The following is a 65,109-nucleotide window of genomic DNA, read 5'->3' on the forward strand; positions in this document are numbered from 1 at the left end:
GCCGTGATCATTGTGGATATAAATATCAGCAAAAATGACAATCTGAAATATTGCTATATACTTGTCTAAATGCAATTGCCTTGTTTTAATCTGAATTTCTTAATATATACATCTATCTTGCTTATATGTTCCTAATTTTGGTTTTGGACAAAATTGCCAAACCCAAGAATATTTAAAGATTCTAAATAGCCAGTGTGAAAAAGAAGTAATTGGGATGAATGGAGACCAAAGCAGCTGTATTCCAAGTGGACATGCTAGTGGCTGAGAACAAAGCACTTATGTGAATGAAATACAAATAAATGAAATTGAAGGAGTGTGTCAGCTGGGGTGGGGTGGTGGTGGTGGTCTTATTGGTTTGGGGGGAAGGGTGTGAGTGTGCTTCTTTTTTGTTTAATTAGTTGGCTTTTGTGTTTTCTAGTATTTTATCTTTGCTGATGATTACTCTGGAGCTAAAGAACAGAGCAATTTACAATTGCTTACAAGAAAAATAAGAGCACATCTTGGACTTGTCAGAGTAAATATTACACTGCTCTAATTACTTCAAAGTCTTTGAACAACATACAGCATAAAATGTAGCATAATTTGAATTGATGGTGTTAATAGTCGTTCAGGATAATAAATTCTGAAAGTTTCAAGTAAGGTGACATTAACTATGGAAGCTCTTTCTTCAAAGAAGTTAAATGTTTAGATGCTGAATACTAGCCAAATAATGAATATCCTGCTGATTTTTTCCATTGTCTCTCAAGATGTTCTAAGACTTTTACAAGCTGGGTAAATTATGATGGTTCTAAAGACAAGCAAAAGAATAAATAAATAAACATTGAATCTAAAGCTCTGCCTAAATTCCATGCACATGTAGAAAATGTTCTGCTGATTTGGAGCCCAAGTATCTAATTTTAGAGAGCTAAGGCTGATGAATGGCTGCACCAAGAAAATTGTTTTATGACTCATAGCTTAGAAAAGGATTTTCATATGTTGCAGCCTCATCAGACAATGGTGATGCTTGCTGCTAATTTTCTGTGTGCATGCTGTTGCAGAATGTTTTGGATGCCTTAGCCTTTTTGCTGCTGTTTGCAGGTGTGCAGCCTGCCTTCCCTCAGCATCTTAGGAACATCTCACATTCTTGCCTTGGCAAAGCTGGTAATTGTACTGTGGTGGGTTCTCAAAAGAAGCAGCTGTGACAGGCAGGAGAAACACTCCAGCTTTGCCCCTCTTCCCCTTGTTTAGGGCTTTCAGGGACATTAGAGACCAAATAATACACTAACTGTGGTAGTCAGCAAGGATGCAGCACCAGCCCTGGCCAGAGTGTGCCAGTCAGAACATTGAGAACAAGACCCATCACAGAATCACAGGACTGTCTAGACTGGAAAAGACTTTCCTAGAATCAGTCAGGGTTGGAAGGGACCACAAGGATCATCTAGTTCCAACCCCCCTGCCATGGGCAGGGACACCTCACACTAGATCAGGCTGGCCAGAGCCTCATCCAGCCTGGCCTTAGACACCTCCAGGGATGGGGCCTCAACCACCTCCCTGGACAACCCATTCCAGGCTCTCACCACTCTCATGGTGAAGAACTTCTTCCTCACTTCCAGCCTGAATCTCCCCACTTCCAGCTTTATTCCATTCCCCCTAGTCCTTTAAAGATCAGTGAGCCCAATCATTAATCTGTCATTGATAAGTTCTTGACTAAACCAGTTGCTTGTTACCAGGGAGAAGAGACCAGCCCCCACTTGGCTTCAAACTCCTTTCAGGTAGTTGTTGGGATTGAGGTGGTCTCCCCTCAGCCTTCTTTTTTTCCGAACTAAACCACCCCATTTCTTTCAGCTGCTCCTCACAAGACCATTAACTCCACGATATGTCTGACTGACCTGATCTAACTGAACATCCACTGTTTAAAGTAAATAAAGTTGTTTTTTTTTCCTGATATCCAAACTAAACCTCCCTTGGTGCAACTTGAGGCCACATGCAACAAACCTATCAGGCATGCTTATTGGAAAGTGATACTTTCAAAACACATTCCACATGAACAATATATTAATTAGAACAGAATCAAAATCATATACATGATCATAGCCTCTTCATACTGCTGAGTCAGCTTCCTTGGATATCAGTGCAGCAGTTGGATTTGATGACCTCAGAGATCTCTTCTAACCTCAACAGTTCTATGACTCTGATTCTGTGAATCTATACCATGACACACCAGTAACAGCATCAAGCCTAGTCTCCTAGGAGATGCAGTCTTGTTTTCTCCAGCCTGTAAGCTGTTATGAGGTGAGGGTCGATTTGCAAAGCAAAAGGCAGGTCCCAGCCATGTGGCCAAAAAAACCCACATCAGGAATTAAAAAAAAAAAAAAAAAAAAAAAAAATCTACATTTTGCATATTGGATGCAAAACCACATTTGCCTTAAGGCAGGAACTGAATCTTTAGGGTAGCCTGGACATGTTTCATATTTGGTGTTTCCAAACTGTCTGATTTTAGACAGTTCTGTGATTGCACGTATTCAGTGAGGGGAGCTGTTGTTATTCTGATGCAACTCATTCACTGTAGAGCAAGCCTAGCTGCTTGTTTGCTATTCTTGATCTAGCCCTTGGGCACTTACGTACTTTTATAGACATTTTGTGAAGAAAATAAACCAATAGTTTCTGTAAAATGTGATCAGTAGTAAATATATCTTCACTGAGGGAAGTAGCACAGGAAATTCTGAGAGGGTGAATAATTTTCTGGTTTGTGTGAGAGGCAAATCAGAAGATCAGATTTTATTCAACAAATGAGTTACCTATTCATGGCCTAGAGCTTTGCAAGAAATCAATTTTAAAACAAGATTTTACAACATACTTAGAAGAACGAGGACAGAGAGGTGAAGCAAAGACACTCAATTCAGGACAGAAGAGGAAACAAATATCCAGGTGGTAGCTGGAATAACATAATCCCAGAATGACAGGGGTTGAAAGGGACTTCTGGAGATCATCTAGTCTAACCCCACTGCCAGAGTAGGTTCATCACAGGATAGCATCCAGGCAGGTTTTGAATGACTCCAGAGATAGAGACTCTACCACTTCTCTGGGCAGCTTGTTCCAGTGCTCTACCACCCTCAAAATAAAGTTTCTCTTCATGTTTAGATGGAACTTCCCATGTTCAAGTTTATGCCCTTTACATTTTGTTCTGTCTCTGGGCATCACTGAAAAAAGACTGGCCCCATCATCCTGACACCAGCCCCTTAAGTATTTAAAAGCATTGAGAAGATCCCTGCCTCACTCTTCTCCAGGCTAAAAAGCCCCAAGCCCCTCAGCCTTTCTTCATAAGACAGAGTCATAGAATCAAGAAGAAGGTTGGAAGAGTCATAGAATCAAGAAGAAGGTTGGAAGAGTCATAGAATCAAGAAGAAGGTTGGAAGAGTCATAGAATCAAGAAGAAGGTTGGAAGAGTCATAGAATCAAGAAGAAGGTTGGAAGAGTCATAGAATCAAGAAGAAGGTTGGAAGAGTCATAGAATCAAGAAGAAGGTTGGAAGAGTCATAGAATCAAGAAGGTTGGAAGAGTCATAGAATCAAGAAGGTTGGAAGAGTCATAGAATCAAGAAGGTTGGAAGAGTCATAGAATCAAGAAGGTTGGAAGAGTCATAGAATCAAGAAGGTTGGAAGAGTCATAGAATCAAGAAGGTTGGAAGAGTCATAGAATCAAGAAGGTTGGAAGAGTCATAGAATCAAGAAGGTTGGAAGAGTCATAGAATCAAGAGAAGGTTGGAAGAGTCATAGAATCAAGAAGGTTGGAAGAGTCATAGAATCAAGAAGGTTGGAAGAGTCATAGAATCAAGAAGGTTGGAAGAGTCATAGAATCAAGAAGGTTGGAAGAGTCATAGAATCAAGAAGGTTGGAAGAGTCATAGAATCAAGAAGGTTGGAAGAGTCATAGAATCAAGAAGGTTGGAAGAGTCATAGAATCAAGAAGGTTGGAAGAGTCATAGAATCAAGAAGGTTGGAAGAGTCATAGAATCAAGAAGGTTGGAAGAGTCATAGAATCAAGAAGGTTGGAAGAGTCATAGAATCAAGAAGGTTGGAAGAGTCATAGAATCAAGAAGGTTGGAAGAGTCATAGAATCAAGAAGGTTGGAAGAGTCATAGAATCAAGAAGGTTGGAAGAGTCATAGAATCAAGAAGGTTGGAAGAGTCATAGAATCAAGAAGGTTGGAAGAGTCATAGAATCAAGAAGGTTGGAAGAGTCATAGAATCAAGAAGGTTGGAAGAGTCATAGAATCAAGAAGGTTGGAAGAGTCATAGAATCAAGAAGGTTGGAAGAGTCATAGAATCAAGAAGGTTGGAAGAGTCATAGAATCAAGAAGGTTGGAAGAGTCATAGAATCAAGAAGGTTGGAAGAGTCATAGAATCAAGAAGGTTGGAAGAGTCATAGAATCAAGAAGGTTGGAAGAGTCATAGAATCAAGAAGGTTGGAAGAGTCATAGAATCAAGAAGGTTGGAAGAGTCATAGAATCAAGAAGGTTGGAAGAGTCATAGAATCAAGAAGGTTGGAAGAGTCATAGAATCAAGAAGGTTGGAAGAGTCATAGAATCAAGAAGGTTGGAAGAGTCATAGAATCAAGAAGGTTGGAAGAGTCATAGAATCAAGAAGGTTGGAAGAGACCTCAAGGATCATCGAGTCCAACCTTTCACCCTACACCTCATGACTATCTAAACCATGGCACCAAGTGCCACGTCCAATCCCCCCTTGAACACCTCCAGGGATGGTGACTCCACCACCTCCCTGGGCAGCCCATTCCAATGGCCAACCACTCTCTCTGTGAAGAACTTTCTCCTCACCTCCAGCCTAAACCTCCCCTGGCACAGCTTGAGACTGTGTCCTCTTGTTCTGGTGCTGGTTGCCTGGGAGAAGAGACCAAACCCCTCCTGGCTACAACCTCCCTTCAGGTAGTTGTAGACAGCAATGAGGTCTCCCCTGAGCCTTCTCTTCTCCAGGCTAAACAGTCCCAGCTCCCTCAGCCTCTCCTCATAGGGCTTGTGCTCAAGGCCTCTCACCAGCCTCGTTGCCCTTCTCTGGACATGCTCCAGCAATTCAACATCTTTCCTAAAGTGAGGGGCCCAGAACTGGACACAGTACTCAAGGTGTGGCCTAACCAGTGCTGTGTACAGGGGTACAATGACCTCCCTCCTCCCCTAATTACCTTCATAGCCCTTCGTTATAACCCCCCAAGCAGTTACCTGTCCTTGAAGGGGAGAGCCTAGAACTGTACACAGTACTCCAGAAGAGCTCCTACCAGAGCAGAGGGCTAGCATTATATCACTATTACAACACTCTCCTTATTGTGCTTTATTAATACCACTCTAAGTTTTAGGTATCATTAAAAAAAAAAACAAAAAAAACAAACCACAAGCCACATATATTGCAGAGACCTTAGAAAGCTGTTTAAAATACATTATTATATGCCTCATTTGTTTTGTTCTTTTGCTCATGGATATCAGAGTAACATCATGAATATTACGTGGTTAACAAGTATGAACACAGTTCAGTCTGTGATTGCTGTGAGGAATAAAGAATAGACCTCATTTTGCTGGAGGCAGGAACATAATTTGGGCAATAAATGCAGAGAAACACAGGCAGATTTTCATGTGTTCAGTGTACATAGGTGATGGCACAATGAAATTATATATCCCATATTTTCATCTTTCTTATCACAATTTCAGTAATGCTTTTCAAAATATTAAGCCCATTGCTGGTCCTAAATTTCCAGTGTACTGAAAATCTATTCCCTTTTCCAAAAAAAAAAAAAAATTATATATATATATAATCTGCAACTTTGCTAGTGAAGAAAGATTGCAGTCTGATTCCTACTGCTAGTTCAAACTGGGCTAACAGCTTCTAAAGTGTTTTCAGAGTCTTCAGGAAAGGAGGCATATTATTAATCATTATTTGTTTTATTAAATAAATTTCAGCCTTGTCTACTATGTTTTCGTGCTGACAGGCTACCTAACTAACAAATTCTCTTAAACAAAAATTTCTAGCTATTTAAGATGCACCAGAAATTAACTTCATCTGCAAACAGTGTCCACGAAAGGTGTCTCAGCTATTAACTTTTATGCTGTTTGTATTTTAACAGGGAGAAACCTTGGGTTGAAAAGATAAAGAAGATTCCATAAAATAACCACAAATCCAGCATTTGTTTCAGATAAAATATTAATATGACTCTAGCATTTGCATGCATTTTGAAGCTGCTTTTAAACTGGGGCTCCTTTGCTTGATCCCCTTCTGAGCCTGCTGCAAATGCTGTATAGCAATGCCCCTAGCAGACCATGTCCTTTGTTGATGTGGAACATAACTTGGTAGTCGGGTAATTCTTTGACTTGATGATCTTACAGATCTTCTCCAACCAAAAATATTCTATGATGCTATTAACCCCAACTGTTATTCTATCTCCCAGAACAGCCTTGTCCCATTTTCAGTGGCTCTTGATGTCTGGGGCTGCAGCTGCTTCCAGTGCCCCCTGCTTGCACTGCTCCTGCCTGGATTAGTGGGATGGTCCCTGGCCCCTTGCTGTTGCAGGGAGCCTCTGCTGCCCTCTGCAACTGACTTCAAGGTGCATTCAGCCCTGTTAATATTTGAGAGGCCCAAGATGATGTTTACCAACCTTTAGCATGGCCTTTTGCCAGGTGTCTGTCCGGCTTTTGTGTTTCTGTCAGGGCGGTTGTCATAGAATCATAGAATGGTTTGGGTTGGAAGAGACCTTAAAGGTCATAGAACTATAGAATCTTTTCAGTTGGAAAAGACCTTTCATATCATTGACTCCAATCATTATCTAACTCTACCAGGTCTGGTGCTAAACCATGGGTCTCAGCACGCCATCTCTGCCTCTTTGAAACACCTCCCAGGATGGGAATTCAACCACCTCCCTGGGGATTCTGTTCCAGTCTGAGAAGTGAACAGTGATTTTCTAATATCCCATCTAAATCTCCTGTGAAAAATGGATCAGGTTGTGCAAAACCCCATCCAGTCTTGCCTGGAACAGTTCCAGGGATGGAGCATACACTGTCTTTCTGTGCAAACTGTTCCACTGCCTCACCACCCTCGCAGTAAAGACTTTTTCCGAATATCTAATCTAAATCTACCCTCTTTCAGTTCATAACATTACACCTCATTCTGCCACTGGAAGTACTTTAAGTACTGGAAGGTTATAATTTTTCTCATTTATTTTAAGATTACATATAATTTGGGGATTATGCAGTGTGACTTTGACTGCAAGAAATCGAGGGCTGTATCTGCTGCAGGAAAGAATTTCTGTGGAGAGAAGGATATAGATTGTAGGAGTGCCTTAAATTTGTTCTTATTGTTGCCAAGATTTTTTTCACTGAAGGTGTATGTAACAGTTTGGGTTTATGTGTAACATTAAGAGACTTGACAGAAGAGTTTGCAATAATCCAAGAACAAGTGTAAAAGTACCACAAGAGAAAAACCACAAGAAGATCACTCTATATTATGCTTACTTGGATATTCTCATGGTACTGAGCTCAACTAAATAGGCAGGTCCCCTTAATTTTAAAAGTGTAATACATATGAGATAGAAGCTCAAAAATGGGTCCAAGAGAACTGCTTTACACAGTAACAGCCCAAAGGCAGTATTTTTGTCTCTTGGAAGAGAATAGCAGTGTGAGTGAGGACTTATTCTAGCTCCAGGAGAACTAACTTCATTTAATGAATTTATTTGAATAATATGTCACGGAGTTATAATGGAAAAATTCATTCAGAAACATTAAAAAATTAGGTCAGAGCTGACTATGAATAGCATCACTCTAAAACATAACAATTATTTAAATACTCTCTGCTAAAAGCTTATGTACCTGTAATTGCCACTTTGTCATATTTCTTATATTTTAATTTAAATGAAGATTCACATTTTAATTTATAGGATAGAATGATAAATCAGAATTATTAGAGATCTAGTCAGCAGTCTCTCTTAGTAATCAGTAACAGCTCAGCTAATTTACTGTCAGAGAATCATAGAATTATTAAGGTTGAAAAAGACCTGCAAGATCATTGAGCCCAACCATAGATCCAGCACCACTGTCCCCACTAAAACATCTCCTGAAGTGCCACATCTACATGTTTTATGAACACCTCCAGGGATGTTGACTCCACCACCATTTCCCTGTCCTGATACCTGACCACTCTTTCAGTGAAGACATTTTTCTTAATATCCAATCCAAACCTCCCTGGTGCAACTTGGAAAAATTTCCTCTTGTCTTCTCACTACCTGGGAGAAAAAAATTACATTCTACCCCCCCCCCCCCCCCCCCCCCCCAGCTCCAGCCCCCCCCCAGCTCCAGCCTCCTTTCAGGTACTTGTAGGGAGCAATAAGGTCTCCTGTCAGCCTCCTCTTCATGAGATCAACTCTACCTCCAAATCTCTGAAATTTTTGGGGTGGTCAACAGTGTACCACTTGGTATTCAGTGACCATCTGTGTCAGATCAAAATCCCCAATATAAGTTTTAACATGGCAGAGGTAAAAAAAAACCTAAGGATGCTGCTAGAGTTATTCTAACTGGAAAGTGACGTGAAGAAGCTGAGAGCTTTATCTTAAGATGGATGGCAAAGATGGAAAGATGAAAAATCCTGCAAGTTTGCTCACAGAATGGAAAACGATTAAAGAAAAAGAAGTTACGAAAGTTGATATTTTTGGTTTTTTTGTCAAAGCATTCAGTGTTCTTTAAATATTTTCTGGCTGACATCTTGGTTACTTGCCATCTTAATGAAAAAATGTCAGAAAGCCCCTGAAGCATTGTGGAATACACACACTTTGAACCATAGTTCTAAATTTCTCCGTTTTACACAAAGGATCATGGGATTTTGATGACCTAAAATGGTTCAGTACCTTTGATTTATATCTCACCTAGTGGGGCACCAACCTCAGCCCATGCTTGTTTGCCTTTAACGTTATTTGGCTATACAGAGAGCAGTTCTATCCAGTATTCTTCATGTTAGGACCTCAAAAAGAAAAGGAAACACAAAACTCTTATTTCAATCATGTCAGTGACTATTGAAAACATGAAACTGAATACTTGTGATGTATAGTCCTCAACCAAGCTGAACAACAGACAAATGCTGGGAAGAAATACCTGGGAAAATTGCAGTAAATTTTGAGCATTGGCTGAAGTCCCTCTTGACACCTTTGTGGGACTGATCCAATATTAACATTTCACATATTCTTCAAAAGATAATGTTCATCCTTTCCCTTGTGGCCAAATCTCATTCACCAACCAAAGAAGCAAAGTGATAATTAATTAAAATTAATATGGTAACTCCAAGACACCACGACTGGAAATAAAGGTTTAACACTCTATGGATTTATGACAAAAAGGCAGAGAAAGAACACGTAGGCCATAAGAAAGCAGGCACGTAAAACAACTACAAGCATGGGAAGAGCATGGTAATCCTTTCAAGGACTGCACAGGCAGTTTGACAAGATCACTCTGCAAAGACACCAATTATAGTTCTTACTCTGCATCATGTAATAGAAGTTCTAACATCACCCTGAGGAAATGGCCAGCACACACATCTTTGGCTTCTCGCTGGTCTTAGCAGGAGTTTAGCTCTGTGCTCTGGGCTTTTTTCCCTTGAGCTGTTTGCCTCCGAGTTAACCCTGGATTAACGAGGTCTGCTTGAAGGTTGACTATCTATGCTGTATGCAAAGACTTGACATTCACGTCTACATAGGTTCCCACATAGCACTTGGGCTGACAGGTATTCCCTAAGCTCATCACAACAAAAATCCATTTTCTGCCCCAAGCGACAGAGTATCTTTTGCCTTTTTGTGTTGTTTTTCCTGTGCAAATACAACTATGATCATGTATAAACAGGCACATGGTGATAAAACCCTAAAGCTTTCTGGGGGGTGGAATTTGTGCCCTTGCAGTGATGGGTATGTAATGCAGCTCCAGATGCCATCTGTAAACTAGCAAAACTGGTTTGCTATTTTGGGATTAGGCAGACATCCCCCAGCTTGGTAGTTGTGTATGCTTCCAGTGCCATGTAGCACACATGTAAAATAAAGGTAGCCTTCCAACCTTGGAAACGTGACCATCAGGTCATCTTGAATTTTAAATCTCAAAGGATGTGACCGACAGACTTTTGAAGAGAGGTACAGCAAGCTCAACTGCAACTTGCGAGCCAGAATGGGAAGAACAATAGTGAAAATGTTAATTCCTCATTAGCTTCCCCCCTGAAAAGTCCTACAGAAGAACTGAAAAACTGATGATAGTGGCTACTTCATCTGTGTCATTGTCAGTGCTCCTAACTTACTATAAATATACAAAGCTTTTCTTATGCAGGCTGGAATGCCAAAAGCAAATGCCATGAATACTTACAGAATTTATAACAGTCTTAATATTTTTCATTGAAACAACCTTACAGAAGGGGACATGTCAGAAAATGATATAATAGCTGCTAAACATTGTAAAAAAAACCCAAAAGACTCTCATTGTCCTTTAAGCACTTAAATTTGCTTTCACACATCTCAGTCATTAGTGCAATAAAACTGCCATTTGGCTTTAGTGCATTGTTAATTTGAAGCACTTCACTCTTTTGCTTCAGTCTGCTCTCTTTACCTTCCCCTGAATACAGCTCAATATTTGTCTAAGTTAAATATTTACAAGGACATGAATCAATCCACTGGAAAATAAAAAAACAGTATGTAAAAAAAATATATATATTTTTTAATACCTGAATAGCATAGACTCTAAGACTCCTGTAGCAAGTTTTTTTTTTTCAAAAAAGAGCATAATTTTTCTTACAGTTTTGATGAAATTGTCAGAAGTCATGGTTTTTTGTGATCTCAAACCTGTTGGTTTTCTCATCCCTGCAGGGTCCAAGAGACTTTACAGACTAAAGCACCTGCTGTGGTGAATTACTACTAATACCATTCTGCATTTTTAAGTACAAAATTTGTCCAGTGTGCTAATGACAGCAAAGTTGAAAGAAATATCATTTTCAGGATTTACTTTCCTTTGACATAGCATGTTAAAAGGTAAGAATTTTTTTCTGAAAGTTACAATGTCAGATAGTTACTGCCACGGTTATTCCTCCCAATCTGGACTGGTAGCTGCTGTTCCTGACCCCTGGTAATATGGTTAGCATAAGAAAATGTCATTTTATAAGGCAAACAGCCTTTCTGTGTGACAGAGCTGGTCATCTAATCAGTATCCTTTTCCCTCCTTATCTGCTGCTGCAGAAGCTACCATGCATAGCTGGAAGGAAAGTTACAAATGGAGGAGCTCAAACAACAAAGGGAACTTATGATAGCAAGAAACACACTCACAAAGAAGCAACACCAATCCTGCAGCCCTCCTGAGGCAGAGCCAGAATAAGAGCTAGGTACAAACACTTTGCTAGAAGAATCCCATCCTACAGCAGAGGCAATACTTGGGTCAGGCTACAGGGAACCATCACTGGAAAGGATAGAACTCACTAAAGCAAAAGCCAAGGAGAGATACTGGAATAGAAACCATCCTCCTACCTGAGAGACAGTGTTTTATATGCGTCTTCCTCCTTTGCAGAAGGCTTCTTGTGAGCACATTCAAGTCCTGATTTTGCCTACTGGGCAAAAAGGCAAAAAAACCTTCTAACCATCTCTGCTTCCCACCCAGGGCAGCTGCCTTAAATCCAACAAGCAGCAGGTGCTGTCAGAGAGACTGACTGCCCAAACCAGCCCCACTTTACTGCCCCTTAAAAGGCTTCAGGTGTAAGCAATGAATTGCAATCCCCACAGCTTTTGCTGTTTTGGCTTAGGCTAGTACTACTCAGCCCAAAGTGAAAACATCATGGGGTGATGCAGCAACAGTGGGGAGGATCTTCACTGGCCAGAAAAAATTCCGTTTTGCTCCAGCTTGTTTTTTGGCAGAGATGTTTACCTGCTTTCATATAGTTCATACACTTTTGTGCCAAGCCAGTACTGTGGTTCTTCATTGTGGTCAGGCCTGGGGCACAGCAGTGGTGCTTCCACACTCTCCCACACAGATTAATCAAGGGGAAAAGTCTATTTCCTAAGTGTGCTTCCTCTGCAGCCCATAGAGGTGACTTTCTGGCGCCTTTCTTTGCCCTGGAGAGACCTCACCAGGAGTACTGTGTTCAGGTCTGGAGTCCTCAATACAGGAAGGACATGGACCTGGTGGAGTGGGTTCAGAGGAGTGCCACAAAAGTGGCGAGGGGGTTGGAGTACCTCTGCTATGAGGATGGGATGAGGGAGCCCTAATAACGACCTTCCAATATCTGAGGGGGCCCTAAAAAAAGGATGGAGAGAGACTGTTTACAAATGCCTGCAGTGATAGGATGAGGGCCAGTGGTTTTAGACTACAGAAGAGGAGAATTAGGTTGGATGTTAGGAACAAGTTCTTTACCATGAGGGTAGTGGAACACTGGAATGGGTTGCCCGGGGAGGTAGCTGAGGCTGGAGATATTCAAGGTGAAGCTTGGCAGGGCTCTGGGCAACCTGATCTAGTTGAGGATGCCTCTGCTAACTGCAGAAGGGGTTTGACTAGATGACCTTTGGAGGTCCCTTCCAACCCAGACCATTCCATGAAACCCTAAAGGTTCTATGCACCAGGGGGATTTCTTTTCCCCATCCCTGTTGGCTTTAAGGTTTCTGAGTGTCAGGCCAACCTTATCCCTCCATGCCAGTCTTGAAGGTCTGAGGCACCTGGCCAACTAGGTTGTGATGACCCCATTACAGAACAGGAAAGCACAACAGTACACAGAGCACTGCTATAAAATTTACCAGGTACAACTCCTACAGGACACCTGGACTGGAACTGCTGCTGGACAGCAAAAGCTGTGATCCTCAGTGACCACAAACTTATTTCCTTTGAGGGCTGACTCATATTTATTTACATGCTTTATGTTTATTATATTAATATGGCAAGCTGAGTCTTAAGATTTGACCTGGTCTGTAGGGGGTCCAGATGATTCAGAACTGTAAACTAACCTGTGTATAAAATTCAGTGTTACACTACTAATAAAACTGAGCCACACTGATTCTGCTTATAAAAATCCAGCATTTCTCAGGTAGAACTGTAAAACCAGTGACAAGTAGATAGATTCTAATTTAAAAAGAAATATAAAAATAAACTGCTTCCATTTCTTAAAGGGGAAACCAAATAGATACAATAGAAACTCAAGGCTAAAAGTTGTCATGAAGGCACAAGAGGAAAGGTAGTGAAGTACCAACAGCAAATACAGTAGCACCAGCAGACCACTTATTAAGAACAGCTGAATTAAAGTGAGTGGGAAGAAATTCAATTTTTTTCCAGAATAAGGTGTCTAGAATATTGAGATGGATAGGCTTCATTAAAAATGGAGAATTTGCAAGTGAAGTCATTTAACTTCCATGGGAGTTGGACTTCCTTAAAAAAAAAGTGAGAGAGGGACTGGATATGTATGAATATTTATGTAGAAACAGACAAATAATTGCAAGCATTGTGGGAAGCACTATGGAAAAATGAATGAGCTTCTTTCCAGCTTGAAATTACATTTGAAGCAGGGTTGGAGGTAGTATTAACTGCTCAGCAAGAAGATAAAGATGAGACTTCTTCGTACTTATACTGATCTTTAATTTTAAAACTATTCATTTGTTCCTGACAATTCCTTTGGACTACATTGTGACACCTTTAATGATACAATTAAATCTGTACTCCATTTGCCAGGTAAGAGCCCAATATTGTTTGGTTTTTTTTCTTCTAACACTTACACAAACCATGAGCAAAACTGGTAAGATCTGAGCAAATTTTACTTGAAACAATTCAAGAAATTCACTTCCTGAATAAAGTTACTCTATACAAGTTTCCATCTGAGTTAAAAACGTTATGCAGCCTTAGAAAAGAAAGCCTTGAGCCTACTGATGAATTCCATCAATAAAAGCAGGATTGAAGGTTATAGAGATTTGCAGTATTGAGCAGTTAGCATTATTCGAGCTCTTCAAAATTTTAAGAGCACTTTACTTTTTGAAAATTGAAATGGTCATAACAATGTGAAGTGCTCTCATAATTTTAAATCACTCTCTACTGCAGATTCCCAAATTCTTACTACTGATGAATTTCAGCTGCTCATTTATTATAATCAACATGTTGATTCAGAAAAGTATTGCACAGCCTTTTTTACCAAGGCTCAAAATCTCATTCTAAATATGTGGTGAAATTATCTGGGTATTATGAACGGTGTCCTCAAAAATGCCAAAGCAATGAACCCACAAACCGAGCTACTCAACAACCTTGCTAAAAACTTATATCAGCTGAAGGTTTTTTTCCTATTTCTGTTTCTATGGGTTTTGTTAATGTGAAATTTATGTAAATTTTCTTAAATATGCAAATTAAACAAACTAGAATGCAGTTAAGTGTTGGTAATATTCTCCTTTCACTTCTTAATACAAATATTTTTGGGTGCACATTACTTGTCGAGTAGCTACTTAACTACTTTTTCTCAATGGAAGCAGTAGGAGAAATGACACAGATATGCACACCAGCATGTTAATAACCACAGTTAACAGAAAAATCATATAAAGCACTGCTAGAAACCTGTTCCTTTCCTCCATACTACATCACCAAATCAAAGAACCATTGAAACTGGAAGGGATCTTTTGGGATTAACAAGCCAAACCTCCCTGTTTAACTAGGATTGGATACATCAGGTTGCTCAGGACCATATCCTACCAGGTTTTTAGCATCTCCAAGAATGAAGACTCTAAATTCTCCCTGGGAAATATTCCAACATTTGACCACTCCCACAGTAAAAAAGTATTTTTTTGTTTTGATGGTTTTTAGTTTATGTCCATTGGCTCTTTTCCTGTCAGTGGCCATTACTGAGAAGAGTCTGTTTCATATCAGTTTCCTTTCAGTAGGCATTTATGCACACTAACAAGACCCCTCGAGCCTTCTTTTCTCCGAGATGAACAGTCCCAGGTCTCTGACAGTCACCTCATATGAAGGGAACTCTAATCCATTTATTGTTTTCATCATCACAAGACCAAGTGCAAGGTCCTGCATCTGGGTTGAGGCAATCCCAAGCACAAATCCAGACTGGGCAGTGACTGGTTGGAAAGCAGCCCTGAGGAATGGGACTTGGGGGTGTGAGTGGACAAGAAGCTGAACATGAGCTGTCAATGTGCACTTGCAGCCCAGAAAGCCAACCAGATCCTGGGCTGCATCAAAAGAAGTGTGGCCAGCAGGTCAAGGGAGGTGATTCTCCCCCTCTACTCAACTCTGGTGAGACCCCACCCGGAGTACTGCGTCCAGTTCTGGAGCCCCTATTACAAGAGGGATATGGACATGCTGGAACGTGTCCAGAGAAGGGCCACCAGGATGATCAGAGGGCTGGAGCACCTCTGCTATGAGGAGAGACTGAAAGAGTTGGGGCTGTTCAGTCTGGAGAAGACAAGGCTCCGAGGTGACCTTATTGTGGCCTTCCAGTATCTGGAGGGGGCCTACAAGAAGGCTGGGGAAGGACTTTTTAGGCTATCAGGTAGTGATAGGACTAGGGGGAATGGAATGAAGCTGGAAGTGGGGAGATTCAGGCTGGACGTGAGGAAGAAGTTCTTCACCATGAGAGTGGTGAGAGCCTGGAATGGGTTGTCCAGGGAGGTGGTTGGGGTCCCATCTCTGGAGGTGTTTGCAGCCAGGCTGGATGAGGCTCTGGCCAGCCTGATCTAGTGTGAGGTGTCCCTGCCCATGGCAGGGGGGTTGGAACTAGATGATCCTTGTGGTCCCTTCCAACCCTGACTGATTCTATTATTCTATGATTCTATCCTTCACTGGAGTCAAAGTATTCCATTCCAGTAATTCCATATCTTGTATTGGAGAACCTAGAACCGGACATAGCACTCCAGATGATGCCTCACCAGTGCTGAGCAGAGCAGAAGGATTGCCTCTCTCAAGCTGCTGGCCATGGCATTCCTAATGCAACCTGGGATGCTTTTGACCTTATTAGCTGTAAGGATGCATTGCTGACTCGTGTCCACCAGGACCCCTAGCTATGTGTCTGCCAAACTTCTTTCCAACTGGTCATCCTCTTATACCAGTGCCTGAGGTTGTTCCTTTCTTGAATTTCATAAAGTTTTTTTCAGCCTAATTCTGTCCTTATTCAACTGAATCACATCACAGCTATCTCATGTATCAACCACTCCTTCCAGTTTTGTATCACCTATGAACTACTGAGGACCTACTTTGCCCCATCCAACAGATTAATAACAAAGAATTTAAGTATCATTTCCTTCAGTATCAATGCTTGGGTACATCACTAGTGGCTTGCTTCCCACTGGACTTTGTTCCACGGTGTTAACAGTCTGGTTTAAGATGTTCAAAAAGATGTTTGGACATGGTCCTGGGCAGCTAGATTTAGGTGGCCCTGCCCTGAAGAGAGGTAGTCCAAAGTCAACCATTCTGTTTCTGTGATTTCATTTCTAAGTGCTAGGTCCTGCAGAGCTCCTTTCTTTGTTGACCACCTGTGTCCTGAATCCGTCAATGCTTTCCAGAAATCTCCTAAATTGCTTGTGCCTTGCTGTGTTGTCCTTCTAGGTCAAAGTGTGGTTGAAATTCCCTATGAGGAGCAGAATCTGTAAACTTGAGGCTTCTTCAAGTTGTTTGAAGAAAGCCTAATCTACTTCTTCCTGATCAGGAAGTCCATAGCACATACCCACAACAACAGCAGCCACATTGCTTTGTCCACTGTAAGCTGGACCTGTGAATTCTCCACTGACTCATCCCAAGGCAGAACCCCATTCATTTCTACTCTCTCATGAAAAGTGCAAGATGCCCCCACCCTGTCCTTCCTAAAGAGCCTGTATCCATCCATTTCAGCACTCCAGCCTTGTGAGCTACCTCATCATATCTCTGCAATCCTAGTGAAGTCAGAGCCTCGTAACTGCACATAGATTTCTCTTTCCTCCTGGTTTGTCCCCAGAAATGCGTATCTGGGTTATGGTTCAACGTTATGTGACGCTAAAGAAGTTTTCATTTTCAAGCATTGCTTCATACTCATGATACTTAGGTGGGGGCTCCCAGTGAGAAGATAAAGTGGTAATGAGCTAAAGAATAGCTACAACTGCATCCTAAGAAGGAGAATGATGTGCTTTAAAATTTTGTCACTATAAATTATAACTACTGTGTAATAGCTGACACTCTGCAGTTGCTTAAAGAGTTCACTGATCAATTCCATAATTTCAAACTGACCAATTAGTTTTAAATGTCCTTATGGCAGAGATACTGTAAATCAGCTCTCATCATGTCTATAAAAGAATGCAAGAGAGATCCAGGTAAACACTGTTCAAATTTTGCCCCTCATTTGTCAATGAGTGTTTGTTTTGATTACAGCTTTAAGCTGTAAGAAGCAGCAATGCAGACTGATTCTAGAGATCCAACCAATGATGTGGCATGTAAGGATAGGTCCATGGAGAAGACAAACTCCTCTAGCCAATAAGGTCTAAGGGAAGGTGCCTACCTTATCTGCTAGACATGCAGAAGTGCACTGGCTGGGTGTACCTGAATCTATATTCCTGAGTTGTCAGAAGGCCAATGGTCATAGTGGTATAAGGTTAGTGGTTGGACTCAATGACCTTCAAGGTCTTTTCCAACTGAAATGATTCTATATGTTCTGAAAATCACATTTGACTTGTTCTGGGGCAACGATCACTTGGCACTGCAGCACTGATTGTAAACATTTTCTGTTTCCTCCCTTGAAATATAAAATTTACCTTATATTTGGAGCTGCCTTATTTATGCCAGTGCAACGTCCTCATGTAATCTGTCTTTATTGTGTTTGGCACCAGCAAACTAATCTCTTTAAGCTAATCAGAAGGGGGTTTTTGTCTCTGGATTTAGAGAGAGAAATAAATGTTACCTTGGTTGAAATGGTAAAGAAATAAACTGTAAATAAAGGTAAAAAGCACCTACAAGGAAAGTTTTGGGTTGGGTTGGTTTGGTTTGGTTGTTTTTGGGGGGTTTTGTTTGGTTTGGTTTAGGTTTTTTTGTTTGTTTGTTTGTTTTTTTCTGGTACGATAAAAGATGATGCTCTAAATGACTAAAGCCATTTCTTTTTCCATTCCTTTTTAATTTTACCCCAGAAAGAGATGACCTTGAGGATTTGTATTTGCATTTGCCACAGCAAGAAAGGTCCTTCTGGCAACATTCACTGTTGAGAAGGTACTTTCACTGACGTGCCTATCCAGATGGATGCCAAACGCTGTTGTGCTAGTGAAGTCTCTGCTCCTGGGCCTTTGGTGATCTCACATGGCCTCATTTAACATTTCATTTGAGGGATGTGGCCTCACTTGAGGGATATCCATGTGTGATCCTGAGCCACAGCTGGAAGACTGACTGGGTGTACATCATATAATTGAAAATATCTATTTGTTTGCAAGAATTTATATTTTTCTGCTGGGGAATTATCATAGAATCATAGAACAGTAGGGCTTAGGAGGGCCCTCTGGAAAATCATCTAGTCCAACTCCCTGTTCTGTGTTTGTTTCGTGCCATTGATAATAAGGGACAAGTGAAACAGGAAACAAGAAATGTGTCATCAGTGAGAGTCAATCTATTTATGACTGTGTGGTATACAACCCTCAATATGCAAGATGTGATCTCCCTAAAATTTCTGTACTTCCTTTGGGCAATATGTTAAAGTACATAGTAGATGGTTTGGAGAAGAGGAGGCTGAGTTCTCTCTACAATGACCTGAAAGGAAGTTGGAGTGAGGTGGATGTTGGTCTCTGAAGTAACTGGCAACAGGGTGAGAGGAAATGGTTTTAAGTTGCACCAGGGGAGGTTTAGGCTGGATATTAAGAAAATCTTTCTTAGTCACACATTGAAACAGGCTGCACAGGAAAGCTGTGGGGTTGCCATCTCTGAAGGTGTTCAAAAAACATGGCAGGCACTTCAGGATGTGGTTTAATGGTCTTGGTTGGTGGTTGGACTTCATGACCTTAGAGGTCTTTTCCAACCTTAATGTTTCTGTGAATTTATATCAATCAACTTGAGTTTCTATTTGAGGTTTTCATGCAGCTTTTAACAAATCTAGGGATTCTTTCCCCATTTAAAACTTAAAACACAACACAAATTCCATGCATGATGAAAAGTTGAAAAAAAACAGAAACTCTATAATTTATGCTAGCTCCAAAGGTGTTAACAGTTTGGGGATATAATAGGTGGAACTTAGTTAAGATTCAGATGCTGAGTTTAGATTCTTACTAGGAGAATCATAGAATCATGAAACCGTAGATTCATTGGAATCATTTAATCTGGAAAAGTCCTCCAAAATCATCCAGTCCACCCATCAACCCAACACCATCACGCCCCACAGTGAAACTGAATCAAAAACTGAGACACAGAAACAGATTTGTCCCCCTCTTCATATGCACTACAGGAAGTACTTATGGGTTTATATATGGTAGGAAAGGAAAGCAAAAAGCTTAGTTCTGTGGCTGTATAACTTACTGAATACTTTATTTTCTACATGGAATCTGTCTGTATCTTTATGTCCATGACTGTACAGAAGTTCTTAAAGAAACTTAAAAGCTCTTAAATAAATCTCAATTTTATGGTTTTTACAGCATTGTAAACCAGAACAGAAACAGTTTTAATGGACAGTAGGTTCACAAACATTACTGATACAAGTTCTTCCATCTTCTTCCAGCTTGTAAGGATCTGTATGGAGACATTTGTAGCTGCCTTTAGTGTTAATGCATCTAGCAGAAGGAGAGCATGGTGGGTTAATTTCATTTTCACATTCATTGATGTCTGAAAAATAAATACACATCAATTAGTAATCATTATAAATTACAGAGAGGGATTACTACCTTCTCATACACATACAAATACTCATAAATGAAAAGTATTGTACACTCTCAGTGACACACAGATAATGCCAAAGATCTTCATTGTTCCTGCTTAATGCACAAATGTGGGTATGGTTTTGGTTTGTTTGATTTTAGGCTTGTTTGTTTGTTTTTAAGATGGAAATGATGAAAAAAGAAAACGTTTCCTTAACATGCCAAAAGTAAAAAATGCCAACTGGGTGGATTTGCAAAAATGCAAACTGTAAACTTGAGAAATCTTCTTGAATGTGTTTATATCCCAAGGCTTCCAGTTCTTCTATAAATGTTTTCCACGTTGTGCTCTATAGAGAGAGTGAAAATAATAACATTGACACAGTTCTGTACACTTCTAGGCATAATTTTGAGGAGTTAAGGATTCAGGTTAGCTTCGGTTATAAAATTTATAACAGTAATCTGTGATATCACTGCAAAGATGGCAATTTCTAAATGCTGTATAAATTCTGTGAAATGACAATATCCTGCAGAGTGATGAGCAGATGAACAATTATTCATTGGAAAATGTACATAAACAAATTGTTCCCGAGGCCATCGAAGACTTTTCACTCTCACATTCTGATTATGTGATGAAATGTGAGATAGCGTCAAGTACAGGAAAGAAAGTACTCACTGAGGGAAAGAATGGAGTCTTTTCCATATTTCTGCATCTTTCATTGCAATATTTACTTGTAGGACTGGATTCAGTTGCCTAAAGATAAGAATCCAGAACCATTTTACATAGTTTCACTTTGGTCCTGTATAATATTTGCCAGCTTGTTCAATGTCTCTGACTCTTGGTCCTGAGAAGCACTTGCAAGGTCTTGTGTGGGCAAACAGCTGAATGTCCAGTGGCTTCTCTTTTTATTATATTCCTTTCCTTTCCTACCACAATGTTTGATCTGCTACTTCAGGCTAAATAGCTCTTTTTGATCAGTGTTGGAAACTGACCCTGGAGGAATGATTTACTTGCTTAGTTTAGTATTGTCGCTCCAAACACTTAGGGAATTCTGTCATCAGAAATGGGATTAAGCCTGATCCTCTCTTAAATTTTAATTCAAAAAAGGAACTGTGTCTAAAGCTAGCCATCAATTGAAACTGTCAAAGACTAATCATGCAAGGAATAATCTTAAACTTCAGAACCCTTAAGAAACATTAACTCTTATACACCTCTCTGAGACAGGAAAATAATCTGTTCTTCAGGATGAAGATTGCTGAATAAGTATTACTCCCTTCAGGACTACATTTTGGGTTAAATCTCATTGGTTTCATCATCATCTGGGAAGGAAAATCTGCACAGGTTTTGCCTGCACCATAATTTAGATATGCTACTTCCGTTTCTGTAGATCTATAGTCATGCTATCTGTTAAAGTGGCTCTTTTTTCCATCAATAAATAGTGCATGTCTGGTGTTACCAGCCTAACTTACTACTCAAAGAGAGGAGGAGATTAATAAAGCAAATGAAATTATCTAGCAAGAGGAAGATAACACTTAATATAAAGGAAGGTAGCATAGTTTAGCACTAAATGACTTCCGACTCAATAGAAATCATTTCTGTTAAAGCCCAAGTTAGTAAGCAGGAATTAACAGCTCTCAGATTCCCATGCTTTTGCCAGCAGGCCACTCTGTCTTTTCCAGAGCAGCATATAATTTTGAAACCATCTGCAGAAATGCTAAGCTCTATTCTCCTCATTATATTGCTTGACTTATTCCTAATTTGCGGAATATTTAAAAGAACGGGAACGCATTGCACAGACATGCATGGAACAAAGTGCTTTTTACTGGAAAACTCCAGAAGCATCTGCATAAGTGGGATTTGATGGCTTTCTTTTAATGCAGGCATTGCTTATTTAATGTATGCAGTAGCTTGTTTTCCTATAGCAGATATACAGCCTTTTGTTTACATTACTGAACATATTAAAAGAAACTAGGACAAGGAACGATTCGTTCGTGTAATTTATTTATTCAGTTTGCTGCCAGAACATTAATTTATTGAAAAGATTTTATTATATTTCATTTAACAGCTTTATTTCTTTATATGGTATATATGTGGGTGGGATTCAGTGGATAAATAGGTTCTGAATACAGGGAAGAGCTGCAAATTTCATCTGACTTTTTCCATACCAGGTATACAATTAGAGTGAGGAGCTTTCTATTCTGCTGTCACATAAATCCTGATAAGCAGACTTTACTGCAGATCAGCTGCAGCACTTGCATTTAGATTAATTTACCACCATCCATAATATATTCATAAATATGGTCTTTTCAGGTTTCATTTTCTGTCATGTTCTTATAAAGCTGAGCAGTTTGAGTATGAATGTGTAAATATACTATATACACACCCCCTCCATCATAAACACAGGTCTGAAATGTGAATAGAGATAATCTATCGTTCCTAGTTGCAAAGAGTACAGGTCTTGTAATGAAACATTTGCTACATTCTCTTCCTATCCTATTCTATTCAACAGCAAAAGAAAGACAAAAGAAAAAAAACTATTAAAATAAAAGTATTCCCCTGAAAACGTCCATGAAATGCTGAATGTCAATATCTTTTTACTGATTTTTCACCTGCTCTACTTTTGTACTTGCAGAAAACAAATCTCTTCTGGCAAATCTTATCACAGCTACTTGGGAGAAGGTTGGAACTGAAGTGATAATGAATTTGTTTATTTTCACTTACTTAACAGTAGTTTTTCCTTTGTCACTTTTGCTTAACTTAATAGGACAATACATGAATAACTGATACTGAGCTATTTTTGTATCTAGAGCACGGGCTGAAACAATGCTAGGAAAATGACAACTCTCTGTCTTGCTGTTATGTTGAAGGTGGGAGGAAGCAATGTATAATTCTGATTTGATATTTCTTTTCCTACTGCTTGTTAATAGACTTGATTTTTGCTTAACTAGGTAATTTTTAGTGACATTTTCCTATCATCAACTTGACTACTGAATCAGGATGGGTAGAGATTGAGATAGCAATTCTGGAGCAAGGAACACATAATTATGTTACTGTACCTATAAATCCAGAAGGCTGACTACAGGAGCATAAGACAGAGATCACTTTGGATGAGCTGTGCTGGACTTTAGCTTTTAGAAAATTCAGAATAATTTAAAAAAGATACCTATACAAGTGGGAGCCTCAAAGTTCCATCCTTCACTTGTGCAGGTTAATTGTTCTTCTCCTTGTAACTGAAATCCATATCGACATGAATAACTCACTGTAGTTTTTCCAGATTCTGAACAATATACAAAATCACCATTTTCCACACTCTTTGGTGTTCCACATATTTCGTCTACAAATAAATGTATTGTATTATAAGCTGTTATAAAATGACCACCTTATACTTGTAAATGGGCATTTTTATACCTTACTGCTGTAAATGAACTTCAGTTGAACTTCACATGTTTTAAGGTGACCAGTGACCAAGAACTTGATTTTTCATTTCTAGACAAGAATTTGGATGGAAGACCTCAGGTTTGACTTATAAACCTTGTAAAATCTGCATTATCTTCTAACAGAATGCTCTATAGAGTTCTTAGTCTTTTCTATCTAAGAACTCCTGCCTCAATTGTGATAATGGGTATCTCACAAGTCATTCGTGTTGTCAGAGTGAAGTTGATAAACATTACCATTTTTACAGAGGAAGCTGAGAAAGAAGGAGAGAAGTACCTAGATCCCATTTTTAAGTGATAGAAATAACAACAATAATAATAACAATGACAATAACAACAACAGTAGTAGTAACAACAATAATAACAGCAACAACAATAATAATATTTATTTAGTTATATTATAGTAAGACTTGTGGATTTCATACCAGATTTTGTTAAATAGTGATTGGACTTGATAATCTTAAAAGTCTTTTCCAGCTGAGACAATTATATGATTCTATGAAATACTAAGGATCTACATCAGAGCAATAACTCAATACCTGCCACAATAAAACTCAGCGCTCTAACTGCTTACTTTACCCTCTTGTCAGAAAAGATTATCATAGAATCATAGAATCAGTCAGGGTTGGAAGGGACCACAAGGATCATCTAGTTCCAACCCCCCTGCCATGGGCAGGGACACCTCACACTAGATCAGGCTGGCCAGGGATTGGTAATTACCAACTTACCTTCCTGATATAGTTCTTGCCAAGCTTCTAAATTCATCCCAGGTATATTGTCACAATGCTTAAAGTCCTGTGGAAACTTTCCAAGCTGAAAGGCATCTACTGGCACTTCAGAAATTCCTGTATTGTCACAAATCACACGGGACAAAGAATGTTTCTTGAGTTCACGCTTCTGAGCTTCTGTGAAAACATCATCATTTTCCCACCAAAATCTGGAAAGATTGATAGAAATGTTTAAAAAATATCAAAACCAAAGAAATTATTACTCTGAATTTCATAGTTCCCAATGTAAAAGACCAAGGAAAAGTATTACAGCAACAAGTAGGCAGATACAACAATAATAATAGTAAACACCTTGATCTGAAGACTAACATACTCAGCCTGATAGACACAAAAAGGCTAGTGTGAGCCTGACATAATGGTCAACTCAGATGATGTGTTACAATCAGCTGGTTAAAACTATTCATTATTCATATTTGCAGAATTGCTTTTCACTGAGGATACAGGGCCACACACACACCAAGAAAAAGAAAAAAAAGTTACAATTCTGAGAGAAAAAAACTGAAAATAAATTGTTTGAACTAGATGCTTAATCTTATGCACACCAGGACTTCCTACATACTCAGAGATTGTTTTAAGCAAAAATTCCAGGAGCAGCCATAATATGGCATAATTTCCCTATAGCATAGCTTCCAAGGAAGAGAGAGAGGGGAAACGAGAGTGAGGTTTTGGAAGGGATTTGGAATTGAGAAGGAAAGAAGGGAGGACAGAGGGAAGGAAGGAGGGAAGGAAATAAGGACTTGCCAGCTCCTTTAGGTGAAGAAAGACAAATTAATCTTCAGAATTTGTGCCCAGCTATTGCAAGTCCTGAGTTCACGAAAAGATTTGGAGTAGGAAGAGACAGAAAAAGCAAGGTGATTTGGCTGAGGTTAAGACAGCACCTGAGTCTAGTACATTGGAAAAAAGAAATCCCTTCATGTTTTGTCAGATTACTGACAAAAGATTTTAAGGCTATCAGAACGGAGCTGTCAGTCAGAAATTCTACTTAGTCCTGATTTCTGGCCTTAAGCTAGTATATTAGAAGAGACATTGTGAAACTCCTACCTACTGCCATGTCAGTTAGGGTATCTCACAAACACATGCTGGTGCAGATATAGATAACACTTTCTACTCTAGCTGACAAGGCACTTCCAAGAATGTTACTTACTGTGTGAAAATTCTAACATGTTACAGATTCCCAACTTCTTTTAGTTCCTTTAGTATTAATGAAATCATCTACTTTCACATTGAAGTTAGCTGACACAAACTCCGTGGCAGAAACTTGGGAATTCTTTCATTACTAGAACTCTTTTTTTCTCATTTTGGAGTTAACGTATTAAATTCTGCTTAAGTTTAATTAATGTTAGTAGTAACATGAGATGCTGAATAGTAAGTTAGTTATCCTAAGGCACTGAGAAACGGACACAATACTGGAAGTACCTAGATAGATTTTTCTTCCCCAGAAAGGGTCAAGTATGATTTAGAGGACTTTAAACCACATTTTTAATAAATCTGAGTGGAATGTTTGTTGTCTATACAGGTTATGCTAATAGGGTATCACCTTTATGATTAACATAGCTTTTTCCTGTGAGTTAATTAATTAACATTTTTTAAAGTTCAGATTTAAATTCTGCCTCGGATGCTTATTTACATAATGGTTTCCTTTCCACAACAGTGACTTATGAGAGGAGCTTAAAAAGTGATATTAAGGACCAGATACACTTAAAACACCATGGCTAGCATGGTGTGAGCCATTTAAAATTAGTCTTCTCATGAGATTCAAAATTACTGCTGCAAGTACATGATGGAAATGAGAAAAGGTTGGGTTTATAATTGTTTCAGGAGTAGAAGCAAGATATAAACTGCATCTTGCACCCCTTTGCAACCTGAAGCTTCATTTCTCCTGACTTCCTGGTGTGAAGGGTTGTGTTGGCACATCGTTCAGTTTTGGGTCCCTCACTACAAGACAGACATTGACATGATGAAGAGTGCCCAGGAAAGGGCAACAAAGGTGGTGAAAAGGAAAGAGAACAAGTCTTATGGGGAGCATCTGAGGGAACGGGGTTGTTTAGTCTGGAGAAAATAGTTTGAGGGGAGACTTACTGCTCTCTACAATTTCCCTTTCATAGGAAAGGAGTTGTAGTGAGGTGGGGGCAGTCTCTTCTCCCTAGTATCAGATGGTAGAACAAGGGGGATGGATATTAGGAAAACTTTATTTACTGAAAAGTGGTCAGGTATGGGAATACGTTGCCCAAGGAGGTGGTGGAGTCATTCTCCCTGGAGGTGTTAAAAAGATGTGTGAACATGGCACTTCGGGACATGATTTAATGGCTGTGGTGGTCTTAAGTTGACAGTTGGGCTCAATGATCTTAGAGGCCTTTTCCAGCTGAAACAATTCTATGATTCTATGATAAGGGCCTGGTGGCTATTGTAGTACAGGGTTAGGTGAAGGAACATTCTACGCACTGTCCTAGCAGGCAATTCTGAGGGCACTCTGCAGTTCCAGTTCACATAAGACCAGAAATAGTGTGTTTATGTTATCCCCTCCAGGAAGCCTGAATTACAGCTCTCTGCCTATCCCTTCTGACTTTACTGTCATTGCCAAGGGAAATGTGGAAGCTCTTCCAATTCCTGAGCTCAGTGCAACCCTCAGGGACCAAATAGCTAAAGCCTCCACTGTACTACATCTATCCGCATAGAAGTTAGCTGCTGTTGCACAATGAACCGCTGGTGGCACCTTGCATTTCCATCAGGAAAGAACAAGGAAAAACCTACAGAACAGCATCTTGAAGTGCCATGTTGTCTGATGTTCTGGGAAGTATGTTTACAAGTATGTTACATCTCCATTGCTTCTGGTTTTTCACACAAATTATTTCAACAGCACAAATAAACTCACCTGTCACCATCTCTTAGTGCTTTCATTTGCTTTCCAATTAAACAAGCAAACAGAGGACCAGTTCTAGCACCTGGAAGAAGGTCTTCTACTAGACCACCAAGCCAAACATCAATATTGCTAGGATTGTGGTACAATTCCATGATTTTTTGAGTGATGTTGGGATTGGTTATTACAGAATTCAGGTCACTCTGATTTTCCAGCTTTGGTAAGTCACAGAATTCTCGCCAATCATTATAACCTGTAAGTAATATGTTAAAAGGAAAATTAGACTTGACTGTCAAGCATGAGAAATTAGATTTCAAAATGTGTAAGTACTCGATTCTGACAACTCTAATTGTAGTCACAGACAGTTGTGTCTAAAACTAAGGCTTATTGTTGGTTGAATTGATCAGTGAAAGGATGACAGCATCTGCAACTATAAAATATGCAATTGCTGCATCATTTTGCGAAAGGAAAACAAAGGTCTAAATCAACTCTCACAAATTTAAGTAATGAAAAGATGATAACAAATAATAGGAGTATGCACTGTGTCTTTTGATTTCCAGACTAGAAATACAGGAGTCAGCTGAAGTAACCTGAATGAAGTTAGCAAATAAAGCACTTTGCTAAGGAGAGTGTCCTAGGGCTCATATCCAGCTCTCTGGAAAATAGATTTCACCTATCTTCTTTAACATAATTGGAATTAAAATCCCCCACCTCCCAAGCATGCTTGTTAGAGGTCTTTAGACAGAACTGGGAACATACTGTATTTTTTAACAGCTCAAGCAATCAAATTGAACTAAGCTCCAGCAGCCATCCTCTAAACCAGTACACTCATGGCCTGATGGTTAGTTCCTTGATGGTTAGTTCAGTCTTGACCTGGGCTGACTGGAATAAGAAATCTAGTGCAAAATCCAGATACAAATGTATAATATTGATCAAAATGAGGTGCATGTCTAACCAAGCCAACTACACCAGTCCTGCAGACATCTCAAGAACTTCTGTGGTCAGTAGAACCAATGAGGTTGTATCTAAGCTGACCTGTCCAATCGGCTTGGGACAGCCTGCCAATGGCATGTAGCTGCTACAGGCAGAAACACCCTCCACTGGAACTGATCCCAGCAAGAATGTATCTCAGGTATTTTCTACATTGAACATACCCAGATCCACTCCAGTACTGTACTTCCAGATTTATCAGATTATTTTAATTTCATATGCTGTGGAATAGTTTGTTTCCATCAAAGTTAAAAATGTTAGCAACTTACATTTTAAAAGAGACATAAACTACTTTTCTGATGACAAAAGGTATTATTTAAAAGCTTAGAATTACATCCCAAGTATAAGCAGCTATAGCTGAGTTACCAGAAAGTTCAAGAAAAACCAACAGACCTGGGAGTCCATGATCACGGCCACGCTGTAAATTTAATGATGCTAAATCAAGTGAACCATTGTTGGACAATACAAACAGTTTTTCTGTTAACTCCTCATTCAACAGTTGATCTTGCACCTGCAGTTTTGCTGAATGTGCTAGAAGACCCCTCAATAAAGGATCCAAGCCTCCTTGAAACACAAAAATAGTATAATGTTACAGTTTATATATATACCATTTTAAGCTTATTAACAAATGTGAATGTTGTGTATGTTTCTATGCCTTTTAAGCATTGGCCACATAGTCTTTTACATTGAAACACTTGTAAATCTCCTTCAGGTTGAAATAGAAGTAATAGTGATAGTTCTTCATGTGTAAGAAAATTTGTAACCTGATAATACATTCATCCATAAAAACCGACATGAAATATCTTCATCATCAACCAACACTCATCAGTCTACTGTCAACCTACCAGTATCTGTTTTATCTGTTATTGTTATTGTTTTATCTGGAGAGCAATTTTTGTCTTATTCAGACAAATCACTCCAGTTCACATTAGTGCTCTGGAACCTATGCAATCAGTAATGTAAGTAAATGATTGTTTCTATACCTAATTCATGAGAAATAACTTGGAAAAAAAGTTACCATGTTATGGAAAAAAACCCTCAAACAGTTTAACAATACCATACCTCCTTTAATGAGCCTCCAAGGACTAAAGAAAACTTCATGCAAATGAAGATCTGGCAGTTCTGGATCATCTGCATACTGTGCATTCAATCGCCTTACTATTGGCTGGATTGTTGCATGACCAAAACGAAAAGCAGCTGTTGAAAATACATTAGAAACTGTTGGATTTGTTGTGGGATCATAACCTCTGTAAAGGCCAATATACAGATTAAAAGCATCTTGACCAATGATTTTGGGAATGTAATCTCTTAAAGTAATAATCTGAAAGAAAAGAAAAAGAAACGTTTATCATTCAATGCTTTTATAGACAAATAGTCATGGTTCCTAAATGCTAAATGCCGTTTTTCCTTCAATCATCTATGCCCAAGCATTTGGCATGACTAAGAGCAGTATTAGCTGGTAAACAATATTGGTTTTATTTTTGAAGTAAGGAGACAAATGATTAAAGAGCTTCAGTGGCACAATTCAGTACACAGCAACAGTCAGGCTCCTGTTAGCTCCTACCATAAATGCAAGACCAAAGCCTCCTGAGCAGAGATTATTAGTGTGCCTCATTTGCAACCCACAGGAGTAATCCATCTCATAGAATGTGTGCTGAGATTAAAAAACTTCATAGTGATGGTGTAAATTATAATTCCCTTAAACATGGCAATGAAGGCATGAATTACTGTAGAAATCTTTCATGAAGGGCTGTTGGTATGAACATATTCTATTTTCAAACATACATATGTGACACAAAATCTCTTTACTAAATATTGGAAATGATCAGGTTTTAAAACACTGGCACCCAGAATTCCCTGGCAAACATTTTATGCCAAACTCAGGCCAATTTATAGACTCCTAAAAATCAGACTTCAAAAAAGAAAATGATGATAAACACCTTCTGTCAGATGCTTTTATAGTCTAATAGTATTAAAGTTGCATGAAAATGCATATGAGTAATCATGACCAAAAAAAAGGCAGGAAATAAGTCTGACATGCCAAATAAAATGAAAGTGCATTATAGGTTCAAGATTACATGGAACTCAATAAGGCATAATGGGGTGAATATGAAGTATAAAATACCTTATAGATTCAATATAGTGTACAATAAATTATACAGGCAAAATCACTTAGATCTTGATATAGTGCATATTGAACAGCCACTTGGCATAAAATGACCTCATGAAAAATTTGCATCTATACTTTAGGCATGGCACAGAGACAAGCAAACACTCCAGAATTTGCTAACTTTTCTCAGAAGGCAAAGGTAAAAACTTATTTATGTTTTCAGGTTAAGTCATGCAACCAACAAAATATTTTAAAGACAGTAGGGTAGAATTTCTTTTACTACTCCTTTAATACAACACAGAAGAAAATAAAAAAATTGCTAAAAATTAATTCTGACAATGTCATTTGAGAGGTTAACCTTTTGCTGCCTTCACAAAGGTTTTACATGACAACAGGTTTTTCTGATTTTAGATTTAGAGCTAGTTTTTGGAAGCAAAAACTTTAAATAGAACAAGGTTAACTATGGACACAAACATGTTGATATGTCTGTAATTTTTTTTGGCTTACTGCAAATAAAATCCTAAGATAAACTGCTCATAAAGGCCAGATTCCCCAAAGGAAAGGACAGTTCAGATTTTTCATTTGCTCCAGAGGCAAGATCTTAATTTCTTGTTTCCTTGTGGGGTTGCCATTTCAAGACACGAAAACTTAAAGGCTAAGGGTAAAAAGGGGTCTTATGCCTGCCTTGAGCTAGGACAGACTTCTCTGATGGAAATTTCCAATGACTAAATAAAGCTCCATCAAGTAGAGGTCACTAGAACACAGGAGGTTTCACTTAAGGAAAGTATTCTTTACTTTAAGGGTTCCAGAGTACTGGAATAGGCTACCTAGAGAGTTTGTGGAGTCTCCTTCTCTGGAGGCTTTCAAAACCTGCCTGGGTGCATTCCTGTGCAACTTGTTCTAGGTGAACCTGTTCTGGCAGGGAGGTTGGACTAGATGATCTCCAGAGGTCCCTTTCAACCTATAACACTCTGTGATGTTACTGATAAATCTGAAGGTGATGCTTCTAGGAGGAATCTGAAGTCTGTCTGAGAACAACATCTAAAGCATCCAGTATTTCTGTGGTCTCTGAATGTGCCTTGCTTGCATTTGTCTGTGTGAAGTCAAGGAGAGGCTCGTAACTGACACGTAAGTTTTGAAGAAAGTGTGAATAGCTGACAAACATCAGAGTTATTTTTGCAACTTTTTTTTCTTTTTTTGCATGCACCCCCTGCTCTGAGACAAGGATTTGAAAGGTTTGTTTCCTTTCATATTTGGCATAAAGAAGCATCATACTTTCTTTCAATACAGTGCTCCTTCAACAACAGATTCTCCCGTGGAAACAAAGGAACACGCTTGTCTAAAAATACATCAATAAAATCAGAGCCAGAAAGGGACTTTATGGTAAACAAATTGCAAAGAAACACAATAAGGTGTTCTAACATTCATTAAAGTTGGGTAAGATCATCAAGTCCAATCGTCAACCCAACACAACCATGACCACATAGAATGACAGAATCATTAAGGCTGGAAAAAGGCTATGATTAGCAATTTCTCTTTCAGATGTTTACAGCAGCATAAAAGGTTTATGTGGATATAATGAGTCTAAACTTGCAAGGTATTGGGTTATCTCAACATTTATGAGGTTAGTGGTAATTCAAGCTCCTCTTAGGATACATTCAGCACCTTAGAGGACCAACTCTGAGCTCTACAGAAGCTTCATGAGGAAGTTAATTTTAATCAATAATGTCAGTATTTCTACTCTATCACAGCAGTCATTGTTTCAGTGGTATAATTCAGTGAAAAATGATGACAAAACGGCAGTGTCTTTTACACAGAAGACCGTGTGCTCCACATTTAAGTGACTTCAGTAGTCTATATGATCATATAGTAACAGAACAATTAATATTTAAATGTCATTCATTTAGTCATAACAGATAATATAAAATTCTGATTTCCTAGCAATTAAATGATTCATTTGATAAGTACCCAGGCAGAAACAGACTCTGAATGATTGCAAAACTGTCAGAAGAGTCTTTGTAGAGGTTTTACATCATATAATGAATCACAAGTGCACTGTTTATAGAAAAGTAACTTAATCATGAACTACAAACACAATAGAACTCCAAGTTAAACAGGGTATTAGCATGAAAGGCAACATCCCACTCATTCAGAAGGCAGAATTACAACAGGAGTTCCCAAGTGTTCTTATGGACTCAGTGAGCATCCTGGTTGAATTTCACTCCAGACTGTGCCACTTTCAGCAGAATTCAGCCATACTTTACATATTTGGAAATAGGTTACATAATTTCAGATTAATTTTGAGAATTTTTTTTTTCATGTTATTTCAAATTAGGTGCAAAAGATACAGAAATTCATATGACTTCTCATAAGGTTCAGAAGACTTTTCTTGCCAAAACTGCTCTGGTATTTTCCAAAGTAGGTGTGAATGAGCACAATGAATGGAAAAGGAAAAGGAAAGTGGAAGATAAAAAATAAAGACTGGAATGTGAACTATCATAACAATAAGTAATCCCAAAAGTCTCTTTATCATTGGCTAGAGGTAAGTGCAAAGGAACAACATATCACTGAGATAGTGATAAATCAATTAAATGAAGCTCCTGCAAGCGAGAAAGATTGCAGAAATATGAGAAAAACTAAACACAGAAATTATGCTTAGTTGAAGTTCTCACTGTAAATACTAAATTTACAGATTGTTTAGAAGTCATACTTTTTATGCAAAGGGTGATTGTATGAGAGTTCAATTTTTAATAAAAAATTACCACATTATTATAGTTCTGCTAATACTCTGAACTACACACTTCAGAAACATGAGTAGTGAAGCGTGTAGCACATACTGTTTTATAGTATCTAGTGTTTATTTATCCTTTGTCATTCTGTAAAGTTTAAACTTTGAGAGAAGTTACCTAATCATTTAATTTCTCAAATAAGTTTCATCCACCTTAGCTGTGTTAAACTGAATAATTGTAATTAGAGTATGTCAGCCTCAGAAGACAACCCATTTCAACTCAGGCCTTGGATCACGGCAGAAACTTGCTATGCAAGATGCTCAGGGAACACAAATAGATGTAGAATGAAGTGAAACAACCACCCCCATGTTCACTGAAAATTAAAGGTGGTTGTCAGTTACAGTCGGGATCGACTAGCACGAACACCATTAATTCTTGGATACTGTAATAAATCATAGAGAATTTGATTCAGATTGATCTGCAAAACTCCTGCTTCAGTCTGACTAGTGCCACATAATCTGACTTTCATAGTCCAAGTGACACATCGAGGGAAACATTACCTAGAAGGAAAAGAACATGTGCATGCAGTTTCATCCTGCAAACTACATACTGTAGCAGTTGTATAAGTGAGCATTTTTTTCCTGTTCTGTCTACATATTTGTTAAAAGGAAAATAAATTTAAATTATTTTCTTTCAAATATTTTGAAAGGAGGAATCTTAAATGTCCTTATCCTGTTTTCTCAGGTCTAAACAGGAATAAGCAAAACAAGCAGATAGTTGCAATTCAGTTAGTAAATTACAATGAAAATGTGTCTTTTTTGCACAAAACCAAGGCAAATCAGGGCATGCATTTTTGCCACTGTACACTGCAGTGTTAACACTTTAGAGTTAAGCATGTCTCATTCACTTAAAATAGAAGGAGAGATTTTCCCAGTGTTGTGGTTTATATTATCTACTACTTATCAGTGAAACATGTTACAATAAAATAAAAGAAAAAAAAAATCTTTTTTTTCCAGGATATCAAAAGGCAGTTGCTGTATTTGACAATTTTGTCAAGTTTCTACTATTAAAATCTTGTCACTAAAGATATTTATGGTTCCAAAAAGGCATCTGTGAAAACAGCACTGTCAAAACAGAGACATTTTTCATTCTCCTTATTCTAGGAAATAAGGGAAGGGTATTGTTCAATCCTCTATAATTACACACCCACAGGCAAAAATTATACTTGAAAGTATTCACCCCAAAAAGAGAGATTTTTAGAAATGTGTAGCAATTGGAACAAAATTTTAGAGTGGAAATCTCAAGGTAACTTCAACTAGAGCCGTCATTAGTGTGCGGGTTAGCATACCACATTAATAGAGAGACTCCAATTATCTCCCTTGAATGAATATCTCTATACCAGCTAGACATAACTCAAATACATCTCTAATGAGCCACAGGCAACTCTCATTAGTCTGTGATACTAGCAGAGATAACGAGTAGCCCAGATTCATACAGCGTATCGCTTTGCACAAAGTGTTTGCTTTCAGGCCATAACATTAGTGTATGTAAATCAGGAGTGTATGAAGGCACAGAGGCTTACTTTTGGATTAACACTTTTCTTCTAACAAATATTAACAACCGTTCTGACTTGCCAATGTTGCAATTTTAGTGCAAACATCACGTTTAGAGCAAAGAAGTTGACAGGGTTAATGTAAACAAAAATACACATTTATTCTTTTTAAAGTGTCAAAATTTGAAAAGGACTAGTTACAATTAAGTATGTCACTTTTCTGAAGTTATCTGGTTTTAAGTGCACATCAAAGAACACAGGTTGTTTCTAAGTCACTACATTGTGCAGATGAGCAAATAAGCAACCAACCTGATGCAGAGCTCCAACAATTTTTCGTGCTTCTTGGTAGATTGTCTCAGCACTCCAGTGGTGGTTGATGCTTTTGAGGGCTCTGGCCAGGCGGTTATGCTCTCTCAGCCACAGTGTGTGCATAGCTGCCAGAGATGTGACCTCGCTGGATCGGCTGTCCCCAGCCATGAAACATTCAATCCTCTCACCTCCATTCTCATTCAAGTCCTGTGCACAAGGTGATGGGATCTGGTCTGTAAAAGGCAGGTATTCCCGATGGTTATCATAATATTTCACATTTACTCTAAGAAGGCCTTCGTTGCTTGTTAAATTCCTCAGTTTGTTTTCAGCAGCAGGAGTACTGCCATAGACAGTAGAAGCATCAAGGAAAGAAGTTAGACCATTGATCTGTTGTCTTGGAGACAGCACTGACAGGTTTTTGAAGAGAATACTGTGATCACCAGTGCCACATGCAGGAGATGAGCGGTAGAAGGGCAGGCAAGCCATCTCCACAGTTAGTGTATCGTTTGTGGTCACCTGTATAAAATAAACACGTGGGGTTTTAAGATGAAGGTAACAGCAGTAGAAGCTGAATTAAGACTTGTGTTGGTGTTTCTGTCTACTGTCCCAGTTTTCAGTTGTTCAGATCTCATCCACTGGATGAGACTGTAGAAATTTCTAAGACTGTAGAAATTATTTTCCTTTAGATTTAAGCAAAACAATGATCTCTGCCTTTTAAAGCAAAGAGAGAAATAAACTCCATAAACCTTTACTCTGTCCTAAAAGTGAACTACTGCTGTAACTCCTTTTGCATAGATCTACACCTAGATTAATCTGGCTTCACAATCAGAATTCATAGAATCATAGAATCATTAAGGTTGGAAAAGACCTCTAAAATCATCAGGTCCAATCTTCAACTGAACACAGCCATGAACACTAAACGATATCCCAAAGTGCCAAGTCTATATGTTTTTGAACCACTTCCCTGTGCAGCCTTTTCTGAAGACTGACCACTACTCCAATGAATTTTTTCCCTATTATCCAACCTAAACTTCCCCTGGCACAACCTGAGACCATTTCCTCTAGCCCAATTGTTTCATCATGAAATGTATCACAGTGAGGATGTGAAAACAAGGTCAAATTATGTTCTACTGAACACCAAGTGAAACAGTAAGTTTATATGTAAAACCATAATGACGAGTTTAATGTCTGCAGCAACACTGTGTTAGTTTTGATACTAATTTTAATCCATTTTCCTGAACAGAAAAGGTACATGTAATTATTCACTCTGCTTTCTGCCAGTCTCCCACAATCCTTCCCCCAAATTATTTTGTGTGTACTAAATTCTGTCTTTCTAAAAAGCAAAGGGTGAACATAGCCTTTGACAGATGAAATATTTTCTAGTCATGTATCATTTTGACTCACAAGGAGCCAAGACTGAGGTGACAAATGGTGATCCAGCATTTCTGTGGATGCAGGATAGTCAGCATTCATACAGCCTGAATCGACCTGGTGCACAATCACCTATTCCACATATAAGTAAAGGGCAAGGGAGAAATGTGGGAGTTCTCAAATTGGATCTTGGGTTATAGGTAAGTGTCTTCGGGGAAAAAATAGCCCAAATCGGATAGCTTAGAAGTTTTGCCACAGGAAAGCGCTGAAAACTGTACATGAATAACAACATATGTGGGGAGGGCAGGACAGATACTGGAGGAAGAGGGGAAAAAAGTTTTATTTGCATTGTAGGATACATAAAAGCAAAGCTCAAAGTATCAATTCTAATTCAGATAATAGAGTTTATCACTAAATCAAAACCTGCCAGATTTCAAGATAACTAAAAAAAAAAAAAAAAAAATCTATCTTTGTTGACTAATGTACATTTGGCTTTAGGAATTGTATTTTTCTGGAAAGAAATTCTAACAGCTCTGCCTTGTTCACCAACAGATAGCCATGACAGCATGTCAGTTTCAAGACTTTAAAAAGTACTAACCTCAATTAAAAATGCTATAAAAATTATGGAGTCTGAGTTTCCCATCAACTGATCAACATGAAATAGCAACAGATAACACTTACTAAATGTGACTAAGAGAAAATAAATGTTTTGGGCAGACACCTGAGCTAATCTTTTTTATTTGTTTACTACCTCTTTGCCTTTGATTTTTGAAAAATCTCAGGCAGAAGAGAGTGAATATTTCAGATGTTATAAAAGAAGTTGTAATTTTTTCCTTATACTTCTGATAATACAGAGACCAGTTTGTGAAGATAAAAGTGTCATTAAAATTGTGGTAAAGTAACAAAATCATCTTTAAAAGGAATGAAGGAGCTCTGTATAATAACATTGTTACCTCATTTGTTATATCCAGTAAAATTCTCTTACTACTGACAAATCATGGAAGAAGGAATTGATAACAATAAAGCATTTAAATAAGAAAGAGATTCATTTGGTTTTCATGTTTTCATGAAATTCTACCAATATTTATTAATTAGTAGGTTTTAGCAAATCAGAGTAGGTTATTTTGGAAGGAAATATGCAATTTCCATTTTTTTTCTTTTACTGATTGTTGAAATCAGTATTTTATCTATTTCTGTTTAATATTTGTGTCTATTAATAAGTCTTTTGCTGTGTTAGTGTGGTTTTCTTTTTCCCTTCAGCAGGTAATGTAAACAAAGATCTAATCTCATACTACAAGTACCTGGACTTGACAGCCACAGCATTGTATGTGTTGGAGTGCTTCCTGCTTCTAGTCATCAGGAAAGCCTAGATTAATTCAGATATTGGGGGGAAAACGTACAAGTCGCCTTTAAGCTGCTGGACAGCAAGACTCACAACAAAACGTATTAACAATGAATGAATGTTGTATTGAATAATCTTTAGTTAACTGCCTCTGCAATTTTATTTCAAATTGTTCTGTGCCCCAGTGGAGAAAAACAACTGTAATGAACATCACTGGGCTGGCATAACTGCATAACGCACTCCTTTCCCTTCTCACTGGGTAAGCAGTGTGCAGCCAGCAGCTGAGCATCCAAATGAGAGGTTCCTTATGTTATCATTCCAACAACATCCAAAGGGGGAAAAGGACTCTTTTCTGCTGAAATAGGTACAGATTCCTATTTTTCTCCAAAACTAATGAGGATTATCCATATCAATTTTTTATCTCTGCCTTGTATAATTCTAGAGGAAAAAAAAAATCGAAACAAAACACTCCCTGGTTAAAATAGTTTTCCTACCATAGCTGCACGTTGATTTAAACTATTATATCTGTATGGTGAAACCTGTTTGTGGTGAAATTCTTCCATGTTCTTATAAAACATCTAAACTGTTACTTCCGTTAAAGAAATCCTTTCTTACTGTGAATTTGCTCTGTAGGGAATGACCTTGTTAAAGGATTTTGCTGTAGACTTAAAAGAAACCCTAGCTTATGGTCTACCAAAGTTTCTCAATAAAGAAAACATGAATGTCTATTTGTGGACACAAAAAACCTGAAGTGTCAATGACTTTACCTGACATTGAACTGCTACCTCTGAAACACAGAAGGAAAAGGCAGGGGCTCACTTTGCTGGTTGCTGAGTGCACAGACTCATCCATTCGTAGCTGAGACACTAACCTGCCATGTTACATGTCATCTTTTGCAAACCACCTCACTTTTCTGAGCCTCTGTTTCTTTTTCCCTTTTATGCATCTGAAATAACTGTCTGAAAGCTTTTCAGACTTGGATCTTGCTGTGCGTGCTGTGTCTAACTTATTATCAGCAATGTAATTAATACCGAATCAAGTCAGCAGCTCTCTTCTGAAAGTCTAATACCTCACTATGTCTCAGCTTTAACTTGAAATAATCATCTGAGGAATGACAGGTTATCTGCACAATCCTGTTCCACGTGTCAAAAAGTATAAACTAAAACTAATGATTTTTTTTTTCTTTTTTCCTTACACGATGGGATTCTGAAAAGAGATAGCAAAAGAATGCTCTGGCTCTACCAAAAGCTACAGGCTCAACATGAGAATCACTGGGTGAAATTTTTGCAGCCTTTATTATGAAAATGTCCAGAATAGAAAATCGTAATGGTTCCTGCTAACCTATGAATCATTTACCTACACTTGTTATTAATATTAATGCACAGCAGAAGCTTTTGATCCTTCATTGAATTGCAGTGACTAAGAACATTTTCCAGGCAGCTTCCCTAACCTGTGTGCTCAGGAGCTTTTCTCTCTGTGGTGACAATCCCAGAGAGGGCTTGCAGCTGTAAGCATGGTTGTTCTTTTCCATGTGTGAATTCTCCCTTGGGTGCTGCTGTTCTAGGAACACAGCAAGAACTAAAAACTAGTATTTTTTTTTTTAATGCAGTCACTGTTCTGTGCCTTTGACAGAAACAGTCACAAAATACTAGACATATAACTAAAGTAAAAGAACAACCAATCCCTCTAAGATGGGAATAACATAATAAAACCAAAATGGAGCTGAAAAAATCATGGGACTGTGGACACATGATCCTCTATCAGCTAGGAAACTTATCTGACTTAGTGTTGTGCCTGAATTACTTTGTATGTCCTCTTGTCACGGCCATTCCGATTATCAGGCACTAATTCCCAAAGGTAGCCATGGTTAAGGCTTGACCCCATCTCCCTGCTAGACTACACTGCAGCTCCTAGGCTGCATTCAGAGCTAGCTTTAGTACACAAACACACAACTTATCTTCAACAGCATCCTTGAAAACGTGCTCTGTGATGAATCTCTTCACAGCTCCAAATAGAAATCTGAACTATGCCCCTTGCTTAGAGCATTGAAGGATGCACTTATGGAGTCTATGCCATGGAAACTTGTGCAAACTGTTTCATTTTACACCATAATGCTGCTATTGCATCAATAATATTCATCTTGGAGTCCTTTTTTTTAAGATCCTTTAAATTGCCTCTTTTTTAAACAGATGGAATTTCTAAGATTGAATTAGTCAGGGTTCAGTGATTAGACTTCTGTGGTCCATGTGATCCACATTTGATTCAAGTTAAGGACCTTTTCTCAATTTAAAAATCTATTTAATGATAAAAAAGTGGGGGGGGTTGCACTTAAAAATCAATACTAATCATACTGCTTTAAAGAATAGGTCGTAAACAAAGCATCAGTTTTTGAAGACTTTTGTGGTTTTATATCTACAGCAAATGGACTTTTTAGAAATGAGAGTCAATACTTAGTCACATTTTGTCATATGGAGAGGACACACTGGCTAACCCAGGTTAGCAGGCCACTCAGTGCCCTGAGAATGCATTGTTCTGAGAATGCAATTCTTTAAGAGGCCTGTGCTCTTTCTGAATGCTCTCAAGCTATGCTTGCAAACTTTCAAAGTGCATGTCCCCTGAGTGAGACTAGATTTACCTGCCTGTGGTAAAATGGCAGGCACTCATCAATTTCACTTAGCCTTCTCCATGCTTTAGATTCTTTCACCAGACGAAAGATCACCCATCCTTCAACACAGGACTTGATTTTGTTCTCATTACAGTTAGCCAAATCTTTTCCTTTAATGGAAGTGGAATGAGGCACTTAAGGTAAAAGGAGACTGTGACATAGTTATGAATTATGGTTTGTTGAGGGAAAAAGAATTTAAATTAAATGGGCAAGAACACAGGATCCTATATTTATACCAATTTATGTTTCTTCTAACCCTCTAACAAGCTTTGAATTCATGTTTTCCATCTACTCAAAGCAAATAGGTGATGTATGTAAGTTTCAGCACCTCCCTGAAGATCATTTTATACATACATTGAAAAGACAGCTCTCTTCAAAAGTTTGCATTAGCTGCTGGATATATCTTCGCTTTCACTGAGTAAAGTTAGGATCCTTTTACTTTAGGTGGCTGGCAAATTAAAAACAGAATTATTTATGACTACTTCCCTGTTTTCCCCAATGGAACTCAAAACCTTGACGCATGAGAACAATAACACTGTGGGGAGACTAATAAGATTTCTCTGCAACACAAACCTGAGAAGTAGAAACATTTGATATTTGTTCCAAGTATCTTAGCTACAGTTTGTCTATACAAAACAATTTAAACATCTACCTGTGTCATTTAAGAATTGCATTGGGTTCAAAATTTTCTGTCACTGTCTGCTCTAATATTTCTGGTTGATCTATCAATTTACTTTGCAATTATTTCGGTGTTATGTGCATCAGTAATATCACTATATGTTTTATATTACTCACCTGCTTAGAACCTGGAATTTCTCTTGAAGGAATTAACTTAGAATCTTACCTTTATTGGAAAACATGGATTTTGTTTTTCACATGTCATGTGGCACTCCACTCCATTTAGGAAGGTGGTTCTACTTGTGCTCTGGGGTGTGAATGCAATGTCATGGTCTATGTACTGTCCCCATACCATAATAATATCAGAATACAAATTGTCTTCAGTAACAGCCTCATTAGATGCATGAATAATTTTTCTTGTCACTTCACGAACCTGGGAAGAGAATGAATTTACCGTGAGTGCCAAGTAGTACGTACTTCTCACAAAATGACAAAACACTAAAAGGCAAGGAAAACAGTGATCAAAGATACCTAAAAAAAAAAAGAAAAAAAAATATTTTGTGTAGTAGAATAATAGATACTGGTACCACAAACAGATTCAAACTCAACTGAGCCACGAGAATGATTGCAGGACTTGAACATCTCTCCGATTAAGAAAGACTGATAGAACTGGTGCTGTTTAGTCTTGAGAAGAGAAGGTTGAGAGGGGATCTTATCAATGGCTATGAATATCTGAGGGGTGGGTTATAGTCTCTTTTCAGTGGTGCCCTGTGATAGGACACGGAGCAATGGTTACAAGCTAGAACACAGGAGGTTCCATCTCAGCACGAGGAGACACTTTACAGTGAGTGTGCTCTCACTAGAACAGGCTTCCCAGAGAGGTTGTGGAGTCTCCTTTTCTGGAAACTTTCAAAACCTGTCTGGATGCATTCCCATGTGGCCTGCCCTAGGTGATTCTGCTTTGGCAAGGGGGTTGGACTCAACGATTTTTGGAGGTCCCTTCCAACTTCTAGCATTCTGTGATATACTAATAACCAAGCAAAATCATCAGTTTGTGATTATTAGGGTCCTTTTATTCACAGATTCCTCCCTCATGCTGCAAAATATTTCCTCACATACAACAGCTGCCTTTGAAGCTAAGCAACTGAAAGGGTAGCACATAAAAGAGAGTCACAGTGTCTGTAATAAATAGACAGACTATCTAATGAATACATAAAGCAGGTGCACTTAGATTTGGTAAGGACAAGAGGCAACATGGGACATGTTAGGAACATCAGGCTTTATACTGAAATAGTCAAGAGCACAGATACATAGAGCTCACCAGGGACAAATCTCTACACCTTATTTTAATAGCTTGGGTGGCCACAAAGCACAGACCTTTATTCTTGCAGTCACTAAGACTTATCACTGCTAACTCACACAGCTATGCTGTACTCTAATATTGCTTTATAATAATCCTCACACTTAACTCTCACCTTCACATTATTTGCTTGTTGCTGGAGGGTTAAATGTACAACAAAATACAATTATGTAACTAAGAACAAATATCTATGTCATATATTTTATCCTAAGTTGCTTCAAAATAAAGCAGAGAACCTTGCTGGTGGTCAGATATGATCAGATTTGGTGCAGTGATGCAGTTTTGATTTAGTACGTTTATTTCACAAGCATGTTACCCTAATGAATCTAGAAAAAGGCAGCTCCTACCATCTACTGGAAAGGTAACTGTGTAAATGTCAGGTTTCCATCTTTAAGTGCTACTATTGTGCTGCTTAGAGACTATGTTATTTAATGAATAACGTGAGTTGCAGGTGACATTAACACTAAATGCTCTTATTCATCCTTGTTAAACACACGGTGGTTAAAATAACAAGACCTTGAGTCCATTAAAAGTCAACTTTCAAAGCAATGATGACAAACTAGAAATAGCAAATCCAAACAAAATCACTTTAGGCTGCATTGGGGAATTTTTCACCCAGTTCTCTATGCAAATAATTTTTGTTTAAACTCCCCTCCACAGGTCTGCTATTTTTTAATTATATGAGCTGCTGAAACCCATAAATATTGCAATACCTTTTGAGCTCAGTACCTTAGGCTAGCTAAAAAATGAAATTATGGTTGTGATGCTTGCTCAGTTAAGGTAGGAGAAATGGCATACCTGCATACACAGATACCTGTGCTGGCACATCTAGGTGCTTTATATTTATTTAGTTACCATCCAACGTTGTTTTCCCTTATTAAAGGCATCATTATGTAAACAAAGAATCACAAAATCAGTGGAAAGTCTAAGCAGCAAGAAAACTCTGGAGACCACATAGTGTGTCTTTCTGTGAAAGCAGGGATTAGATTATTCAGAGCCCCATCAAATCAGGTGTTGGGTATTTCCCCAGGGATATTCCAGAAGTTGTCTAGGCAGCCTATTCCACCATTTAATTCTCTCAACAAATTTCTTTTCTTGCATCAAGACAAAATTTCCCCTGGAGAAATTTGTGATATCCCTGTTTCAGTCTTTGAGAACTCATTCAGTCAAGAAGTTTCTTCTAGTATCCAACCTAAACCTCCCCTGGTGCAACTTGAGGCCATTTTCTCTCATCCTATAACTCATTTCTAGGGAGAAGAGACCAATACCCACATAGCTCCAACCTCCTTTCAGGGAGGTGTAGAGGATGACAAGGTCCCTCTTCAGCCTCCTTTCCTTCAGACTAAACAACCCCAGTTCACTCAGCTGCTATGGTCTAAAGTAAGCGTTTCAAGTGATCCTGTGGTGTGTTTTCTAACCAAGGGTAGTTGGACTCCATTGTAATGGATGCTGGGATCCCATCCTCGAGGTTGGCTGAGTCCATCTTCATAGGCTGGTGGAAGCCACCTAACCAATGCTGTGTTGGATGCTCCCCATCTAGGATGTTCCCTGGGAAAAGAGAAACAAAACCCAAAAAGCAACAACAGGAGCAAGCAGCAAACCCACCCAAAATCCCGCACTTCTGAATGTATTCCAAATATAAAATATTTTTATATTAATAATGGTTATATTGTCAATATAAAAGAATTTGAATATAATATTTCTCTGAATGACACCTGTCTGGGCACACCTTGAGAACAGCACATGGTGTCAGAGAATCATAGAACAGTAGGGGTTAGAAGGGACCTTTGGAGATCGTTTAGTCCACCTTCCCTCTTAAAGCAGGGTCATCTAGATCACTTTGCGCTGGAATGTGTCCATGCCAATTTTGAATGTCTCCAGAAAATAAACCTCTCTGTGTAGCCTGTTCCAGTGCTCCATCACCCTCAAATAAAGAAGCTTTTCTTTAAGTTCAAGCATTCTAGTTTGTACCCATTGTCCCTTGTCCTATCACTAGGCACCACAGAAAAGAGCCCAGCCCCAACCTATTGACACCCAACTTTTGGATATTTATATGCATTGATAAGATCCCCTCTCAGTCTTTTCTTATTGGCAAAACAGCCCCAGGTCTCTCATCCTCTCCCCATGAGAGAGATGCTTCATTCCCCTAATCATCCTCACAGCCTTCCATTGGACTCTCTCCAGTAGTTCCCTGTGCCCCGCCAGAACTGGGGAGCCTAGAACTGGACATGATGAAAATTTGTCATTCTGCAGCCAGCCTGCTTGGAAGGGGGAAATCTAAGAGCAGTAGTGTGGTAAGCACCAGACCATACCTGATTCGAGGGCCAGGAAGGGATTCCTGGTGATTTTTAGTAATTAGCACAGTCAGTGAGTCTTGGGATTGATCTAATTAATTTTCCTTGTATCATGAACATTTCTTATGCATTTTTCCAAAGAGTACCTTTTAGTTTTGGGTTTGGTTGATTGTTTTTTGTTTTAATTTTTTTTTTTATGTGGTCTGTTAAACATATTTCATACCTATTAAATATATAGAGACGTTAAAGAGAAGAAATAATTTTTTTGCATGTGCCCAGCTGATCGAAATTGTGAAGCCACAATGAAACAGAAATATTTCCAGACGGCTGGTAGAACTAAGCAGTGTTAAAACATACAGTCATATGTCTATTGGGATGCTAAAGAGAGAACAATTATTTTATTAATACTTCATTGATCTCCAGCACACTGAAGAGGCTCAATTTGCCAGGCTATATAACACAGTAATACACTTAATTATCCACAATAATTCACACTTGAAGGTTGAAGTATGCTTTAATAAAGCATTCAAATTAGTTACAGTTGATTTGGCTTTATTGGAACTGCATAAAATAGTGCACATAGTGTAGTGGTATTTCACTCAATTAAAAGTAATTAAATATTAATTTAACTGCTTAACCAGAGATTTTTCTCCTGATTGCTTTTATAGTTTAGCAGATCACTGGAATGCTGCTTTAATAAAACCCTTCTAACATGCCTTTTTGTCATTATATTAAACATGTTAATGTCTTGGAATCTTGCTTGAGTTGAAAGGTTTTATTTCAGGCAGCTGAAATAATGAGATTTTTGTACCATACAGCCTTGTAGAGTAATCAAATTTTATTACAACACTTTCTGTTTATGGGAAGTTGGACTTTTCATTCACTTGTGAAATACTGGAGTTGCATAATTTGAATTTTGTTTTGTCTCACTTGAAAGGAAGCTGGAGTTTTACGATGCAGTTTGCTATCCAGATTTATGTCTTTTGAATGTTGCGTTAATGTCCTGTTGAGTTTTAAGCAGAAAGAACAAATGTCATATGGCAATTTAATAATTGGATTTGGCCACGTTTTACAGTGCCTTGAGCTACCACGGACATAACTTCCAGCAAACTTGGAAAGCTTCTGAATAATAAGTCTGTCACTAAACTGAACACTTAGCTTGTATTGAAGTGAAGCAGCTATCCTAAAGGAAACACCTCAATTCCTTCTTAGCATGAATTCTTCCTTTCTTTCTGCTGATGAGCCATATTCATACCCCCAACTCTGCCAGTAGTAGAGCTTCCGACTAAGCATCAGGTCCTTACCTGATGAAATGGTGGAACAGAAATGCTGCAGATAAATTTCTTCCTGCTGCCTAAATATTAGGCAAACAAAGTATAATCTAGTCATCTAAGCACCTGTCCATCAAGTTAGAGAGACAGACAACTCCTGGGTGACATCCTGTCATCCCACACTATCTCACTGTTAGCTTTGCAGTAGACATATAACTGCCTTGGAAAGTTAAGATTAAGTGAGGTTAATTGCACTCTCAGATTCCACTCCTTTAGCATCTATAATCCCTTCCCCTTTGAATCCCTCTCATTACACTACTACAAAGATCAGTGCTAGTTGGTTGAGATAAAAAAAATGGGAAAAACAAAAGCTATTTAAATATGCCTTGCTTCCTTTATTCTTCATTTAAAATTAATGTTGTAAATATATTTTGCTTAATTTCCACACATAAGCCTGCAGGCAGAAAGAAAAGTAAAATCTGTGAGTATGTTACTAGTCAATGTAGATAATGACACTGCTGGGAATGTCTGAAGTCATGCTGATATTATTCATTAAAAAAAATTCCCATATTTATCCTATTCTGTTGCAACTTTGTTCTAGGAAGTTCACACTAAAACAAAGCCATCCCAGTGCTGTGGAATAAATGCTTCATAATCTATCTGATTTTTCCCAAATATGTGAATTGATTAAGGAAAACACCAGTATGGACATTTCATGCTCTTTTTCAAGTAGATGTACATAGATTTTTTTCTTACAGGTAAACATTTAATTTCACTGTATATTTCACAGGCTAAATCTGTTTTACATTTCACCTATGAAGTACAACCTTTACTGGTTTACACCACAGCTGCACATTCCTACTGGGTACTTTAAATTACCTGGTCCTGGTACATTTTCTACCTGAAATTGTCAATTGTTAATCAAGGAAAAGTATAGATGGGTACTTTGTTTAATGTTTCAAGTCTTTGAAGCTGCTTTACATTGTAGAATACATTGTTAACATCATGGTATAATGGTCTTTTAAAGATGATGTATTCTAGTAGAGCTTGAAATATTTCAAGGAGCTCACGAAGCTTTTAGGCTAAATGAAGATCTGAATTGCTGGTTTCAAAGAATTCAGTTTTGGAGGTTTTACTGCCTTGCATCCTTTAGAGATGTTTAGAGCAAAAAAAGTCTAAAATACCACCAAATATGAGTGATGGGTTTAAACACCGATTTGGTGCAAGCAAAAAAACTCTACAAAGTAGAATATAGTGTCTACAGGCTAACCAGACTCAATGGAACATATTCACCCTGCCCAGCTTTAGAAATCAGACTGAAATGCCTCTAACTGTTCTCATAATACCAGAACCACTAGAAAGAAAAAGATATTTAACCTTACCCACAGCAGAGTAAGGCATTCTCACATCAGCCATGCTCGCAAATTAAGAGCTTCAGCCATGTGTGCAGCTACAAAAATGTGGCCAAAGTGTTCAAGCCCTGATGGAGTTGTCAATGCAAATATTGGACTAGGTGTTCCGATTCCAAGCAACCCTGCAAGTGGCTGGGGCAAATTATGGATATCCACAGAGTTAGGTTTATAACACTGATGCATATCCTGCTCTGGCTGGGGGGTTGGACTTGATGATCTCTTGAGGTCCCTTCCAACCTCTGATATACTGTGATACTGTGATATCAGGTTGTGTTCTTTTAACAAAAATACCTATTAGCCATGTTCCTTGCAAATGGCATGTGGTGTAGCAAAATGGATTAATCTCAGAAAAACACAGATTGATTGAGTAATAAAACTGCAGAACTCTGCTGCCGTTCCTTCACCATGTGGCAGGGTGCCTTATCCTGGACAACACTGATGGCCTTCCTTTTACAGCTCTGTAACCCTTCACTTGTGACGCTAATTCTGCCTTTCAGTTTGTGACCTTAAACCAATATATCTAAAAACTACTGAGTGTCAATATCCTTAACTCTTGTGGTCAAAAGGGTCCTCAGTCTCAGTTTTACACCTCCATTGCTCTGGAGGATTCTGAAAATACAGTTTTGCAGAAAACTATTGCCACATATATTAGGTAACAAGTAGATAAAAGTAGTAAATCATATTAGTTTGGATAGCAAATACACATATCTATCTATCTATCTACCTACCTATCTACAGGTATCTATCTGCATGCATCTATCTATCTATCTACATATCTATCTATCTATCTATCTATCTATCTATCTATCTATCTATCTATCTCTACATATACCTATCTGTCTCACCCAGAATGTTTAGATGTATGCTTTGCTAAATGTTAAGGCTGTGGTAAAATGCAAGAATGAAAATCTACTTGATTTTCTTATTGTTTCTTCTGAAGAATTTGTGCTCTCCTGCTCAGTATCATTTTAACCAATTTAGTCTTCCCTTTAAAGTTCCTTATGAAGATTTTACATAATCTTAGAAGCCTTCATTGGAAGAGGCTGTCTGCAAAAAATAGTGTATTGAAATCTAAATGAAGAGGTTCTTCCCTGGGAGCTTTTGGAAGAACCTCATTTAGAGATACAATAATGCCAAAGTTAGCTGACTGAGGTCATACTAACCTCTCTCCCCCCAGTTTTTCTAGGAAAAAAGAAACATAGCTTCTTGAGTTTAAAGAATAAGAAAGAGGGATTTTTCAGAGCAAATATTTTATCATACATACCTGTTATTGCAGGCACCAGTGATGAGTCGATATTTATTAGCTAAGCAATTGTTTGGACATTTTGGTGGCAACATATAAGGCAGACATCCCGAAATATTAGCAATCCTAGCGAGAAGATCAGCTGATAAAAGATCTGAAAGGAAGAACCCAAACAAGCAATTTGCTGTAGGGCTATACAGCTGCTACAGGAGGAAAGGCATTATTGTCACTACAACTACAGCATCTACTCTTTTCTCCTAGGAAGGAGCACTTAATGGAAAGTGCTGCAGGAAGCAGTCTCAGGGGCTTAGAGGAGATAGAGTGTGAAAGGGAAGAGCTGATTTCGTTATCTTACGAGTAGAGAATCAGAGCAATAGTACAGCCATAGCTGAGAACTGAGGTTGATGTACTCCTCCTTTAACCTGCTCTCTGCTTCCTTCCCTGCATTGCAGTTACATTGTTTGGCTGGTCCCTGTGCTTACAATAAAGGTGTAAACAGTGATATTCAAGGATAAAAATATATACCAAGGAGAATAAATGTGTGACTGGAAAGAAGCAACTGACTATATAATTAACTGTGGAGCAGAAGCAGCTCAGAATTATGTTAGAATTTGGAAGTTAGATGACGTCAGGGAGCTGTATCCCAGTAGACAGCATGTTATCAGTATCTTTGTAATATCATCCCAGACAGGTTTCTCAGTGAGTGTTCTGTTGAGAGGGGACAAAGTGATGCTGTCACAGAAGCTCTAGAGACCTGGCACCCTCTCTCAGCCATGTGTGTATGTAAATACATGAATGGCTGGTTAGAGGTAGAAGTACATGTGAAAGAGGAGCAATATCCCTCTTGAACTCCTTCTTGCCATTCAAAATGGCTGTAACCATCACACGCTGAACAAAATTGGTAGAGGCAACGTCTAACTCTTGCCCTTTTCTTTCCACTGCATACTGTGGGTCACTGAGTCCCGCTAAGTATCTGTCCACCCATCCAACTGAATTAAGCTCATTTAGTCCATTAATCAAGACACAAAAAAGGTCAGAGAACCAAGCACAAAGAGATTCAAGAACCAAATCAGATCTAAAAAGGTTCAGCTAAGCAGCTAGAACCTGTGCAAGAGATGGGTAAGAACAGAGAGAAAACGAACCGTGAGACTGGATATGTAACCTTGTCATGTGTTTAAGTCAGTTTAGTTCTTTAATTTAGGTAAACCAATTCTTTGCAACAACAGATGGACTTTATGGCATCTACTTATTTCCTGTTAAAGTTGTTACAGTTTTGAATATTAAAGAGCTTTGTGCACTTGTTCTACAGTTTAAAAATTTGATTTCATTTGAAACCATACCAGAAGAAAACTAATTGTATCTCTGTGTGTGGTTGTATATCTATAAATATATGCACACACACATAGATATATTTTTAGTTCTGAAAATGCCCCATTAGTTTAGTAAACCAGATGTTTCTGCAAGGAAAAAGAATAATAGAATAACTCTGTACCTTTAAGCTAATTTACAGCATTCTAATGCTTCCACATCTTGAAAAACAATGTCATGTTATAATACTAAGAGAACAAATTGTAATTCTCTAGTTCATGCTGCTTTAAGTGACAGAATTAAATTATGGGGGAAAAAGTCAATGTTTCTGAACTTCTGAGCCTTCCAGACACCAGACATCTGGAAATTAATCTCTAGCAGCAACAAGAATTTTACTTTAGTTAAGACAATTATACGTAATTGAACTCCCAAGACTCTAATTTCTTTCATAAAGAAACAGTTAAGATAGAAACAAAGTGGAAATAAATGTGTAACAGCAATGAATTATAAAATCAGTTTGAGAAATAAGAAAATATTTTCTTAAAAGAAGGATATTGATAAGGCCATTGATGTCCAGAGGAGATGTATTTGAAAATGTCAGTGCCACAGAGTGATAGAAATTGTAGTATTGTATCTGCAGACTCCAAGTCCCAAAAGCACTAAACTGGAGCAGACAGATATTTCACTGTAAACAAGAAGCTTACAACACTACAGACATGAAGCGAATTTTTAGGCAATACAAATATACAGTCGTGGGTTCACAGGATGCCAACAGCATAGTGTTGTTCTCCTCAACTAAAGGAACACAGCCCACTCTCAATCAAAGAAAAAATTAAACCAGTGACTATGTGAGGTGCTCTTCAAGAGCAGAAGAGAGGGCCTCCTGGCCCCAGAACACCAACAAGATATGTACTCCTGCCAAAGATAAAATAAAACGGAAGCTAACCCAGCTTTAATCTAAAAGACACAGTCAAGAAATCAATAGTAGGTTTTGGCAATGTCAAGATACTATATTTACCAGCTGGATGAAATGAACGTTTGTGCTTCTGGCAAACTTTTTGTTTCATCACTTGAATTGACATTTCCATTCTTTCAGCTGCTTGGGAAATTTCTTGACTCTCCTGTTCAGGAGATTTTGAAAAAGCCAGCAGCAGGGCAGGAGTTGTTATTCCCTTTTCTTGGATAGTTCTATAACTGAGAGAAAATACAGAAGGTTTTAAAACCTATGACCTTTTAGAACTCTTTCAGAGCTGTATTTGTGTTAGATATGTTCCAACTTTAAGGTATATTTTGTTGAAGATTATTCTTCAGAGAGGAAGACAATTTTGTGACCCTGTTCTGCAAGGAAAATACTGGAGAGAAAGGGGAAATGCCCTTCCATGGGACACACACAAGATTAAGCTTGTGATATGCTTTTAGGATGAGACAAACTGTTGGGAAGAACAGAACTGGCACTATAAAGTGATTGGGAAGGTCTAATGCAGGAGAGTCACAATACAGGAATCTACACTACAGACACACTACAGACACATGTAATATTTCATATCAAAACCCATTTCAATCACTGCAGGTGGATTTGGGAATTCTCCATCTTTGGAAATATTCAAAGCCAAACAGACAGTGTGCTAACAACCTGGTCTATTCGACCCTGCTCTGAGCACAGTGATGGCCCAGGTGGTATCCAGATCGTGCTCAGCTGCTCTATGATTTACTCCAAGATTTATTTTTCACTCAGCATGGTCCATTTTAACCATGGGACGTTTACAGACAGAGAAGCCTTGAGAAAAATGCATCAGGAAGAACTCCCTTCTTTTTAGCTGGAAGTCCCAAGTCCTAAACTGACTCCTACTGCTTATCACAAACCACCCCAGTCTATTCCGTTACCAGACATTGTCAGAAGTTGCAGACATTCCCAAGGGCTTCTCTGCAGCTTGAATTTATTTGGACATGCAATTCTCATGACAACATTGTACTGTCATATTCACTTAGGTTTGTTTAAAACACGAGATGAGTTTGAAATAGAAACAGCATGTTCGATTTCGGCAAAGCAAACAGTTAAATTTCTAACTGCAGAATTAGAAATATGCTTACACAAAAAAACATTCAGTAAAATGATACAACTCCAAGGGTTTTCCTAGACCCTAGATTTGTCCTTAATCGATTCAAAAGAGCCTTAGCCTGCTCATTTATTCTTTATATAGAAACAAATCCTTTCTTTTCAAGAGCGGAACTCAAGAACTCTTGCAACTATGAAAAAGAGACTCAGGATATAAAAAGGACTATACAGTCAGACTTGGAAGCCCTTCCAGTGCTGTTGGTTAAAACTAGCCTGAGTTTCATCATTTGTACTGGTTGTTATTCTAACAAGATTTGTTGGAGCTAAAGTTTCCCCTTACAATGAGCCACCACTTTCAAAACCTACATTATAACGCACCTGGTGGTAAATTAGCAACATACTCACACTTACCCCTGGGTGAGTGTCACAACCTGAGAGGTGACACATGGCTCTGAGAGCTCTATCCAGACTGCCTAGGTTTCTATTGGCATTGCCATTGTACATTTTAATGATGACGCCATTGTGTTCTACTATAAATATTTATATTTTAATGACAAGTATGAACACCTACTCTTAAAGGCTAACAAGCCCATAATCTAATTGGAGTAGCAGGCAGGTAATAGCAAACAGTCTTTAGAAGAGTCTGTCAAGGGGAGAAAATCATGAACAACAGAACTATGAGGACCATACTAGAACCCACATGACATTAAAACCTGGGAAATAATTTCTCAGAACAGGCTTTTCAGTCTCAAAGACAGCACTGAGCTCATCTATACCACACTTCAATTACTTGTAAGCCAAAATAAAAAGAGTTTTCACAGTATGATGACCTCCTTAACTTCCAGAAGCTCATGCACTACTTTCTTGGGCTTAGCCTCTGTGCTGACCAAAGCTTTACTTCAAGTATACAATATTCTTAGTTACAAAACAGAAAAGCCTTAGTAGCTTTAAACTGACACAAAAATGCAGAAGTGTTTAAGGATTCAGACACATTCCCTCCTCAATACAATGATCAGATTAGATAATAGTTCAGTCCCCTGTACTTTGCAATTGGCTGGGAAATAATGTCTAAGAGGCAGGTGTAGAATGCATTTAAAAGCCTATATTAAAACAGGAAAAAGTCTCTTAATGGTATTTATAATTCTCTCTGCCCCATTTATCTGGGCCACAATGAACTGAAATCTATAAAAGCATACAATAGAAATATAAATTTCACTTCTGATAATGATCATTTGTAAATTGGACGATCAAGTGCTTTATATCAGTCTTTATAGCAGTCTGGTGATTTATGTGGACTGAACAAATGTTCTCAGTTTTATTCCTAATAGAAGTCAAATAATCATCTTTAAGCATGTACCTTTTAGGGTCTTTCATCACTTATCTTGAAGACACTGGGCAAGTATTGGCCAATAACTTGCTACAATATCCTATCAGAAAGTGAAACTTCAGTATCTTTATTTGGTACATGAGACAGCTGAGCCACTGAAAGGTTGAGATCTACTTTTTTCAATTTGTATGCTTCAGGATTGTCACCAAAGGACAAACAATACAAAATGACCTTAGTGTCTATGTCCTGAGTAACCACAGTTTTTTACAGATTCTGTCCATATAAACAATCATCTCTCCTGCAGCTCTGAAAATTGTGACTCATTTTCAAAACACAGAGATAAATTCTTTAGGAAAGCTGAAGCAAAAAGGAGGTGATTGCACCCTGTAAAACTTGGCTGATGCATTTCAAACAGTGGAGAGAAAATAATTTTGTACTGCAAGGAAATGTAGTTAGAACCACATAGAAAAGGGTTAAATTGTTTCAGACACATGGCTAATCATCTGAGGCACTCAGCATTCATGGAAAGGGATCACTCTCAAAGCACAACTCAAGCACAGAGGAGCATTCCCTAAGTTGTTCACTACTGACAGTTCAAGATAAATGTTTTATTTCCTTTTGCTTATCCTTTTATTACATCTGTTTTAGATGAAAGGGGAAATGTGAAATTCACTACAACAGTCCCATTAAAGGCAAGAAGATTTTGACACATGCCACAGGAGTTCCCATTTCACTTTACACTGGAAAAGACTGAATTAAAGTTCAAAAATATGTGATGTCCATGCATTTACAGGTTTCTTGAGCCACATGTTAATGGAATATGCTGTGTTACTTAGATTAGAAAAACATTCCTATTTATTTTTATATTTCTTATTTTCCTCGCATTTCAAGACAGCATCTACTGCAGTGATAATGCACAAGATTATACTGGTTCAGATGGTCATGAACAAAATCTATCATTATGCACTTTCTCAAAGAAACAGACTTGGCTCAATCTTCTCTCTTATGAACGCTTTTTTTGATGAACAGATCTTTCACTATTCTTTAATTATTTTAATTTTTTTACCTTTTCAGTGTATGATGTGCAGCGTAATCCACCAGATTAGAGCCCTTCTTGATAGTCTGCGTGATGCAGTTATCTTCAGTATCTTCTCAACAGGAGAAAAAATATTAAAAGAAAGATTAATATGGTTTTCAGTAATGGATTTATTCAAATACTTAAATTTATGAAATATACAGCTGTGTAATATTAAGGTATATGTAATTTTTCCCCATGAAAATGACGTCCATATTTTAGTGTTCCTGAAACTAACATTGTGGCTTCTGACCTTACTGAAAGATAAGACAGGGGTATTAAATGAATAATTTCCTAATTTATAAGTCTTGAAGAAGCAGATTTTCCTTCTGTTTCTTGTAGTGTAAATCCAGCTATGCACATATTATATAGTACCAAATCTAACAGGTCCAGCTGAAATGTGTTGTGATCTGTGCATGTGATTATGCTCCTTAGGTTTGTGTGAACTGGCCTGAGCCACATGCAGAATTCATGTTCATATTCAGGCATAACTAACAAACTCTAAGGTCTTCTGAGATCTGCCCAGTGCATGAAAGCCTTATTCTCATTCCTTCAGCTGCATTTGATGGAAAGAACCTACTTCAGCTCTGCTATTGTGTAGTTTTATCATGGAACACAGATTATTCCTCTAGCTTTATATTAAAGGACTCAGTTATCTTTAAAATTCAGTGTTTGTAGTCCCATCCATATTTTGTGAGATCACCCATTTTTTCCCTTAGAAAATGAATCATGAATAATAATTGTTAATGTGCAATTGCTCATCACTTACGTACACTGTAATTTTAGGTGACATTTTAACTGTAGTCCATGTTGTGCTATTTCTCTGATCTATTTTTTGAATAAGATGATCAGCTAAAGAGAAAATAATGTGTGATGAGGAATAACCTTTCCTAGGCAAAATTCTCCTTCAGTTGACTAAAGACCTTCTCAGCCTCTGAATATAGTAGCAAATATCTATCTTCTTCCCCTATGTATGACAAAATATGCTCAGCATACTGCTTATCATGTGCTATTGGTTCAGACTGACCTAGAAGAGAAGATGCACCTGATGTATCAAAATTCAGGTGTTTCTCTTCACAGTCTACTGAGGAGTATGATTTTGGTACCAAGGCAGTGTTTTTAAAAGATGCTGTTTTATTGTTCCCATCAGACCAAAAGACACTTACTATAAAGAAGAATCATATAGTGTCCATCTATTCTATTTATTTACTGTCCATATAGAATTCATGTTACATTAACTTAACATCCTGGAGGTGTTTAAAGGTAAACGTGGTGCTGAGGGATATGGTTTACCACCAGACCAGGTAGAGTTAGAAAATGGTTGGACTCAATGTTCTTGAAGGTGTTTTTCAACCAAAATGATTCTGTGTTTCTGTGATTCTACCAATCTCATTTTGGACCACGTCTTTCCAAACTATTGACATGGAAGCACCAAGTAGAGGATTCACTATGGAAAATAAATCTGATTTCCTGTTTCACTGTGATGATCTCAAAAAACATTTTCCATCTGAAGTAATGGCTTCAAGATTGGTTTGGGTTGTTTATTTTATTTTGTATATAATTTTATTTTATTTGTGATTCTACGCTAACTTCAAGTGAAAACTTTCCTAAGGGCTTTCTTTCCTGAATCAGATCTACAGATACGTAATTAGGAAAATGTAATGATTGAAATCCTATTTATCCACCATCTCTGCCCTACTTCAATGCAAAATCAGTCTCTGCAGAACTTTTACAATTCAATCTAATATCTGTTGTGTTTCTCACATACTAGATATAACTGATTTAGATTTAATAGATGCAAATAAAATAATTCTGATGTTTAAAATGGCAAGCTTACATCTACACTAGTGCAATCTGAGGTGCTCTAAAATCTCCCTGCTATGCTCAGAGAATGGACCCACAGGTGCTTTGCACCCTTCTGGTCCAGCAGCAGGGTGCCAGGTGGGACATCCTATGACAACTGACTCTAGCCTAGGATGACTAAATGTAGTGATTGGCGATATGGCCAAGAAACCCTGCAATCATGTGTGTGAACATGTCACCTAACATGTGAATGTCACTAAGAAAGTAAGATCACTCCTAGTCAAAGAATATATAATTGAGATCCATATAATTGAGATCCATTAAACACACAAAGTTTTGCATTGTGAATATATGAAGCTGTACTTTAAAAGAAAACACCCAAGGACTAATTCTCGCATAATTCAGATAGTGTATTTGGCACATAAAAAGAGATTAAGCTAAACCACCATGACTAAACTGCCTGCACTGTCAGTGTATTTTCAGCTTAAAAGCAATCGCTGACAAAAGCAAATAACGTGCATTTTTTTTCCTGTTACTTACCAAATAGGATCTCTTTGCCCATCTGAAGGAAAGGAAAAAAAACAGTTGTGAAGGCTATAGCTGCTGAAATTCCCAAAATAATGAACACTTTCATCTACAAGAAAGAAGAGATAATTGTTGACAAAATACAAACATTCCTCTTCTAATTATAAGCCGTACTAAAACTAATTTCCTGTATATTGTAAATTTTACTTTTAAGTTAGATTTGTAGCTACATTTGACTGTTTTTGAAGTTCACAATATTAATTTTTAGAAAGAACTGTAGTTAATTGTCTCTTTTTTCCCTTTCTATTGACTTTTTTTTTTTTGCACTTTGAGAAAATTCCAGCAGAAGGAGGCAGATCATTCTATTTTATAATATATGTTCTGACAATATTAGCAACACCCAGCCTACATATTAGAAATTCAACAATATTTTACCATCCATTTTGAACAAGATTTGATTGCAAATTAGTCATTGCACATATGATAGTGAAACAGACCAAATCAATGATAACGTAGATCAGACCTCTCTATAATTCTATCCTTGTATAACTGCACTATTAAGGCAGCACAATTAATATGCTCACACAGGAAATGTGAGCTACACTCTCTATTTCAGTGCACTGGTTATTGGATAGTCATAACAGCAGCCCTAATTATATAAACTATCCAAAAGGTAACATTTTTCACATGTGCTATGTTGATTGGAGCCTGAAAAATTTAAAATGGTTTTAGTTCTATATTCCATCAATGTAAGAAAAGTCATAATTAACGAATCAACTCTAAAAATTGAGGGTGTGAAAACACCCTTCCTTTTGCATTTCATGAGTTAACATGATGAATTTCTGGAGAATGGCAAGCAAAAGTTGTTTTATAGTCTGACCTTTTGTCTGTTGAGGAGATTATCTTCCACAGTTCCTTCCTTTATTGATAGCAGTAACCGTTCTGAGGTCTGAAAGTGAAGTACTTTCCAGGGGCTCAGCTTACGCTATCAGCTTTATGCACCACTACTCATTCAAGCTTTACACGAGCAAACGATTTCCAAATCCTTTTGGCCACAATGGGTTCTTACAAAGCAGAAACTGACATTTAATGCTTGACTTGCCTGTCTTTGTCCTGTTAGGAACCAGGACATACCTGTGTAGATAGTTCTGATATCAGAATTGCTTTCCTGAAAATGTGAAGGACAAATGTTCAGAATTTTAAAAATAATAAATTATTGCCATGTTATGCAGTAAATTCTGTGTGTACTTTTCACTAGATTTGTCGATGTATTTGACAAAGAAGGCAAATTTATGTCTTACTTCATGTGTTCTAGTACTGGTGCATTACCAAAGTGACCTTATGCACAAATGATAGCCTCCAGACTGATCACTGACTTCACTGGAGCACATTTTAGTTTTGTTCCCCTGCCTAATGCAAGAGAATTTTTGCTTTAGTTCTGTTCTCTTGGTTGATTAATTTCACAGTTCTAAGCCTGCCTATATTAATTTAGTTATACTTTTCAACTCTATTTTTTCTTCTAAAATTAGTATTTTGACCATAGAAACCAACTGGGTGTTTTTTTCCATTTCCTGTATAGAGAGAGAGATCAAGATTAAAGCTGGAATCAGGATTGAGGATTCCATCATTTAGTCTTCACTAGTCTTGGCATGAAGATCACAAGGTGGAGCCAAAGATCAGTGCTTTGATCTCTGTCATAGCAGATAAGTAAAGTAGGGGGTGGGTAGCCAGAACATCCTGGACTTCGGGACTGTTATATACGGCAGTGAAATAAACCTACAAGAGTGAACTGACTGGAAGTGAAACTCAACATGATGGTGACGATGATGATGACAGCAAACTTCAGTTCAGGAATACCATCTATAATCCTGTTCCCTGCAAGGATGAGTGGAAATGGATGAAAAGTAAATAGAGAGTAAAGGGAAGGAGACATCTACTGGATGTTTATGATTTTTGGCTTGGGGCTTTAAGACTGCAGACAAAAGTCAAACTTGCAATATCTCATTCCAAATTGCAAATCTTTTGGGGTTGTTTTCTTATATAAGAAAACATAAATAATGACATAGCAGGAGGAAATAGCCTCAAGTTGTACCAGGGGAGGTTTAGATTGGATACTAGGAAAAAATTCTTTACTCAAAGAGTGGAATATGTTGCCCAGGGAAGTGTGGAGTCACCATCCTTGGAGGTGCTTAAAAAAATGTTTGGACACAGCACAGCAGGACATAGTTTAGTGGTCATGATGGTGTTGGATTGATGATTAGACTTGATGATCTTAGAGGTCTTTTTCCACCTTAATGATTCTATGATTTCATGATCCTATGCAGAAGACTGGCTTCTATGGCACAGCAATGCACTCAGATAAGTAGATCCTTTCCAAACATCTCATAGAACAAGGAATTTTCACCTATATGCTTCCATATCCCTCACAAGTATCATGGGTTTAATTTCTGAGAGTTGAGGGGCTTTCTTGAAGTGTAAAAACAGGTCTGATTTTGTTGAAGCTTCACAGCTGAAAATCAAAGCTCCCCTATTTAGCTCCAAAGGAGCTTTTCTACATTAAAATTTATTTAAATAAGGACCTCATGCTTTGCTTATTAGTTGTGGTTGAATTACTTGTCTACAGTGGGGTTTAGATGGTTTCATGTAGTAAATTGATCTGTGATGAAAAAATTGAATGGCAGTATCTATTTGTGTTTTCCTGATTTTCAGAGTATAAATGTTTAACTCCTCACTGACATTCAGTTTTAGTTAGAAGGTGTGGGAACCGTTAATCACATGGAAATAAGGAAACCTGCTGCAACAGAACTAAGAGGGCAAAATTTAGTGGTTCAAGAGCAACCTTAATTTTTTTTAATCCAGATTCATATATTGCCTACAAGTCAGCACAGATAATTTGGATGAATATCTTGCTTACTCTATCCTCTTTGTTCTGGATTTTGTGTTAGCTGCGTTATCTTCAGCCATTCAGACACAGAAAGCCTGTCAGACCTTTCTGCCCAGCACTGAAACTGTACAGATGAATGATTGTTTAAACATGGAGCACAAAACAAGTATAAAACAGTACTTATGCTAAGCAGCACTCTCAAGAAAAGAAGCAGCGAACCTTAACAGTTAAACATTTTAATAAGTTTTAAATTACATGACTCATTCAACTTGTTAAATTCCCAGTATTTGAATCTGCACATGGAGAACAGTACTGCCTCTGTGCTCTTAATAGTGAAAGACCTATATAATAAATCTTTATGTTGTCGATAAAAAGATACATTCTGATCAAGGGAATATCCTGAAGCAATAGAATTTCAGATTATGCACATATAGGAATTTCAGCAGACCTACTGTCACATTACAAAAAATTAGCCCATATTTAAAACATTATGCAAATGCAAATGAGATGTGACACAGGGAACACACACATTTCTATAAGCTCAGAACAACTGTCACATTTGAACTGTAACAGCCTGCAGCCCTGCCAGGCTCTCTGAGGCATCACCAGCTCCTACAAACACTGGATTAGAATCAGAGACCTCCAAGATAAACTTCTGCAGCTGCAGAAGCTATTTATGATAGCAGATTACACTGTTTTGTAGTATTTAGTGGCAATCCTGGCCTACAGCATGGTGTGAAGGACACTGATAGTCTAAAACAGAAAAATTAGTCTTTGATCTCTTCTGGCTATTAAAATTCCAAGAACACTCTTTTGCAAGAGAGGCAAAAAGTGGGTATAACTGTACCATACTCTAACAGAAGCAATTTCACTGGAGTTCTATCTTAATATCATGCAAGCAGCAATTAGTCTAATTTTAGGTAGCTCACCAAATATCACCAAATAAAAAAAAAAAACAAAACAAAACAAACAAACAAGCAAAAAAAAAAGGCAAGAAAAGGTGAAAGAAAAGTAGTTTACGAGGAAAGACGAGTTAATTTGGGTTTCATCAATGCCATGACTTCTAGTCACTTAAAACGTTTATTTTCTCTTTCTAAAATTAATTCAATTTTATTAGAAACAATTTTTGCTATTCTCTTTAGTTAGAGAAGACCTTGCAGTGGTCTCTAAAGCCAGCAATCAGATGAAGATGGTGACTAGATAACAATCATTCAACGCCTATTTCAGAACTAAGGGTCAAGTAGGTGGCAGGTTGAAAACAGAAATGACAAAGCAATTATTTAGACAAAAGACACACCATGGAACAGCTTGTGTGAAGAAACAGAGATTTTAAAAAAAAAAAGTTTCACGGAAACATTTTGACAGTTTTGTAGAATAAAAATATATCAAGCTGCATGGAATTTTTCTTGTTCTTTTCTGGGCTTCTCTCAGCAACAGTTGTGGCTTTTTGTCAAATGCAAAATACAAAGTCTTTTAGAACTAATTTCTATGAATTATGTTTAGACTTGAAGCTCAGCTTAAATGATATACATAGCTGTCTTAACTTAGAGGATAAATGTTAAGTGAAAAAGCTATACTTACATATAGTGGAGAAGTAGTTCTATAGTAACTAAATAGTTCAGATATTTCAGTTTTTTTACAAGACTGAATAATAGATTAGGAGACAAGTTACTTAATTTACCTCAGGCTTTGTGATTTAATTATTTTCACATGCTTAACAAATAGCAAAAAAGATCAGGAAATAAATAAACTGCAGTAAGCCGGTAAATAATTAATTTGATGTCTATGGTAACTAAGAGCATCCAGGTAAGCAATAATTACTATAAGCAAGAAGCAAGAGAAGGGTTTTGGACCTTTACTCCTGCAACACTCTTGGAGATGGTTTCCCAGGCTGCTTTTCACACACATGCCTCTTATCTGAAGTTTATTCACATTCTTATTACCTGTCAGTTCTTGGTTCCTACATCTTTTCTTCTCCAGCCTGAACAACTCCAACTCCCTCAGCCTATCTTCACAGCAGAGGATTATCCTTGTGCCCTCCTCTGGCCTAACTCCAACAGTTCTGTGTCCTTCTTATGATGGGGGATACCAGAACTGAATGCAGAACATCAGAACTGGAAGCAGTAACTTCAGGTGGGTGTCTCATAAGAGCAGAGTAAAGGGGCAGAATCATGTGTCTTGACCTGCTGGCCACACTTCTCTTGACACAGGCTAGAACACAATTTACCTTCTGAGCTGCATGAGTGCAGTGCCAGCTCATGCTGAGCTTCTCATCAATCACTTACCCAAGCCTTTTTCTTCAGGGCTACTCTCAACCCACTCTGCACCCAGACTAATTTTGTGACTAAGGTTGGCCCGACCCAGATGCAGGACCTCGCATTTTGACTTGTGGAACCTCATGCAGTTTGCACTGGCCCACTTCTCAAGCCTGTCAAGATCCCTCTGGATGTCATTCCTTCCCTCAGGTGAATCCACTGCACCACTCAGCTTAGTGTCATCACCCGACGTGCACAAAGCTGCATTTTCCCAAGAGTGGCACTGACTTTCCAAATTTATTTTTTCATTTTTAATTGATATTTTTATTCATACAAAGGTAAAAGCAAGGGTGAGAAATTATTTCAGAATGGAATTTTCAGTTTGGAGAAAGAGATCATAAGGGGAAGCAAAGAGCCAGTGAAAAATTAGATCTTATTCAGGAAATCAAATAAAACAGAAACTCAAGACAGCCACTAACTCATTAGATGGATTGTTGACTAGACACATCCTACATTATAAACACATTTTGTTAATTGAAAAACACATTTTAAGTCTAATGAGATACTCTTGAACTCCAAGTTCACATTCACTCAGGCAAATGACTATGCTTGTGAATTAATCTCCAAATTTCCATTAGTCTGTCACAAATCAGTAAAATAAATGATCTGAAGAAGTTAAAGCAAACATTCTTCATGAGCATGGATATTAAGAGGTCACACAGCACTACTCTCTGGGACATTTAGTCCTCAAGTGAGCTTTATAAGTGAATAACAAAAAAAAAAAATTGGCCTGTCTGACGTCATGTCAAGATTCCACAAATCTTGAGCTGTTACTTTCAACGCCCTGGTAAGTTTGAAGCATTCTGTAACTAAAGTATGTTTTAGAAACCTCTTGGACTGGACAAACAAGAGGTGTTACTGCTTTCTCATTTTTATCTTGAAACACCCATATGAAAAAGGCGCCTGTGAATCACCAAGCATGTAGCATTAAACAGCAACTAATAAGAACAAGCCCCATCATATTTAAAGGAATATTGATAAGAATCCACACTTTGTAAAGAATTAAGCAGCGCTTACCAAGTAGCTGAAGGAACAGAGAAGAGTGTTTCTGTGTGTATGTATTTGTATGCATGTGCATAGACGTACAAATACATAGACACAACAAAGGAACTTATTTTTCACTGAAGTCTTAGTATCTGAACTGAGCTAAAACTAATAATAGATACTGTGGTAGACTTACAAATCCAACAAAATTATTTTAATGCAGCCGAATCTAAGGTGATCACTTTGGAAATAAAATAATATGTGTCCCTGAGATGTAAAAGAAGATATAAATGAATGAATAAATGAATAAACAAATAAATAAATGGTGTGACCTCAGTAGTGAGTACAGGGCTATGACCACTTCCTTGGTCCTGCTGGCCATATTATTTTCTTGCCAAAGATCCAATAAAGAATAAGGCTTCATGGCCATTAAAATGTTATCTGTTTCAGGCCTTTGTTGTGTTCTTGCCCCAAACTAATTGTAACAATCACAGTTCAGAGTTGACTAGGATATAAATGGAGCTTCCAGAGAGCTAATTTGAGTAGGTCCACCTTGGAGCAGTGGGTCTGCAGATGGGTATTCTCCTCTCAGATTGAGATGCTGCTCAAAGAAACTTCCTGTGGTCATGTGAGCCCTCACCTCCCCTTTAGGTGAGTAAATGTTTCTGAGTATATATATGTATGTGGGTGAACCCTTGTCCCCTTTTAGGTGAATAATCCTTTTCTGAGCACCCTTGTGTGGGAAGTTTTCCCTTTGGTGAGAGTGTGCACATTTTGGGGCATCTTTCTACAAGGGAATATTTGCTAGATTTAGAAATCCATTTACTTAGGTTGGAATAAATCCACATTTTGGGTAGCTACTGCTGTCTGTTTTCTAAGTGCATTGGTACCAGCCACATGGACATTTTTGCACATTGCTATGGGAACTCCTGTTACAAAATATATTTTTCATAACAATGTATCCCTCACTTCTTCATTTCTGAAGCCGATCCCTGATGCACAAGATAGCCCTTTCTTTGCCAACAGGAAACCAAATCTGTGCACCAGTCAGATCAATGGCATCTGACAGCAGAATTGTTTACCTTCCAAAAGGGTTGCAGTTCCCATCAGAAACAATGCCATTTATGTAAATGATAAATAAACTCTTGGGAGAAATGTCTTTTGATGGGAAGCAACTTTTGTAGATAGTTTTTGGTAGCACACTGACAACATATGCCCCTAAGAAAGAACTCTGAATTTATTTTGTTGCATTGCTGAAAGCGCTCAAAATACTACTCCACGTTACTGTAACACAGGTGCTGCAAGTCCATACCATGTCTTTTGCCATTTAACTTTGCAGCATTTTTGATATTCAGGTCTTTTTTCTAGTTTTCAGCAAAGTCATTAACTTCTCATTCAAAAGGTGCACACAGAAGACAAGGTACCAAAGCCATACGGTGGGGTTTGTGTACAAACACTGGAGTCCCTGGAATAGAAACTTTCTTCTGTAGAGTAAATTAAATGCATGTGAAACACTACAGCTTTCATCTGTACTATTGGAAGTCTCCTATTCAGATCAAGATAGGTGTAACTAAACTGCCTGACACAAACAGCACTTGGCCCATGGTAATTCTTCAGACATGCCAAGGGGCTATTTAACAAACTGTTTACTGGCCTGGGACAAAATCATATCAGAAGCAATTTTTACTTTTTTGACTTAGAGATAATCATAACTCAGATCCCAAGAATTTCCTGATGTAGTTTAATTTACTAGTATCAAAGTAACAAAAGTGTCTTCACTAGAAAAATAGCTTGGTTCACTTTTTCAAGATGATTGAATGTAACCAGCATGGAAGACAGAGGCATCTCAGACTCTTCAGTGTGTGGTGGAATAGCTCCAATAATATGTCCAGGCTCTGCTGATGGCTGCTCTGTAGAACAAAATGAACCTCCCAGAGATCTAACAAAAGGAGACGGTTGATCAATTTGGTGTGGGTATTCATCCATAAATAAGGACACACTATACAACAGGACTTGTAGAAGCTTTGGGATGTGACAAATGCAATGTAATACCTTTGAAGGACCACAAATAAGAAATGACTCCTCTATCTGCAGAAGTTATTAAGCAGTCTGAAGTCATGTGAATAACTCATACAGATGTGTTTTTAATCTTCATATATCACTTAAAACCAAATAAGATTATGACACTGGGTAGCTTTTCTTAATATGTATAAACCTAGGAATGATGTTCCCATTCTCTTCCCCTTGAAGCTCAGAGAAGTTTAGATCCTCAGCTGTTCTTTTGTTTGTTTGGAGGTTTTTGTTGGTTTTGTTTTGTTGTTGTTAGTGGGTTTTGCTTGTTTTGTTTGTGGTTTGTTTGTTTTTCAGTTACTGTATGTGGTAGCATGTAAGTACCCAAATTTGCATTAATGAAATAATCACATTTGTGTGCCTGTGCAACAGCCTAACTATCCAAGCTGGGAAAGGCAGATTCAAGCAGGTTAGCACGAGGTAGAATGTTGCAGAAAGAGCAGATGTATCCTTTAGAATTATAAAATCATCAAGGTTGGAAAAAATGTCTAATATCATCAAATCCAACCATCAATCCAACACCACCACAACCCAAACTGCCATGTCTACATGTTTTTTGAATGCCTCCAACGATTGTGACTCTACCATTTCTTTGGGCAGCCTGTTCCAATGGTT

The 65,109-nt window shown here is 38.0% G+C and overlaps 1 protein-coding gene across 1 annotated transcript; it reads right to left on the bottom strand.

Annotated features, from left to right (window-relative positions):
• Positions 1 to 19,611: 19,611 nt before the first annotated feature.
• On the bottom strand, positions 19,612 to 56,350 carry TPO (thyroid peroxidase). The gene is made up of 13 exons (XM_054383768.1): positions 56,257 to 56,350; positions 53,905 to 53,986; positions 50,474 to 50,643; positions 48,169 to 48,301; positions 43,346 to 43,475; positions 40,794 to 41,000; positions 34,572 to 35,087; positions 28,934 to 29,192; positions 28,265 to 28,435; positions 26,897 to 27,134; positions 23,965 to 24,173; positions 22,966 to 23,136; positions 19,612 to 19,772 (listed from the first exon to the last, which is right to left on the bottom strand). Exons 1-13 carry the CDS (start codon positions 56,348 to 56,350, stop codon positions 19,612 to 19,614), a joined length of 2,541 nt encoding a protein of 846 aa, XP_054239743.1.
• Between the last annotated feature and the right edge of the window lie 8,759 nt (positions 56,351 to 65,109).

Source organism: Indicator indicator, chromosome 9, assembly GCF_027791375.1.
Source record: "Indicator indicator isolate 239-I01 chromosome 9, UM_Iind_1.1, whole genome shotgun sequence".
NCBI lineage: Eukaryota > Metazoa > Chordata > Aves > Piciformes > Indicatoridae > Indicator > Indicator indicator.

What these genes read in the sequence shown, in the direction of transcription:
- TPO (XM_054383768.1), bottom strand. Translation starts at nt 56,350, where the DNA reads ATGAAAGTGTTCATTATTTTGGGAATTTCAGCAGCTATAGCCTTCACA. An exon ending in ATGGAGTCCAACTACCCTTG is followed by an intron (nt 41,001 to 43,345) that starts GTTAGAAAACAC and finishes TTCTCTTCCCAG; the next exon opens with GTTCGTGAAGTGACAAGAAA. An exon ending in ATCCATGTTTTCCAATAAAG is followed by an intron (nt 35,088 to 40,793) that starts GTAAGATTCTAA and finishes TATTTTATACAG; the next exon opens with GTGACCACAAACGATACACT.